The 72,089-nt window shown below is 47.3% G+C and overlaps 1 protein-coding gene across 15 annotated transcripts; it reads right to left on the minus strand.

The window, feature by feature from the left end:
- Positions 1-282: 282 nt before the first annotated feature.
- Positions 283-43,027, minus strand: CEP72 (centrosomal protein 72). 15 transcript variants are annotated; one of them, XR_011430309.1, is made up of 13 exons: positions 42,485-43,027; positions 36,785-36,912; positions 34,755-34,947; positions 31,376-31,484; positions 22,631-22,809; positions 20,837-21,049; positions 17,861-18,150; positions 11,047-11,185; positions 9,666-9,862; positions 5,444-5,570; positions 5,161-5,369; positions 2,602-2,713; positions 283-790 (listed from the first exon to the last, which is right to left on the minus strand). XR_011430309.1 is itself a non-coding variant. In XM_070246146.1 (12 exons), the coding sequence occupies exons 1-12, from the start codon at positions 42,675-42,677 to the stop codon at positions 634-636; spliced, it is 2,037 nt and encodes a 678-aa protein (XP_070102247.1). In that variant the 5' UTR covers positions 42,678-43,027; the 3' UTR covers positions 283-633. The 15 variants fall into 15 exon arrangements, 12 of the variants coding, with proteins under 12 accessions (XP_070102247.1, XP_023481667.1, XP_070102249.1 ...); XR_011430310.1 differs by having other exon boundaries at positions 42,384-42,663; XR_011430311.1 differs by lacking the exon at positions 42,485-43,027 and adding an exon at positions 41,772-41,922.
- Between the last annotated feature and the right edge of the window lie 29,062 nt (positions 43,028-72,089).

Here is a 72,089-nt window from a genome sequence, read left to right on the forward strand (position 1 = left end):
CATAAGATATGAAGTTTCCAAACTAAAAATCTAATTTTATGCCCTGTTATGAGATAATTTTCAGAAATGCACTGCAAGCAAAAGAGAGAGCTAGGGTTTGGGCAGATATTTTTATGGTGGGATTTTAATATCACAAAACAGTATTTTTTAATGTTTCCCACAACTGTAAGTGTTACTTTTATTAGGCCCTGGAACGTATTTGTTCCTGCTCACCAACCATGGTACATTGTTTTATAAAAGAATTCAATGAGAAACACAGCTATAATTTATAACAAGCTACTCTTTAGAACAATGTATTAGTTTATTAAATAAGAATTGCTTGTTACACAAAACGTTGTCTTTAACCAGCAGGAAAATACTGCATTTTCTTTATCTCAAGATATTTGACGAAAAATTAATGATCTGTTTGTCTCAAAACATGTGAAGGGCTTGGATTAATCCTGTCTTTTTAGGATGTTTTAGAAAACCAAGCTAGAGGCCCTGAATACATTTCAAAACTCACAAGATACTACAAACAGAAGACACCACTCTGACCAGCAAATACACCCGGTAAAGAAATACAGACGCGTGAGGCACAGAATCCGAAAGTGTAGGTTTAAGAGAAGCGGGGCTTCCTGGCAGGCGTCCAGAGGACTAGCAGCCGCCAAGGCTGACGCTGCCGTGCGCGAACAGGGCCATGGTCTTCTTGAGCTCTCTGTAGCTCCAGTGCAGCTGCTCCACCTCGGCCTTGTGCTGGGCCCGCGCCTGGTGCAGCTCCTGCAGGAGGTGCTCGTTGGTGCTGACCAGGGAGCTGGAGGACACAGGGAAGGCGCACCTCAGCTCTTCGCGTGGCGGCTCTGCTGCTGTTCCCCAGCAGCATCCTCCCCTCCCGGCACGCCTGCCCAGTGGCACAAAGCCACCCCAACTCCCCGCAAAGGCCAGGCTCCCCGCCACCCAGCCACGCCCAGGCCTGCACACCTGTCCCTGCAGTGGGTCCCCTCCCGCCTCCGCTGGCTACTGCTCATCTGGCCCTCACCTCCAGACCGGGTGGGCTGGGTCTGACTCAACCCCTTGGCCTGTCATGCCGCCCTGCAGGCCCTGCTCAGCACCCAGGACTGGATGGATGAACTGGACAAGTGAATGAACGGTTCCCTCCACACTCCCGCCATGCAAGGCTTTTTTGAGAACACCATCATAATCTTTATGGCTAGCAAAACAATGTTCTAATTCTAGAAAAGATCCAAAGACTGAAATATTTCTAATTCCCAGTCAAAAATAAGGACCCTCTTAATAATTCCCACATAGTACAGTATACTGTAATTGAAAGTCCTGACTTTTTAATATTGTTAACCATTTGTAATTTTAGAAAGAAAGTGGTATTGTATTTCGCCAACTTTGTCATCTCCAAATTGCCCTACTCACCCAGTCAGCAATGACTCATGGACACTTGTGGCATCACAAGAAATAGACGAAAGCAGGGCTGTTTTCTCTACAAAGATGGTCACCTCAGTGACAAATGTCCTGTGCGGGTGCCAGCCCTGTTTGCTCGGACTGCTGAAAGAGCCACTGGCCAGGCAGAGGCTCAGAGTGGAAAAAGTCCTGTGAACCTCCCACTGCCTCTGGAGGCTCTGCAGCCCCTGCCTCGTGCACAGAGCCAGGGTGCCAACACACGCTATGACCTGCCAGAGGGGGCCCCATCAGGAGCTGGGCATGGCCCTGCCTCGCCTGCCACACTCTGCACCATGACTGGCACGGCTCCCTTCCTGCTGCTCTCCGCCATGCATCCTTAGCTCAGTCTCATCTCTCAGGAGGCCCCTCCCCTCTGTAACTTGTGCCTGTGATGGCCGATGGGGTCTGTGGCCTGTAATCCCTGAAAGGTCACATCCTGCCTCCATCTATGACCTAGACTGTACCCAAACCCAGGGGGATGTGTGGTGGCCTCAGCCCCAGGAGAGAGAAAGGGGGGACAGAGGAAAAGGGAGAGGTGAGGGATGGGGACAAGAAGGGGCAAAAGCACTGGCCACAGGCCAGCCTCTCCGCCAAGGCCACAGGAGCCGGGGCTCACACAACTGCACCAAGTCCCGACAAAGCTGTCTCCACCTCACCCCACAACACACCTCCTCCCCACGACTGACTGCCTCTCTGTGTCAGCTGCCACCTGCCTTCCAGCACACAGTTCTTGGAATAAAAACGGAGGTTCTGCCTGGACATTTTCCACACTCCTAGTTCCCATCTCACACCCACTACACAGCCGGGAGTGAGGGCAGAAGCTCCACATGTCTAATTGAACAGACATGAACCAGGCTGAGGAGGAAGGAACAGGCCACAGGCCACGGCCCTGGGAACCAGCAAGCCACATTGCCTCTCACCATCCCTCACATGCCCCTCACCCCTTGGCTCCCCGGTCACACCTCGAGGCCACACCTCTCAGCTCACACCTCACAGAAAGCGCCAGCAGGAAAGGACTCGCTTTTCATTAAGATGTGGAAGCTCACAGAAGTCCTACACAAACATAATGACATGCGGGCCCGGAACAGCAACTGCCAGAGGCCTCACCAGCTGCTCCTGCGCCCTCCTGCGCCTCGACCCTCCCCACAGCTCCTCCCCCATGCCCCGCAGCACCTGTGGCTCTCCTGCAGCATCTGGGTGAGCTCCTGGATCTTGTCATAGTGCTCCAGATGCTGCTTTAGCTCCACAATCTCACCAGAGAGCCTCTTCACACTTGTCTGAAGTCCTGAAAGAGAAAAGAAGTAGCATCGTTTAGTGAAAGTTTTGAAAACTAACACAATTCTAGACTTTAAACTGGATCTGGGATATAAGAAAAAGAACATAGCTTGGAAAAGGTCAGTCTTTGTAAGCGACTCAAAGACAGAGATGAACACAGAAGGCCCTACTACACATCTACTCATTCCTGCTCCAGGCCCATCTCTGGCTCCCCTCCTTGGGGTCGAAGCCACAGGAACCTGTCCTCCAGACACCTGAGGAGCCACTCCCCTATGTGGAGGGCAGAGGGTGGTGGCAGAGGAGGCTGGCACCGGCTGGAGGCTCCTCCACTGGCCCTGCCTCCTGGCAGGGAAGGGCCTTCGGGTTTCTCTTCCTCTGAGCAGAGAGCTCTGCCTGAGGGGAGGGTCTGCGGCTCCGGGAGAAGCCCTAAGAAGCCCTGGGGCCACACGTCTCTGACGTGCCCCTGGTCCTGTGTCCATCACTGACAGAGCACGTGTCTGGATTCCATCTACACGACTCCTGTCTCTCTCTGGAGAGGGGAACTCGAGAGGGGAAGAAATATATTCTCGATTGACTCCCGAATCCAAAACCAGGACCCAAATAAATCCACATGCAGACACACCACTGCGGGACCACACAACACCAGAGACAATGAGGAAGCCAGGGTGGGAAGGCGATGGGCAAAGTGGTGACAGTGACGCTGACCGCAGGCTCTCTCACAATGAGCACACAGCAATGGCTAGGATGGGAAGACACTACTCAGAATCTATGTCCACCTAAACTTCCCTCCAGGGCGTGAATGAAAGGAATTCTGGGAAGAGGGCAGTGGCGGCATGGTTTTGGGATCCCCCAGAATTCCCACATTAGTCAACACTAAGAGTAATTAGATGACAAAACCAAAGCCCCACAGACAACATCACAGCACCTGGTGATAAGGCAGCCTCAAGGCCCCAGACAACATCACAGCACCTGGTGATAAGGCAGCCTCAAGGCCCACAGACAACATCACAGCACCTGGTGATAAGGCAGCCTCAAGGCCCACAGACAACATCACAGCACCTGGTGATAAGGCAGCCTCAAGGCCCACAGACAACATCACAGCACCTGGTGATAAGGCAGGCTCAAGGCCCCAGATACGAGACAGCCACAAGTCCAGCAGGTGTCTGTACCTGCAGGGGAAGCAGCAGGCAGCAGTGGGCAGCGGACAGACCTGAGGGCAGCAGAGCCCCCAGTGTCTCCATCTTCCCAGGAAACCCTGGGGGCCAAGTAGGGAACCAGGGCTGACAGAGGGAGGCCTGGCCTTCTCCAAAGAGGGGAGACTGGGGGTCTGAGAAGCATGAGGGCTGGAGCAGCCTGTGACCCCTCGAGGTTGACCTACCCAGTCCCTTCCAGACCGCAGAGAAGTGGATGCTGAGGTATTCGGTCAGGCGGACACAACAGTAGGGGGCAGGATGAACAGGCACTAAAGCCCCGGAGGAGGCACCACATTTACCAGAGAAGTTAGCAAAGCGGCCTGACCTGCTCCTAAGAGCTCAGAACGAACTTCGTGTGTCAAAAGGAACAGATGAGCAGTGAGGTCAGACCCCACACAGAGCTACTGTGAGCACAAAGCACCTCCCTGTGGACACGAAAGCCACGCCCCAGAGCAGACCTCATCGCGCCCGTTTCAAAAAGAGCTGGAGACAAAAAGGAAACAACAGAGAAATGAAAGCACCACCTCAGTCAGAACTGAGAAGCTGAACTCATGCAAGATTTGCAACAAAGAAAAACTTAAGAAACGAAAGCTGTGCTGCGTGCGAGCGTGGTCAGTCCCTCCGCCTGCTTTGGTTGAGACTTCCATCAGGGCCTGTGGCCCTACCACTGCCCTTCTGTGACCACACACATGGCCACAGCATCAGCGTCTCACTCACACGACCGCCCGTGCCACACGACACAGTCTACACACACGGCCACAGCATCAGCGTCTCACTCACACGACCGCCCGCGCCACACAACACAGTCTACACACACGGCCACAGCATCAGCGTCTCACTCACACGACCGCCCGCGCCACACGACACAGTCTACACACACGGCCACAGCATCAGCGTCTCACTCACACGACTGCCCATGCCACATGACACAGACTACACATTTTTAAAATCCAAACCTTCAAGAGATCCCACTTCACCCCCAGAGAAGGTGGCAGCTTGGAGCACAGACACACCAACACCCCTTATCCAAAGTCCCAGTATCTGAACCTGAAATACTGAGGGTGCTGCTGTAAAAATGGCAAAACAGAATCCAAGTGAAGACAGGGCACGAACATGATCTGGGTCTGGAAGGAGCAGTGACCAGGGAGGACACGGTGCCTCCTTGGCAGAGACAGGCGGAGCAGAGGTGCGATCAGTCTGCACCCTCAGAGAGGCAGATGGACTAGGCACCTGCTGTCCAGGCGTCAGGACCACAGGACAATACCTGAGGTTTCCATGGAGTCGCAGATCCAAGCAGTGAGGGAGGACCTGCCCGGAGCTCACGTGGAAGCTGCTTCTCCCCTCTGGCTCAGCTCTCCTTCCACACACCTGGCCAGGCTTGCTCCAGGTAGGCAGGAGCATCACCCATGAGCCAAGACGACCCTCACAACAACCAGGATGACCCCATTTTACAGTATTTGCTGGTTCTGAATTCTGTGAATAATTTAAAACAAAGTCTACATATGAATATTCACCAAGTAATAGTACCAAATAAACTATAAACTTACCACTGATCTGCAAATTTAACGTAGCTGAAGCATCTGCATTTTTTACTTCTTTTTTCATGCTGAACAAGAGAGACTTTAAGCTGCTGTTCTCCTCCAAAGATTTGTCTAAATGTTGCTGCAAGTCATCCTAGGGACATAGAACACACTTAAAATAGGAAAGTCACATTCAGTAAGATGCATGTAGAAAATCACATGAAACCTACTGAAATCACCAGATCTCAGTTTCCTCTTGCACATCCTAATTGCTGGGGCACATGCAGGGTTTTTTCCTTTCTGACTTATTTCACTTAGTATGATGTCGTCGAAGTCCATCCACGTCATTGTGAATGAGAGGATTTCCTTCTTTTACGGCTGAATAACATTCCATTGTATACACACTACATGTTCTTTATCCGTCTGTGTGCCAATGGACACTTAGGTTGCTTCCATGTCTGGGCTACCTCAATGCTGCAATGAACGTGGACTGCAGATATCCCTTTGCGACACTGATTTCATTTCCTATGGGTATATACCCAGAAGGGGAATTGAATGGCTGGATCATGATAGCTGCATTTTAAATTTTTTGAGGAACTTCCATACTGTTGTTTGTAGTGGCTGCACCAGTTTACACTCCTACTAACAGTTCACCAAGGTTCCCTTTTCTCCACATGTTCTCCAACACTTGCTATTTCTTGTCTTTTTGATAATAGTCTTCCTAACAGGTGTGAGGTGATATCTCATTGTGGGTGGGTGTTTTCTTTTTTTTTTTTGGTGAGGAAGATGGGCCCTGAGCTAACATCTGTTGCCACTCTTTTCTTTTTGCTTGATGAAGACTGGCCCTGAGCTAACATCTGTGCCAATCTTCCTCCATTTTGTATATGGGATGTTGCTACAGCATGGCTTGATGAGCAGTGTGTAGGTCTGTGCCCGGGATCCAAACCCGCAAACCCCGGGCTGCTGAAGCAGAGTGTGCAAACTTAACCACTACACTACCGGGCTGGCCCCTCACTGTGGTTTTGATTTGCATTTCCCTCATTAGTGATGTTGAGCATCTTTTCATGTACCTGCCAGCCATCTGTGTGTCTTCTTTGGAAAAATGTCTATTCAGATCCTCTGCCTTTTTTGTCTTTTTTTTTTTTGCTATTGAGTTGTATGAGTTCTTCATATAGTCTAGATATTAACCCCTTATCTGATGTATGATTTACAAATATTTTCTCCCACTCCCTAGGCTGCCTTTTCATTTTGTTGATGGTTTCCTTTGCTGTGCAGAAGCGTTCTAGTTTGTGTCATCCCACTTGTCTATTTTTACTTCTGTTGCCTTTGCTTTTGGTATCAAATACAAAAAATCATTGCCAAGGCCAAGTCAAGGAGACTTTTCTCTATGTTTTCTTTAAGGTTCCAGTCTTACATTTAAATCTTGTATCCATGGTGAGTTGATTTTTGCATATAGTGTAAGACAGGGGTCCAGTTTTCCCAACACCATTTCCTGAAGAGACCAGGTCCCTTCCCCATTGTAGATTCTTGATGTCCCTGTTGGAAATTAGCTGACCACACATGTGTGGGTCTATTTCTGGGCTCTCTCTTCTGTCCCATTGATATATAGTCTGTTTTTATGCCAGTAACATACTGCTTCTATAACTACAGCTTTGTAATACACTTTGAAATCAGGATGTGTGATGCCTACAACTCTGTTCTTCTTTCTCTAGATTGCTTTGGCTGTTCAGGATCTATTGTGGAACTAAAAAAAGAATACAAATTATAAGAAAAATAATTATACAAATTTTAGAATTCTTTTCTTCTATTTCTGTGAAGAATGCCATTGGAATATTTAAGGATTGCACTGACACTGTAGATGGCTTTGGGCAGTACAGACATTTTAACACAATTAATCTCCCAATCCATGAACACAGGATGTCCTTCCATTCATTTGTGTCTTCTTCAATTCCTTTCATCAACGTTTTATAGTTTCCAGTGTTAAGATCTTTAACCTCCTTGGTTAGATTTATTCCTAAATATTTTACTCTTTTTGATTTTATCATAAATGGGGTTGTTTCCCTGGTTTGCTTTCTGGATTAATCACTGGTGTAAAGAAACACAACTGATTTTTGTTACGCTGACTTTGTATCCTGCAACTTCACTGAATTTATTAGTTCTAAGAGTTTTTTCCTGGTGTCTTTGGGGTTTTCTACATACGTGGTCATGTCACCTGCAAACAGAGCTAATATACTTCTTCTTCCTTTCCGATCTGGATGCCTTTTCTTTCCTTCCCTGTCTGCTCCCTCTGGCTAGGACTGCCAGTCCTGTGCTGAACAGAAGTTGTGAGAGTGGACATCCTCATCTTGTACCGGATCTCAGAGGAAAAGTTTACAGTGTTCCCACTGATCACATTAGCTGTGGGCTTTTCATAAATGGCCTTTATTGCACTGAGGAAATTTTCTTTTATATTTATTTTGTTGAGAGTTTTTTTTATCACGAATAGACGTTGAGGTTTGTCAAATGCTGTTTCTGAATCTATTGAGATGATCATGTGGTATCTTTCAATCTGTTAATGTGGCATATTAATTTGCATATGTTAAACCAATTTTGCATTCCAAAAATCTCACCTGATCATGGTGTATAATCTCTCTGATGTGTTGTTGAAACACCAGTTTGCTAGTATTTTATTGAGAATTTTTATATCTATGTTCACCAGGGATACTGGCCTGTGGTTTTCTTCTCTTGTGGTGTCTTTGTCTGGCTTTAGTATTTTAACTTCATAAAATGAGTTTGAAAGTATTCCCTGTACTTCTATTTTTTGGAAGAGTTTAAGAAGGAGTGATATTAATTCTTCTTTGAATGTCTGGCATAATTCAGCTGTGAAGCCACCTGGTCCTGGGTTTTTCTGTTGAGAGGTTTTGATTACTGCTCAATCTCCTTATTTGTTATTGGTCTGTTCAGGCTTTATTTCTCTTCTTGATATAGTCTTGGTAGGTTGTATGTTTCTAGGAATTTACCCATTTCTTCTTGGCTACCCAATGTATTTGCATATAATCACTCATAATAGTCCCTCATGATTCTTTTTATTTCTGAGGCATCCATTGTAATGTCTCCTCTTTCGTTTCTTATTTTTAGTCTTCTCTTTTTTTCTTAGGTAGTCTAGCTAAGGGTTTGATGATTTTGTATATTTTTTCAAAAACTCAGCTCAGTTTTGTCGACTTTTTCTATCGTTTTTCTAGTCTCTATTTGATTTATTGATTGATTGATCTTTATTACTTCCTTCCTCCGGCTAACTTTGGATTTAGTTTGTTCTTCTACTTCTTTGAGGTGGAAAGTTAGGTTATTTGAGATCTTCCTTCCTTCCTTCTTTTTTTTTTAAAGATTGTCACTTGAGCTAACATGTGTTGCCAATCTTCTTTTTTTTCCTTCTTCTTCTTCTTCTCCTCTCCAAAGCTGCCCAGGACATAGCTGTATATTCCATTTGTAGGTCCTTCTGCCTCTGCCCTGTGGGATGCTGCCTCAGCATGGCCTGACAAGTGGTGCCATCTTGGCGCCCAGGATCCGAGCTGGTAAAACCCTGGGCCGCCAAAGCAGAGAGTGTGAACTTAACCACTCAGCCACGGGGCAAGCCCCTTTCTTCTTTTTTTAACGTAGGCATTTACGTGTGATGGTCTTATGGTGAGGTTACAAAGGACAGCGGCAGCCGTGTTCAGCCAGGAGTCTTAGGCTCTGCTGCCAGCCAGCTCCAAGCTGTGCTGGCTCTGGCTGTCCTTGGGTGCCACCTGGTGGCAGAAGGTCCCTCAAGTCCCAAAGGACATCTCAGGGCTGGCCGGCAAGGACCCCAGGATCACCTAGCTAACCACAACCTCTCTCCCCAGTGGTTTGGGGAGCCTGGGCCAGGGAACAGTGGGGCCACAAAAGCTCCACCCTCGCTCCGTCTCTCCTGCTCAGAAGAAGAGGTAGCCATCTGGGAGAGGCAGAGCTAGGACAAGCGGCAACGCTGCCATCTGAAAATCACTGTTGCCATGGGGTCTGGGAGTGACACAGCCAGGCAGTGCCCCTGGGGGGCAGGAGTCCCCGGTGGTGGGGAAAGCCTGGTGGGGGAGGGTGGCTATGGTTGTGGAGGGCAAGAGGGGAGCCCCAATGCTGTGGCCGAACAGCAGTTGAGGGGAAGTGCGGAGTCAAAAGGCCCTCCTCGTTCTGCAAAGTCCAAACATTTTCACCCCATCTGTGAACAAACAGAACTAACACAAGGGGCGCAGCTCACCATCTCCTTCCGCGTGCTGCTGAGTTCCGACTCTACCTCACTCATCTTCACACTATGCTGCTGCTGTTGCTCAGCAAGGTGCTTTTGCAGAGATTTATTTTCAAGAGTCAGGTAGCTAATCTCTTCATTCACAATTGTTGAGTTGTCCTGAGTTGCTGTAAATTCTTGAGCAGATGACAAAATATGTCTTGCCTGAGCTAGGAGCAAAAATCAAATACTATTATAGCACTTATGTTGAAAGGATAAAGCATAAACAAATTATGTTCACTATATTTTGAGTAACACAGACTACATGCCTCAAGAACACTGACCACTGAAGTGACCTCACTTGGGTTTCTTTATGTCCAGTAGTGGGTGGGAGGCGGAGAAGAGCAGAAAAAGTCTCCTTCTAGAGCAAAGGAACCTCTGAAGAGAAGGCCGTGACTAGGACGGTTTGGCTGCACGCCCTAGCAGACCACCATGCTCTCTTCCATAGCACTGCTTGCTCCTGGCCGGGGACCTGCTGTGCAGTCTGGCAGCTCCACCACTGGGGACAACAGCTGGGTCTCACAGACGAGTCCCGCTGCTAGCCCTATCAACAGGGTGTAGTTTACAGGGTCGGGATCCAGTGGCTCCAACTTCTCGGGGCATCTTGATTCCAGAGGAGAAGCTGAGGGGCCACGACACTGAGCAGAGTGCTCAGGAGCCTCTGGCAGTGGCTCAGACGGCAGCTCCAGGCAGAACCCCAGGTCTGCCAGGAAGGAAAGAGCTGGCAAGTTCCGCTCCCAGTGGGACCCTGAAGGCTGCACCCCAGGCTGCGGGAGAAAGAGAAGGTAGCCCTCGGGCATGCAGCATCTCCTCACCTCACACCAACTCTGGATGCAGGGGTCCCCAGTGTGCTCCTGCACCCAAGCACCAGGCAGAAGCAAACCCAAGTCCTCTCTGGGGAGGGGCCATCCTCCTGGGCCTCAAGTCATTTGTACCAAAGCTCAGCCAATCCAGGGCCTGCACCCAAGCAAACCTTCAGAGGGTTTGTTCGGAGCAGACAGCAGCAGCTTTTAATCTCTCCAATCCCCACATAAAAACAGCAAAGTGAAGCAAACACCCAAGAAAGCATTTCCAACAAAACCAGGCAACAAGGTGCACTCCATGAACCCCCAGTGCAGCAGGTGGGAAACCAGCAGCCACAGGCCTGCGTGGTGCTTGCCTGAGTCGCGCTTGCGTGTCACACCTCAGGGGCCCAGCCTGCAGCAAGCAGGGACAGTGACAGCTGATGAGGAGGGTCCAAAGGGAACAGAGCCCAGAACCCAGGAGAAGGAAAGCACCACAAGCAGAACGCTGCCTGGAGGGTGGGCCCACACGTGGGTCTGCATCGACAAGCAACTGTCCCTTCCTGACTCACCCAGGAACGCCTCGTTGCCACGCAGGGACTTGCAGCCACTCCAGTACCTGTCCACCAGGTCCAGGAGCGCCTCCAGGAGCGCCGCCTCCAGGGCAGTCTTCTTCCCAGGTGGCACAGCAGAGCGTGATTCAGGAGATAGCTGCGATAGAGACAAAATCACGACACCAGTTTTCATTCCTGAAACCAGTGGGTTACTACGTGAACACAGCTTCTAAGCCTGGCACACTTGTGTACCCACCACGCACAATGCTGACACCCTCATCCCACGGAGACCTGCACGAGGGGGCCCTTCACACTTCACAAGTGGTAACAGGTATAGGGTTATGAGTGCACTTCCTCATGTAAATGTGGTTTAACATTAATAATATGTATATGTGCCTCGTTGTGTTATGATTAATATACAGAGGGAACACAGGGCATTAGTAACAATGAGGTTAATTCCTATTAGCATAATGGTAATGGCAGACCGTGACAATGATGACACTACTTCGGACAGTTCTCCGATTAGGTTAACTGTTGTGGGGTAAGGCCAGACGGCTGAGACTAAGAGTCATCAGGCTGCTATCAGCGGGAGGAGCGCACGTACTCCACAAGGTACACACAAGGTACTCCACAAGGTACCACCAGGTGCAAGCACTGTTCAGCCATGAATGTGTTCCTGCTTTGAATCTGCTCGACAGAATGATAAGAGGTGAGGCTGTAACTATCGGGGCTGTGGCTCCTCTTTACCTTCGTGGTGTCTGAATAAGAGTCACTACAGTTACTAGGGCTGTGTGGCTGACAGAGGGGTATGCCATGAGAGATTTTAAGTCTGTTTGACATAAACAAATAGAGCTGGTTGTAATTATTCCTCATAAGGATGATATGAGGAATGGATATGCCAGTTTGTTAAGGGATTTAATACTGTCAGAATTCGTGGTATTCCTTAACCACCTAGTTTTAATAGAACAGCTGCAAGTACTGTGGAGCCGGCAATGGGGCTTCTGTGGGTGCTCCTGGTAATGAGGGACGAAGGCTGGAGGGAGGTGTTTTTCACTGCGAATGCTATTCTGCATGCCAATCACAGGGAAATGCTGGACCAGGACCTGGGCGTTGTTTGGATTCAGTATCGGATTATTGGGAAATGTAATGAAGCTGTCAGGTCTGGGATGAAGATCAGTGCAACAAGAAGTGGAAGTGATCCTACTAACAAACAGACAGGAAACAGTCCTACGTCTAGTCGTTCTGTTTCATCTCCTCTGCGAGTAATAATTAGTGTTGGGACTAATGCTGCTTCAAACAATGTGGAAGAGAATTAGTTCTGCAGCAGTGGACGTTCTAATTACAAACGTTTATAGATGATCAGTACTGCACTACATAATTTTTTTCAGATTAAATGTTCTTTGGAGGGGCCGGCCTGGTGGCACAGCAGTTAAGCGCGCACATTCTGCTTCAGCGGCCCGGGGTTCGCCGGTTCAGATCCAGGGTGCGGACACAGCACCGCTTGGCAAGCCATGCTGTGGCAGGCGTCCCTCATATAAAGTAGAGGAAGATGGGCATAGATGTTAGCTCACGGCAAGTCTTCCTCAGCAAAAAGAGGAGGATTGGCAGCAGATGTTAGCTCAGGGCTGATCTTCCTCCAAAAAAAATTGAAAAAAAAAAAGCTTCTTTGGATAGATGGTATTGAAGAAGCCATGTGTCAGTGCTAGCAGGGCAAGAGTTAGCGCCAATAGGGAAGTGGAGAAGAGTATCAGTGAAAAATTAAGGCTGTTATTCAGTTGATTTAACAGAGATAGGCTAATAAGCATAATAGACTATAAGTTGTGGTATTAATTCAGATTGTTATTTTTTGATAGTCATGTTAATGCTATTAATATAATAGTTGGAATAATAATTTTTAGTACTGGAGAAGGTTAAGGTTTTGTACATAATTAATACCCTAAGTACTGGATACTATAATTAGTAATGATCGTCCCTGTGTACTGCACAGCTTCGCAGGCTACAAATACTAATTAAATAATAGGTATCATGCTGGCTAATGTAAAATGGGCATTTAAGATTATTACACTTGCTATAATAAATAATGATAATATTACACCTTCTAAGCATAGTAATGATGATATTAAATGGGATCAATATATTAGTGATCCTATAAAAGATATTGTAAATGGTAAGATGATGTTAATATGGACTAGATGTTAATATGGACTAAATATTAAATGGGACATTTGATAATTATGAAATAAATCACAATTTAATGAGTCAAAATAATTTGTTTTAATTTAAACTAATCATCACACTCAGTTCATTCTAGCCTTTTTGAGCTCATCCATAAGATAAGCTAATGGTGAGTAATGAAATTGGAACTAGTGCTATGGTAAGCATGGTTCTTGATTATTTGTTTGGGATGCTCATGGTAGGGGTTGGAGGAGAGCAATTTCCAGATCAAATAACAGAAATGTGATGGCTACTAGAAAAAATGTTATAGAGAAGGGCAGGTGTGCTGATCCTATAGGGTCAAATCTGCACTCAGAAGGGAGAGATTTCTCTCTGCAGACATTTAGTTGGGGTAATCAGAATGCGATAAATACAAGTAATGAGGCTTACAGTGTACTGATAATGTCATATAAGGTTTTATTCTTCTTCTTTGGGTTGTACTGAAACTCATCGAAAGTCAATTGTACTATTTAATACTAAAAGAGTAGGATCCTCATCAATAAATAGAGACACATAGGAACAATCATACCACATCTACAAAATGTCAGTATCAGGTAGCTGCTTCAAATCCAAAAGGACTGTTAGATGTAAAATGAAATTTTAGTTGATGTAGAAAGCAGACGATAAGGGAAGTAGAGTCTACAGTTAAGTGTAGTTGGTGGAAGCCTGTAGTTCTGAAGAATCCTGACCCATAAAAGCCATCTGAAATGTAATGACGTTTTGTGGTACTCTGCGGCTTCTAAGAGAGTAAAGTAAACCCCTAGTGAGATTGTAATAAATACGGCTTGAAGTACATGCTTGCGATTTCCTTCTATTAAGCTATCATGTGCTCAGGTGATGGAAACTCCAGATGCTAACAGTACCGAGGTCTTGAGAAGAGGTACTTCTAAGAGATTTTGGGGGTGAATGCCTCAGGGTGGTCAGCAGCCACCTAATTCGGGTGTTGGGACTAAGCTTGAATGGTAAAAGGCTCAGAAAGAGCCAAAGAAGAAAGACTTCTAAAATAATAAAAAGAATTATACCATATGGGAGTCCTTTCTGCATGACTGGTGTGTGATGGCCTTGAAATGTACTTTCTCCAATGACGTGCTGTCAAAATTGATATATGGTTAATACATTCATTAATGAGCCTAGGAATAATAGGAATGTTGAGTTAAAGTGGAATCATATTACTAGTCCAGACGTTATGAGAGCTGAAAGAGCTCCTGTAAGTGGTCAAGGGCTGGGACTGACTATGTGATCTACATGGGTTTGGTGTGTCACACGGGTATCATCATGTAAACAGAGGCTCACCAAAAGAGTAAATGCGTGGGCTTGAACTAGGGCCACTGCCAATTCAAGAACAGCAAGTGAGATAAGAATAATACAGGCAATGAAAGCTGTAGTGGGGCTGATATTTATCAGGGCTACGGTGGCTCCTCCAATTGGCCGAATTAGGAGGTATCCAGTAGTAATGTTAGCTGTTTGTTGTATAAACTAGCAGTTTCAATAATCACTAGTAGAGGAATGAGAAAAACAGGCGTTCCTTGAAGTAAATAAGGATGCTTTTTTGTTTCATGTCAGAACACTGTTATCACTGTTCCTGCTCCCAGGGAAGAGCAATTTCTAAATTGTTTGATAGTTGTGTAATGGCTGTGAATGAGCATGGTAAAAGGCCCAGTAGGTTTGCTGAGCTAATAAATAGGATGAGTGATGTAAGTATTAGGACTCAAGTTTGTCCTACATGGTTGTGAATAGATATCACTTGTTTTGATATAAGTTGAATTAATCATTGTTGAACAGAAATTAGATGGTTGTTAGTCAGCTGGAAGTAAGGAATATAACGGTTGGAAATACAATGATCAGAATAATAAGAGGTAATCCTATTGTTGGGGTAGCCAAAGAGGTAAATAAACTTTTGTTCATTTTGATTCTCAAGGGATAATATGCTTTAATGATTTGATTGTTTCTAGTTCTGGGTTTGAGGGATAAAAGTGCCTTGAAATTTTTAGTTGAAATCCAATAAGTGATGTTATAATTACTGATATAATAGTAGCAAATCATGCTGATGTGTCCAGCTGTGGTATATCATTAAGGAGAGATTTAAACTCCCAGTCTTCAACTTGAAAGGTTAATACTATACAGCTTCTTAATGATTTTATAGTATGGAAAACAGATCACTTTTCAAAATATTTTAGTGGGACTAACTGAAGAATAACAGGTATAAAGCAGTGATTTGATCTGCAGATTTCTGAGCACTGCCCACAGTGCACGCCTGGTCGTGCAGGTGAGAGGGTTGCTTGGTTAGGCGTACCCCTTGGTTAGGGGTAGCATCTGTGTTCAGGCCTAGACAAGAAACAGCTCACAAATGCAGGACATCTTCAGATGAAATAAATATTCAGATTGTTCTTTCTATAGGTAAAACCACTCAGTTATCAACTTCTACAAGTCACAGTTCTCCTGGTTTTAAATCTGATGTAGAAACTACAGAGGAGTCAAAATTTAAATCTTCATCATCTGTATCTTCACAGCTTCAGTGTCATCCGTGGCTTACAGTTCTAACAGTTAGGGAAAGATTATTAATTTCGTCTATTATATAGAAAATTCATAATGATGGTAGAGTAATTAGAATTGAACTACTAGCTGGTAAAATGGTTCAAATTGTTTCTACTTCTTGTGCATCTATAGTACTTGTGTGGGTTGATTTAGTTGTTAACATTAATGAAATAATGTATAATACTAAAGAGCTAATTAGGAAAACAATTATTAGCGTGCAGTCATAAAAGTGAAGAAGTTCTTCTCTAGCAGGGATGTCGCATCTTGAAAGCCCAGTTGAAATGGATATGCCACAGAGATATAAAGGGATTTAACCCGTAATTTAACTTAGACAAAGTTATGTAACTTCCACTAATACCCCATTTACTGAGAAAGACATCATGATTTTGGTTTTGGCTTGAAACCAGTTAGAGGAGGCTCGATTCCTCCTTTTTTATTTTAAATTTACGCAAGTAGGTTCATCAAATATATGCTATGGTGGGGAACATTCACACACTCACTCAAGGCTGGTAGTAGTTGATTCTATTGATACTTCTTGTTGGAATGTGAATTCTTCTCAAGTTATGAAAATTATTAATTTGTAAGTGAAATAAATGACCCAATAAATGAAATGGTGTTTCATGTTGTATATGCATCTGGACAGTCGGATAGCGTCATGGTATTCCCAAGAGGCCAAATCTGCAGGGGTATGGGCCCACAGGATTCACCTCCTGGCCCCCTGGACGTGTGGCCCCGCGCAGGTTACGAGAGCTGAGTGTCCACATCTGTGGGGTGGGGATGACACCCCACACCAGGAGGAATGGCTAAAGGAAGTATGGAGGAAACTAGACCACATGGTGCTACATGAAATCCACGCCACAGTCTGAGGGCTAAGGCTGTGGGACTCCAGTTCCCAAGGGACAGCTTCCTCTGGGCCCTCCCGAACCAGCCTGCAGTCTCTCCTGGAGGGTGGGGACCCTCAGAGGAAGTCTCAGCCTGAACGGTCCCTGGCACCCAGAAGGCCCCGAATGTAATGAAGTCACACACTGGACCAGATGGAGGTCAGGCCAGGATAGTGCAGGCAGGAGAGGCTGCCAGCAGAACCGTCAGGGCTACACCACCCAGTGCCTGACCACACCAGTGCCCCAGGGGCCTCAACACACAGTCAGCCGTCATTGGCACTCGCATCAGTGCTCTCTTTTCCTCCCTATAGAAACTCTTTTACCAATTTAAAAAATTTACGGAAGAAAGAGAGATGGCTCCTGCTCTTCTGCCCACTTTCTGAGTGTCTAGGGAACACTTACCGGGAGTTAAGGATTTGGAGAGGGGGAGGGAGTAAATGCCACACCTATCTCGGCCCCAAACAGCCAGGACTTGGCCAATAACTGACCACTTCCCTCATTTTTTTCCATTTCCAACTCAGGGCCAAAACACTTCCCTAACCCACCACACCGGCCGCCCCCTTCTAGTGAGCCGGCCCTGCCTCCCCAGGCCCACAGCCCCATCAGGGCACCTGCTCCCCGCTCCGGCCACTGTGACGCTCTCCCCTCCTCGGCCTGCCTGGGGGTCTCTGCCACACGCAGTGCCGTGGCCAGCCCTGCCTGGCTGCAGCAGTGGAGGTCTTCACTTACTACCACAACTTGGAGTATGTCTCCAAGTCTCCAACCGGGCCAGTGAGAAAGCAACAGAGGCATCATCCACGTGGCTTTGGGTCACTCTGAGGGTGGGAGAACCCTCACTCCCTAACCAGGATGAGTCTTTGGAAAACTATGAAATGCACGTCCAGGGACCCCTCACGACAAGGCCATTGATGGCTCCGGCTGGCCGAGACGACGGATTCCAACTCTGGAGACAAGTGCCCTTGTAAGCACAGGGCGAAACCACCTCTCCCCTCTGCAACGTGACCTCTGCCTCGAGGCGCGGCATTGCAGGAAGGGGCACGGAAGCACACTCCTAACGAAGCAGGGATGACAGGCGCTAAGGAAAATGCGTTCAACAGCCACACTCACCACGGGATCACAGTAATGCTGAAACAGCAGACGTGGCGTCACAAAAGACAGCAGGCCCTCGCTGTTGCCACCAGCCACTCAGCTCTCCCACTCACCTCTCTGTTGCTGCTCATGCCGCGGGGCCTCTGCTCTTCCACATGAGAAAAGGCCCTCTCGCTCCCGCCCTCTGAGATGTTCGGCCTGCCCAGACTCTCCTGGGGGCTCGAGGGCCCACTGGCCCTCTCCAGGCAGCTCAGACAAGCCTGGTCTGCAAGTGCCTGGAATTTCCCGCCAGGCATTCTTCGCTTCCTGTACTTTTCAGGAGCAGGCAAAGGATTAAACACTTTTTGTGTTAACAAGCTTGACTTCTGAGATGAGGAGGCTGAGTCCTCGATGTCTGCGGAGTCTGTAACAGAGGGAAGAACAGAGCCCTCCTCAGACCAAGTTCTCGGGGCTCAGGGACCAGTACTGTAATTTTAAAAGGTGTGTGGTGTGCACGCACACACAAATATGGAAAATCCGTCAAAAAGTGACGAGACTAAAGTAATAACTTTAATAAATGAATCAGCCAATTACTGCTTCCTTGCCAAAATTATGTATCACAAAGATGGGTCAAGTGAGCAAAAACTTAAAATTTGGAAATTACAGAGGATTTAACAATCTTTCCTATGGGAGATTCTTTTAACATACTGACACCTAAGACCGTCCCCCAGCCACTGAGCTACTCCCCCAGGGTGGGTGTCCAGCGAGCGCTGCCCAGCAGCAGGACGAAGCGAGGGCTCTCCAAAGGCAGGCATTGTCTGGGCCTCGAGGGCCCAGCCCGCCCTGCTCGCCTGCTGAAGCTCCCCAGCGCTGAGTCCTGGGACCCCCCTCTGCCTGGACTCTGCTCTCTGGACTCTGCCCAGCCTCACTCCCTACGCCCCAGGCTCAGATCCACCTCACAACACTGGCCGCCAGCCCAGGCCCCTCCTCTGGGCTATCACTGCTGGGCTCTCACACTGAACAATGTCCCCATGCCCTCAGGCTCACCTCGAGTAGAGCCCGGCCCAGGAGGTCCCCAGCTGACCCCGGCCTCGAGTGCCCGCGACCCGAGTGGACGACACCAAAGTCGTCTGGCTGCCTGGGTCAGAGATCACTTGGACAGCGCCCCCTCCACCCTGAGCTCCACATCCATCACCAAACTTCACCAAGTCCATCGACCACCACCAGCAGGGCCAGGCCATCCCCCTCACCTTGCTGGGACTGGTCTACCACATCCACTTAGATGGACCCTCCACTGCCCACAACAACCCAAACACACGTTGGTCACTCTGTGCCACCCTCCCAGGGACAGATATAGCTCGTTGCAGCCCATGCACTGCCACGCCGTGTCACCTCCACCTGCAACCTGCGCTTCTCTTCCTTCTCCCCGCTCCGGCCTCACAGCCTCTGAGTAAACCCACCCACCAAAACCCATGGCTAAGTCTAGCCACCAGGAACCAGCAGACAAGCTATACTGGGGGTCACCCCACAAAAGTGAAGTGTGAATGCTTCAAAATCCCCAAGGTTACAGAAGACAGAAAGATTGAGAAATTGTTCTGGGTCCCAGGAGTCTGACAAGACATGACAATTAGATATGCTGTGGGCACCTGGATGGGATCCTGGACCAGAAAGAAAAGGAAGTCGTTGGAACATCTAGTGAAATGTGAACAGGGCCTGTGGGTTAAGTGGCCGGTCTGCGGCAAAGTTCATTTCCTATTCTAGAGAGTTAAAGTGCTAGTTACTCAGGGGAGTGCCCTTGCTTTTAGGAAACTACACTGGAATGTGTAGGAGTGACAGGACATCCTGCTCCAAGAAGGTTCTGAAAAAGACCAATGACAGAATGTGTGTGTGCATGCATATGTATGTATGGACACACACACAAACGTTCACAAGTACACGCACACACCCAGATGTACATACATGCACATGTGTGCATATACTCACGTGTACATTTGCATGTAGGGATATACACACACACTTGCGGGCATGCATATACACGTGCACACCCACATGCAGGGACACAATACACACGTGCAAATACATGTGTGCACACACACATGTACAAGCAATGCTATTCGTGCATGCACAGGGACGCGTATGCACATGTGTACATACACATGTGTGCATGTACGCCCACATGTACATCCATGTGTAGGGACATGTACACACGCATACACATGTGTACGTGTATATATGTATGCACCCACACAGACACACACACATACAGAGAGGGGGAAGGAGGGCAGGGGAAGGGGCACAACAGAGCCGACGTGGTAAACGTGAGCTCCAGGGGAGTCTGGATGAGGCAGGCATGAAGCTTGGTTGTTCTGTGATGGTAGCTTTTCTACGTTCACTCTGAAAAGTCACAGGGCCCACATTTCAATGAAGAGGTCTAAACATCAAGCACGTGTGTGTCCATGAGCAGAGGGGAAATGATGAATTCTGACATTCAATGGAAATGGGGATCCTGTGCACCCCACACACCACAGCACCAGGGTAAGGTCTCAGGATACGGGATAAAAGCGACCGGTCTGGGAGACAATGAGAGCAGAGGGGATGTAACAGGAGTGTGACCCCTGGCCTCAACACCATGCCCTGCTCTGCAGCAGCAACAGGCAACCTAGGCAGGTCTCCACCACAGCCCGTCCCGCCTCTAAAGCCCCCATGAACTCAGCTCAGTGAGCCTCAGGAAAGTGTTAGGTTCACTCACACTGGGAGGTTTTCTGACACGCTTACCACATGCATGCGTACGACACTCTCAATTAACTTACTCAATTTTCCTCATCTTTAATTTTTAAAATGCAGCTGCTGTCATAACTTGGGCCAAGATTATATATTTAGAAGAAAAAGTGTGTGTGCAGAGAAAAACAGCAAAGTACTTACAGACCAGGAATCTAAAATACTGAATGTAGTATAGATTTCAGTGAATGAGATTCTTTCCTGAGACATTTTAGAGTTCCACAAACAAATAAATAAAATACAGAGAACAGGAGAAATTTCACAGCATCAGCAAACACGGTGAAAAAGACTGACCTGCTTAGGAGAGCGTTACGGGGGTTGTGTGAGACTACCTGGGTGTGGGGCCAAGTGTGGGCACTGCCCAGAGGGGCGGTGGGCCTCAGACTCGTCCCCGCGCTGCAGGAGGAGCTCTCCACAGCACTGGCTCTGAACCCTCTTCTCTGGACAACACCCTCTGGGGCTGCTTTTCCTCTTCTCATGGCCCTTCTGTACGGAGTCCCCACACTGGAGCTGGACTGACTGAGGACTCAACAGATGTCTGGATTCTATTTTATTAAAAAACATATTTAAAGTTTTAGTTCATTAAAAATTACATTTTAAGCTTCTGACAGTAAATGCTATCTCCTAAGTCTATTCCTTAAGTTGATTAAATAAGAAAAAGATGACTGAGTGAGTTAATAATGCAACGGCCAACCCTGTAGTGAACCTGCAGCCATCACTGCGCACAGCACTACAGGCAGGGGGACTGGCACTGCCCGACTTCAGAGTTACTGCACAGCTGGGAATCAAGACAGTGTAGGAGGAACTGGGACAAAGACAGACACGACAACAGAACAGAATCCAGAATCCAGAAGGAGGCTCAGGCCCATCAATTGATTTAACAAATGCGACACGGTTATTAAATGAGAAAAAAAGACAGTCTTTTCAACAAATGGCATTAACACAACTGGACATACATGGGGGCCATGGACAGCCTGACCTATTATCTCACATCACACTCACAAATTCACTCGAAAGAGTGGATCACTGACCTAAACACCGAAACCATAGGATGTCTCTACCTCTATAGGAGAAAATCTTCATAAGCATGGGGCAGACAAAAATTTCTTTACAGGGTACAAAAAAGCACAAACCATTAAAGGAAACATTTGATAAATGCACTTTGTTGAAATTAAAACTTCTGCTCTTCGAAGCACTATTAAGAAAACGAAAGGCAAGCCACAGAATGGAAGGAGATTTGCAGTACTGTTATCTGAGAAAGGGCTTACATTGAAAAACCATAAAGAACTTGTATAACTCAATACCAAGAAGAGAAAAAGGAGAGGAACAGACTTGAATAGAAACATCACAGAAGACAGACAGACCAATGGCCCATGAAGAGATTTTCGTGACAAGTATTCGGGAAAATGCAAATTAAAACCGGAATGAGATACGACTATATACATAGGAGAAGAGCCAGAACTTAAAAGACTGACATTACCAAGAGGTGGCAAGGACACCCAAAGGGCAGATGTCCTCATGCCAGCAGTAAATCCTGGGATTTCAGACCAAATTTATGCCTCAACCTGTTGTTGTCTTCATGGCAAGCTCTCAGAAACTCATAATGGAGGAAGAAATGAAGCTAAAGCTTATACCCAAGTCCTAGTAGAAAGCAGAGTCCCCAGCTGACCACGTGAAGAAGTCCATCCACGGGGAAGACTGCACAACATCCTCGTCAGGTTTAAAGTTCTAAACATGGCAGCCTGAGCTCCAAGTGCTTCGTAAAGCTGAGTGAGCACCCCTTGCGGCTGACAAGGACGTCAGTTCCACTAGCCACAGGACACCTTACCTTCTTGTGTGCTTTGACATTTCACCTCTGCCCTGCAATTTTAATTGATCTGAGGAAGAATATAAGTTAAACCACCATACAGTATGACTATACTCAACTTAAATACATTGACTTTTTCTTTTAAAATTCTATAATCCAAATTACTGATATTTACAAGTACATAAAGACTTCATGAAGATTCTATATTTAAAGGTAAGTTTTCTAAAAACAGCAACTGTGCATCTTGAAGCCAGCGATGACTGACATCCAGAACAAGCTGGATCCACCACCCGGCCCTCACAGTGGAGTGGCAGCATACCTTGGGAACTAGGCAAGTCAGTCTCTCGCTCCTTCTGGCTGGAACTTTTGCTCCCAGGAGGGTTGCTCAAGCCCCACTCACACTCGGCAATGAGGTTCAAGACCGCCTCGTCATCTGCGTCCATAACCAAGCACTTCTTGGCCGAGGAGTCAGTACATCTGGCTCTGGAGTGGCACGGTCTGCAAAGAAAAGCCAACCCATTGCTGTCACTTCAGCCAGCAGCACATTCCAATGCGCGCAGACCCCGCAAAGGGAGGTGCTCCAGCTCATGCAGGCCCTAGCGAAGGGAGGCGCTCCAGCTCACACAGACCCCACAAAGGGAGGCGCCACAGCATGCGCAGGCCCCACAAAGGGAGGCACCGCAGCTCGCACAGGCCCCACAAAGGGAGATGCTGTTCTGCCAGCACCGACATAAGGGCTCTGCAGAGGAGGAGCTGGTGCAACCACAGAACAATGGCTCTCGGCACCTTGACAAAAGTGAAGTCAAAGCAGGACTCAGCAAGGACGAGTGGTGATGGAAAGGAAGGTCACATAATGTTACCACGCCATCCCAGCATGTGAAGAACCCCACCAGGATCTGTTCAAGAATGAGAATTCCAGAAAGCTGCTGTGTTCTGCGATCTTCTAACGTGCTCTTTTCCCAGCATATCCACGATGCGATACACGTGATCAAGAAAGTGAAAGGAGGGGCCAGCCCTGTGGCACAGTGGTTAAGTTCGAGCACTCCACTTCAGTGGCCCAGGGTTCACGGGTTCAGATCCTGGGCGTGGACCCAACACCGCTCGTCAAGCCACACTGTGGCAGTGTCCCACATAAAATAGACGAAGATTGGCACAGATGTCAGCTTAGTGACAATCTTCCTCAAGCAAAAACAGGAAGGTTGACAAGAGATGTTAGCTCAGAGCCAAGCTTCCTCACAAAAGAAAAGAAGAAAGTTAAAGGATGTGTGTTCCAAATTTCCATTTTAATGTTAAGTGAAAATGTTTCCACACTGACTGAAATGTGAGGTGCTTTAGAATATGACATCCCTCCCAAGGATGACCCTCCACATGAGGATGAACACACTCAAAGGAGACCTCATTTCCAACAAGGGCAGCTTGAAATGCCACTCTCCAAAATAATACTCAACCCACACACTACACCTGATCATACTCTAAGAGATTTATTTTCTGCACTGCCAGTGTCCCCGATCCCTGCAGGAAGGGACTGGGTTCTCCTTCCGGGTCCACCCACAGGAGCCTGACAGCTGACACATTTCGGCTCTTGTGGATCTCTGCTGTCACCAGCGGATCATAATGAGGTTGCACCAGATCCATAAAGATCTATTAGGTCCTTTGAACTCTAAACTCAGTGATGATTCGGTCTTGAGATTATCATGGACAGGTAAACTACTAAACATTGCTAAAAGAAATTAGAGAAGACATAAATAAAAGGAAACGCATTCCACGTTCATAGATGGGGAGACTTAACATGGTTAAAAATGTCAGTACTACCCAAAGCAATCTACAGAATCAGTGCAATCCCTATTAAAATCCCAACGACATTTCTTGCAGAAATAGAAAAACCCACCCTAAAATTCATCTGGAATCTCACGAGACTCCATATAGCCAAAACAATCTTGAAAAAGAAAATCAAGTATTAGAACTAGACTCAGACATGGCAGAAATGCTGGAACGACCAGACCAGGATTTACAACAACTATGATTAATACACTAAGGGCTACTGTGTAAAAAGCAAACAGCCAGGGCCGGCCCAGTGGCACAACGGTTAAGTGCGCACGTTCCACTTTGGCGGCCTGGGGTTCACCAGTTGGGATCCCAGCTGCGGACATGGCACTGCTTGGCACGCCATGCTGTGGTAGGCGTCCCACATATAAAGTAGAGGAAGATGGGCACGGATGTTAGCTCAGGGCCAGGCTTCCTGAGTGAAAAGAGGAGGATTAGCAGCAGTTAGCTCAGGACTAATCTTCCTCAAACAAACAAAAAAAAAGCAGATGGCCATGCAAGAGCAAGTGGGAAACATAAGGAGAGAGATGGGAATTCTAAGAAGGAATCAAAAAGAAATCCTAGCACTCAAAAACACTAACAGAAAGGAAGAATGAATGCCTTTGATGGGCTCATTAGTAGACAGGCCATGGCTGAGGAAAGAAATCTCTGAGTTTGAGGCTATCTCAATAGAAACCAAAAAAAGTGAAAAGTAAGGAGGAAAAAAAGGCTGAAAAAAGAGAAAGAAAACCAGAATAGAATACCCAAGAATCAAGGGACAACTACAAAAGGTGTAATATACACGTAATGAGAATATCAGAAGAGAGAAAGAAAGGAACAGAAAAAACTATTTGAAGAAGCAAAGACTGAAAATTTCCTCAAATTAACATCAGATCCCAAACCACAGGTGCAGGAAGCTGTGAGAACATCAGCAGGACAAACATCCAAAAATTACATCAAGGAACATCGTCTTCAAACTGGAGAAAATCAAAGACAAAGGAAAAAATTTTGAAATAAGCCAGAGGAAAAAGAATGCCTTACCTACAGAGGAAGAAATCTGACTTCTCCTCAGAAACCAAGCAAGCAAGAGAGAGTGGAGCGAAATATTTAAAGTGTCAAGAGAAAAAAAGCTATCAACGTAGAATTTGACATCCTGAAAATTATCATTCAACAGTGAGGGAGACATAAAGACTTTCTTAGATAAACAAAAATTGAGGGAATTTATGGCCAGTAGACCTGCCTTGTAAGAAATGTTAAAAGAAGTTATTCAGAGAGAAGGAAAATGATACAAGTCAGAACCTTGGGTCTACATAAAGAAAAGAAGAGTACTAGAAAAGGAATAAGAGAAGGTAAAATAAAAACTTTTTTCTTATTCATAGTTGATCTAACATAAAAGTTTGTTTAAAATAATAACAACAACAATGTATTCAACTATGTATGCTCATGTTTTACGTGCATGATTATAGCTTAGATTTAAATGAAATAAACGACAGCAATGATATAAGGGACAGGAGAGAGGAATTATGAATATTTTGTCAGTGTAAGGTATTTGCACTGTGTGTGAATCAGTATAGTGGTATTTGAAAGTGGACCTGGATTGGGTGTAAATGTACACTGCGTACTCTAGAGCAACCACTTAAAAAAGAAAAAATATAACTATATGCTAAGAAAGGAGAGAAAATGGAGTCTTACAAAATGCTCATTTAAAACTACAAAGGGAAGAAAAAGAGCAGAAGACAAGAATAGTAACACAGAACAAGGGCAATGAGTAGAAAACAGTAACAAATATTGTAAATATTAATCCAACCATATCAGTAATCACTTTAAATATCAATGATCTAAATACACCAACTAAAAGACATAGATTGTCAGAGTGGATCAAAAAACAAGACCCAACTACACGGTGTCTACAAGAAACGCACATATAAAGACACATAGATTAACAGTAAAGAAATAGAGATAAATATACCAGGCTGACACTAATCAAAAGAAAGCTGGAGTAGGGGCTGGCCCCGTGGCCGAGTGGTTAAGTTTGTGCACTCCGCTGCAGGCGGCCCAGTGTTTCGTTGGTTCGAATCCTGGGCGTGGACATGGCACTGCTCATCAGACCACGCTGAGGCAGCGTCTCACATGCCACAACTAGAAGGACCCACAACGAAGAATATACAACTATGTACCGGGGGGCTTTGGGGAGAAAAAGGAAAAAATAAAAAAAAAAATCTTTAAAAAAAAAAAAAAAAAGAAAGCTGGAGTAGTCATATTAATTTCAGACAGAGCTGACTCCAAAGCAAGGAAGGTTATCAAGAATAAAGAGAGGCATTACATAATGATAAGGGGTCAATTCTCCAAAAGACACTACAATCCTTAATGCATATGCACCTAACAACAGAGCATCAAAATACGTGAGGCAAAAAACTGATACAACTACAGGAGAGACAGACGCATCCACTATTACAGGGAGAGATTTCAACACCCCTCTAATAGAAAGAGACCAATCCAGCAGGCAGAAAACCAGTAAGGACACAGTGAACTCAACAACACCATCAATGAATTGGATGTGGTGACAACTACAGACCACGTCATCCAATGACTGCAGATTACACATTCTTCTCAGGCTCACATGGAACCTTCACCAAGACAGGGGATGTCCTGAGTCATAAAACACACCTTTACAAATTTAAAAGAAGAGAAATCACACAATGTCTGCTCTCAGACCACAACGGAATTAAACCAGTAATCAATAACAGAAGGATAACTGGAAAATCCCAAAATACTTGGGGATTAAAAAACACATTTCTAAATAACGTGTCAAAAAAGAAATCTTATGAGAAATTAAAAAACATTTTGAACTATATGAAAAAGAAAATACATCTTACTAAAATTTGTGGGATGCGGTGGAATCAATGCTTAGAGGGAAATTTACAGCATTGAATGCATGTGTTAGGAAAACAGTAAGATCTAAAAAGTAATAATCCAAGCTTCCACCTTAGGAAACTAGAAAAAGAAGAGCAAATAAAATCCAAAGTAAGCAGAAGAAAAAACCTAACAAAAATTAGAGCAGAAATAATGAAAGCCGGCCCCATGGCCGAATGGTTAAGTTCACACGCTCTGTTTCAGCAGCCCAGGGTTTCGCCAGTTCGAATCCCGGGCACGGACATGGCGCTGCTCATCTAGGCCATGCTGAGGCAGCATCCCACGTGCCACAACTGGAAGGACCCACAACTAAAAATATACAACTATGTACTGGGGGGTTTTGGAGAGAAAAAGAAAAAATAAAATCCTAAAAAAGAAAAAAATTAGAGCAGAAATCAATGAAATTGAAAACAGGAAATCAATAGAGAAAAACCAACAAATCCAAAAACCAGTTTATTACAAAGATAAATAAAATCAAAAAATCTCTATATTGGGTTAATTAAGAAAAGAAGAGAGAAATTATGAACATCAGAAATGAAAAAGGGGTACAACTACAGATCCCACAGACATTAGAAGACTAATAAAGGAACACTATAAACAACTCTATGCCCACAAGTCTGATAATCTAGATGTAACGGAGCAGTTCTTAGAAAGACACAATCTACCAAAACTCACTTGAGGAGAAATGGATAATCTGACTAGACATATTTATTAAAGATATTGAATCAATAATTAATAGCCTTCCAAAACACCAGGTCCAGATGGGTTCACTGGTGAATTCTACCAAACATTTAAAGAAGAAATTACATCAATTCTCTAATCTCTTACAAAAGATAGAAGCAAAGGGAATACTTTCATTCTATGAGGCCAGCATTAGCCTAATACGAGAAGCAGCAAAAACAATACAAGAAAGCTATAGACCAATATCTCTTATGAACATAGATGCAAAAATCCTCAACAAAATATTAGCAATTTGAATCCAACAATGTATAAAAAGAATTATACACCATGACCAAGTGGGATTTATTCCAAGGGTATGCAAGGGTGACTCAACACTGGAAAATTAATTAATGTAATCCACCACATCAACAGACAAAAGAAAAGAAAAATCACATGATCCTATTAATAGATGCAGAAAAACCATTTGGCAAAATCCAACATCCATTCATGATAAAAACGGTCAGTAAACTAGGAACAGAGGGAAACTTCCTCAACTTGATAAAGAACACCTACAAAAACCTACAGCTAACCTCACTCTTGGTGGTGAGAAACGTGAAGCTTTCCTGCTAAAATTAGGAACAAGGCAAAGACGTCCACTCTCACCACTGCTTTTCAACATCATACTGCAAGTCTCAGCAAATGCAATAAGACAAGAAAAGAAATAAAAGGTATACAGATTGGGAAGGAATAAATAAAACTGTCCTTGTTCACAGATGACATGATCCTCTACGTAGAAAATCCCAAAGAATCAACTGGGAAGAAAAAACAAAACTCCAGGAGCTAAGAAGTGATTATGGCAAGGTTGCAAAATACAAGGTGTTATGGGTCACACTGTGTCCCCCAATGCCTGGGACCGCTGAATGTGCCCTTATTTGGAAATAGGGTCTTTTTTTTTTTCTTGCTGGGAAAGATTTGCTCTGAGCTAACATCTGTTGCCAATCTTCCTCTCTTGTTTTTTTCCTCCCCAAAGCCCCAGTACATAGTTGTATATTGTAGTTGTGAATCCTTCTAGTTCTTTTATGTGAGCCATCGCCACAGCACAGCTACTGACAGATGAGTGGTGTGGTTCCATGCCTGGGAACTGAACCTGGGCCGCTGAAGCAGAGCGTGCCAAACTTTAACCACTAGGCCATCAGGGCTGGCTCTGGAAAAACGGTCTTTACAGAGGTAATCAAGTCAACATGAGGACATTCTGGTGGGCCCTAATCTACTATGACTGGTATCTTATAAAAATGGGAAATTGGAGACAGAAATACACATGCATAAAGGGAAGATTCTGTGAAAAGACACAGAGAGGGGCTGGCCCCGTGGCCCAGTGGTTAAGTTCGTGCGCTGTGCTGCAGGTGGCCCAGTGTTTCATTGGTTCGAATCCTGGGCGCGGACATGGCACTGCTCATCAAATCACGCTGAGGCGGCGTCCCACATGCCACAACTAGAAGGACCCACAATGAAGAACATACAACTATGTACTGGGGGGCTTTGGGGAGACAAAGGAAAAAAATAAAATCTTTAAAAAAAAAAAAAGACACAGAGAGAAGACAGCCACATGAAGATAGAGGATTAAAACGAGGCATCTACAAGGCAAGGAACACCAAAGACTGCCAGCAAACTACAAGAAGCGAGGAGTCATGGAATGGATTCTCCCTCAAGGCCTCCAGAAGAAACAACCCAACCCTGTCGACACCTTGACTTCAGACTTCCAACCTTAAGAACTGTGAGACATTTCTGTTACGTTAAGCTGCCCAGTTTGTGGTACTTTGCTCCATCAGCCCTAGGAAACTAATACACAAGGTGAGTATACAAAAGTCAAATGCTTTCTTATATACCAGCAATGAGTAATTTGAAATTAAAATCTCAATTAAATTTGAAATTAAAAAACAGTAACATTTACATGAGCATCAAAAAATGACATAGTAAGGTATAAATCTAAAAAAACACATACAAGATCTATATGAGGAAAACTACAAACCTCTGATAAATGAAATCAAAGAACTAAATGAATGGGGAGATGGTCCATGTTCATATACAGGAAGATTCAATAGTGTCAAGATGTCAGTTCCTCCCAATACAATGTGTAGATGCAAAGCAATCCCAACCAAAATCCCAGTAAGGTATTTTGTGGATACTGTCAAATTGACTCTAAAGTTTATATGGAGAGACAGAAGACCTAATATTGGCAACTCAATACCGAAAGAGAAGAACAAAGTCAGAGGACTGGCACCATCGACGCATGACCTCATATAAAGAAAGGGGCTGGGAAGCTCTTTGGGGCCTCTTTTATAAGAGCACCAACCCCACTCATGAGGGCTCTACCTTCATGACCTCATCACCTCCCAAAGGCCCTATCTCCTAACACCATCACATCGGGGGTTACAATTTCAACATATGAATTTTGGGGGGCAAGAAAACTTTCAGAACATTGCACATGGTAGCAGGTGCAGCTGTCTACACAGCAATTAGTGTGGTCCGAAATGGGGAAGTAAGGGGGCGGGGGCTCCAGGGGAGGCATCTGAGGAAATAGGAGAGCCCAAGGATTTAGAACTGATCTTGAGACATTAGAGCAGAAGTTGGCAAGTATGGTCCACAGGTCAAGTCTGGCCCACTGCTTATTTTTATGAAGTTTTACTGGAACACAGTCATTCGTTTAGGTATTGCCTATGGCTACACAGATACAGTTCATAAATTGAGCAGAGATCATATGGCCTACAGAGCTAAAAATATTGCCTCTCCAGCCCTTTAAAAAAAAAGTTGGCCAACTCCTACATTAGAGGAATTTACAGATGAGTTAAGGCATATAATGCGAGAAAAAGATAACTATTTAAAGCTTCAGACAAAACAAAATAGTGTACAAGAAGAGTACATAATTGTAGCACATTACAAGCAATGTAAACACAGTTTATTGACTTTTGCCCTTTATAATCAACCCATACACACAGCACAAAGACTCTTTATGGTTTCAGAACACATTTAAATGCCATCAACCCTGACAACCTAAGCTTAAACTTAAAGACGCAGATGGCAGGAGACAGGAGGACAGGAGGTGGCGTGGAAGTGATGCACAGGCAGCACATGCTCCCACGGCCCAACCAGAGCCGAGCCAGGAGCACTGGCCACAGGGCACTGGGAGGAGACTGCAGGAGGAGCATATCCCCCGAGCTGTCACCACGGGGAGGGGAAAGAAGGGCCATGGCAGCAGTCAGATCACACCCACAAACGGCACTGTGGTTGTACCATTGGGAGATGAGAGAGCAGCTCCGTCAGAAGCTGGAAGCAGGGAGAAGCAGAGGTGGCTGCCACTGAGCAGTGGGCCAAGGAGTGGGACAAGGGACTGCTGTTTCTCATCACAAATCCTTGTGCTATTTGATTTTACATGTATTACCGTAATAAACATCTTAAATATTAAAAATAGCTTGCAGAAGATGTGGACACCAGGAAGAGAGAAACTCGGTGCCACCACCTCCTTGAGCCCCAGGTGGCGTCGGTGCCTGTCCCTCCCTCTTCTCTTGTGTGTGTGCCCTTTAGGTGGCCATCAGCACCCAAAGTAGTTTACATCCTTTAGTCAAACATTCTACCAACAGGCAAGTCTGAACAACCTCTCTCAAAGTTCAGACAGCACTTTTGCTCATACCTTCCGACGCTGGAAACATCTAGGAAGCTCTGCTTTGAGCTGAGTGACTCCTCCGAAGCAAAATGCAGCCAGGATGCTTTCCGCTCGCTCTCTCGCACAGGGCGATCGTCTAGGGAGAAAACGCCACAGAGGAATGAGCAAGCAACAGGCCCCTACACCCAATCCCGCAGGTGCACCTTCCAGCATCCCTGGAGCACACACCTTCCCCTTGGGAGGCAGCAAGGGCGCCCCCGTCACCTGCCCTGCTGCACACTGCACATGAACAGGACTGCCATTGCTTGTTCTAGGAGCTTCCACCCCTTGGGGCTGACACTGCCACAGCATCTCCCCAGAAGCACTAGGGAGACCCAGTAAAGGAATGCCGGGCTCTGGTGGCTCCACATGGTCTCCCAGAGATGCTGAGCGACGGTTCTAAGAGGGCCGGCCTGCTCGTACAAAGCTCACCCCCTGACACTGCTCTGGAGGCAGGCTGCTGCCGCAGAAGAAGAAACACACACGCGAGTTCACACACAAGCACATCCTTCTCATCTCCTTTCTTTTAGCGCACACACTGGGTGCTGGATGAGGTTCTCAAACCACACAGAGCACATCTGAAGAGTCTCCACAGATGAGAATCCTGGACATGTGAAAGACAGAGGATGTCCCAGCTGTGTGTTTATGCCTGGGGTGTGCATCCTCAGATCTTCAGGAACACAGACGAGAAGCTTACACTGTCCCCATATGTGAGCCCTGGGCCTTGGACGGCCTCAACAACTCCTGCTCCTTCCCCAGTAAATGCCTGAAGTGGGATGATTCCCCAACGCTAGAAGTCAGTGCACTGGAACTTGCAACACATTTTACCACAGAATTACTGTTATAAATGGTGGTTAACTTCTGAAGCTGCCTCCAAAAAGAGTATTCAACCTATGGCACACCCCAAAAAGTACATGCACTCATGCGTCACTTAACAATGGGGACACGTTCTGAGAAACACGTGGTTAGGCAATTTCACCGTTGTGCGAACATCACAGAGTGACTCACACAAACCTAGACGGTACAGCCTACTATAGCCCAGGCTGTATGGTACTAATCTTATGGGACTACTATCGTCTACGCGGTCCATCGTTGATGTGACATTGTTATAGGGCGCAAGACTATATTACAATAAGAAATGAGTAAAAGAGGAATAGCAACAATAAACACTTTCAAAGCAGAAAAACAAAGCAGTTGTGAAAATCATACAGACAGAGAAGTGCCTCTGCATGTGGGACACCCCCCAGGAGCTCCTCCTTGAGACACAACCACCTTCTAATCCTGCTCTGTCGTCTGCTCGGTGACCCTGGGCCATCTTACACCGTCTGGGATCTCCTGACCTCTGTTGTTCCCACTTCCCTCAAACACAGCAGCTGCTCTCACAGCCTGGACAGTCCTTTGTGTAACACCACACAAGTCTATTCACTGGGCCGTGACTTCCTTTTGAGTCAGTTCTAAATCCCTACTCTAAAAACATTTCTCTTCACTGCTCCACTATAAATTCAAACTCAACATGGCTAAAATCAAATGCAAACTCACATACTCCCCAAAACTAAGCCTTCTCCTGACTGCAACATTCTCCCAGACCGCACAACCCCTAGACCCATATGGGGTGCCCCCTTTCTTCCCTGACCCTGCTTCCACCCCACAGCCCTTCCCAGGCCAACCCCAACACCTCCTCACTGTCCTCCTCCACAATCCTCCAGGGCCTTCCAGTTACTCACTGGAACCCAGGGCTGAGCTCCAAGCTGGCTGGGCACCCTGCTGGGCGGCCCTTCGGAGAGTTCCATGACTCCTGCAATGACCTTGATTTTCGAGTACGTTCCTTTTGCATGTCTGAAAATACCTTTCACATGTGGAAAGACTCTCATATCCCTTCTCTATACAAGCACTATAAGATTCTGAATCTAAAACTTTTATGACAAAGGGAAAGTAATGATTTAAGACTGATGACTGCAAAAATTCCCCATAAGGACTGAAATGCCTCCAAAAAAGAACCAAAGTCAACTGTTTAACAGTCAAAAATAAGTTGGAACACAGGCATTTATTCGTGCCAAATATCTAAAATTTAAAATTAAACATGAAAATTCTAAGTAGGTTTGAAACTAAAGAGTGCTTTTGGGGGTCAGTCATAATACTCACAGCCCACGCCCGTGCCCAGGCCCACTGGTGTGGCCCAGCAGAGCAGCCAGGCTGCCCAGAGCCACGGCCCACCGGCGCAGGGGCACCAGGAGGGAAGCCAACACACACACATGGCTGAGGTGTTCATGCGAGAATCTGCTGGCAGCTGAGACGCAGAACATGAGGTTTCTGTAGATCCTGAGAGGACAGTGGCTGTGCTGTGCTCACAGGTCAGCTTGTACCACACGGACGCTGGTGATAAGCGCTGCCACGATCTGGGACTCACTCTGGTTTTGTTAGGCCAGCACTCAAGAGACGGAGACACCCCTGACTGCCCCCTCGCCTTGCCAGGCAGCGAACGGGCCCTCGGGATTGAGGACACACAGGGATCGCCAGAGACACAGAAGGACCACTATCTTTCAACCAGACAGTCCTGCACCACCGTTCCTCGGCTCTCATCACCCCCTCAACAGGAGGACAGAGGGTATGAGAGCCCAAGCCCTCTCCTTCTCCTCACTCCACAGTCAGCCTGCCCTCGGGCCTAAGCTCCAGCTCCCTCCCCTGGAAGCAAAACACAGGGGAGCACTGGCAGTGCCACTAGCCACATGCTCAAGGCAAAAACAACTCCTGGTAGTCAGTGAAGCAGGTGGGAAGGTGCCACTGTGGCTTCCTCAAGTGCAACCCTCCCACCTGGGCATGTCCAGTGCGCAGCCTTGAAGCTCTGCCTGCGAGCCTGTCAGAAATTCATTTCTTTTAGGGACACAGACTACTAAGCCAAGCTGGTGGCTGCACCCACCCACAGAACCTGTCTCCCTCCTGTCACCTGGAAGAGGGTGAGGCACAATGAACTTCTCGTCCTATATCCTTCCAGGTGGATGCGAAACTAGGTAGAGTCCAGCTGTCTACCTGAGCCTGAGGTGACGCCCAGGAGGCCTTGGAAGGAAACAGCGCACCAGAAGTTCAGGAACGCACCCAAGTCAACAGCTAGAAAGTGGAGAGCCAGAAAGTGACCAAGCAGCGTGGCCCACACCTTGCTCCTGGCCTCCCTGGCAGTTATCTGTGCCCACAGGGATCCCTGCCACCTTCCCAGACAGCTCCCCTACAAGACCCATCGTGCGAGACACAGCGTCTCACACCATCAGAGTAGAAAATCAACTTCCCTTTTCAGAGAAACCAACAGCATGACTGCTCTGGGAGCACAAACACCCTTACGGCTCCACTGAGCAAGCACGGCCAAGGCGCCTACCCAGTTGCCTGAGCTTCGGGAGCATGTGCACAACAAAGAGGCGGTAATCAGACTCATTCTTCACCACAGGGTTCAGCCGGAAGTCCACGTCCAAGAGTTCAGGCAAGCAGTGAAGCCGGAACACTTCAGCTAGCGAGGAGACGCAGTTGTAGTAGAGACTGAGGCTCTCCAGCGTAGTGAGGTACTCAATGCCCTGTGCAGAGGACAAAACGCCCATTAGTTCACACTGTCAGAAATAAACACACAGTAAAATGGGGCATCAACAGGAACCGACCACACAAATTAACACACGCACTTGCAACGAACAGGTGCCGTTATCAGGAACAGCGTGCAGATAAAACGGGTTCTACAGAGGAGGTTCTCTGTCTTCACACACGGTGAAGCGACTGTGCAGGGAAGTTTGAAACGCCATGTTTCCAACAGTCATAAAAGTACTGAGGACCACTGATGGCTACTGAGTTCTCGTCATGCGCCAAGCTAAGGGACTGACACAATTTCATTCAATCTGCACACACCCTATAGGGCAAGAACTATTATTGCTGCCATTTTACAGATTTGAAAACTGAGTCTTGAGGAGGTTGAGAGATGAGTCAGCCCCGAAAACAGCCTGGACTGAAACTCAAAAGGGACTCTGAGCAGACCCCTAACCCCCACGTCAGGGATACTGGGAGCATCATGTTACAGGGCAGTGAAGCCCAGCCTCTCTTTCAAGGTAAGAAGCCCCTCTCTATATCAAGCCATGAGCAGTGTTTACACAACCTTCCCACCTGCCATCACCTGAGTCATGTCCCAGTCACTCACTAGGAGCGAGCACCTGCACGTCAAGCACACTGCAGCGAGCACCACACTCAGGTGCTGCCACGCAAGGGCCCGAGGCCACCAAGAGTCAGGCTGCAAACAGACTCGAGTACAGAAAGGGGGAGAGGAAACACAGCTGACAGAGGGCTGGAGAGTGATGGGCACCGCCCTCGGGTGCCGCCATGCAAGGGCTGAGAGTCAGGCCGCAAACAGACTCGAGTACAGAAAGGGGGAGAGGAAACACAGCTGACAGAGGGCTGGAGAGTGATGGGCACCGCCCTCGGGTGCCGCCATGCAAGGGCTGAGAGTCAGGCCGCAAACAGATTCAAGTACAGAAAGTGGGAGAGGAAACACAGCTGACAGAGGGCTGCAGAGTGATGGGCACCGCCCTCGGGTGCCGCCATGCAAGGGCTGAGAGTCAGGCCGCAAACAGACTCAAGTACAGAAAGGGGGAGAGGAAACACAGCTGACAGAGGGCTGGAGAGTGATGGGCACCGCCCTCGGGTGCCGCCATGCAAGGGCTGAGAGTCAGGCCGCAAACAGACTCGAGTACAGAAAGTGGGAGAGGAAACACAGCTGACAGAGGGCTGGAGAGTGATGGGCACCGCCCTCGGGTGCCGCCATGCAAGGGCTGAGAGTCAGGCCGCAAACAGACTCAAGTACAGAAAGTGGGAGAGGAAACACAGCTGACAGAGGGCTGCAGAGTGATGGGCACCGCCCTCGGGTGCCGCCATGCAAGGGCTGAGAGTCAGGCCGCAAACAGACTCAAGTACAGAAAGGGGGAGAGGAAACACAGCTGACAGAGGGCTGCAGAGTGATGGGCACCGCCCTCGGGTGCCGCCATGCAAGGGCTGAGAGTCAGGCCGCAAACAGACTCGAGTACAGAAAGTGGGAGAGGAAACACAGCTGACAAGAGGGACGCAGAGCAATGGCCATACACATGTTAGTCATTTTGGCCTTGTTTTATTGCCTTTGAAGATACAACCATCTTCATCAGAGAGCTATGACTTTTGGTTGTCAAAGTAATTTAAAGATGCAAAGTGATGTGTAAGAAATCCAGCTTACAGTAAACACAAGAAAAATACCACCACACTTATAATCATTGTTCCATGTACTATTTACAATTATTATAAGCATAGTTATAAAACAGATTGCATTTTTTACTATAAATCTACTTTCCACTGCTGTGGATAGCAATAAATTTTCTTTTAAGAAACAAATCTAAAACTTACCTCTAGACTAACCAGCGAGTTGCGTGACAGATCTAAAGATTTTAGACCTGTTAAACTCATCAAAGAATTTCCTAGGTGAGTAATCTTTTCTTGGTAAGTCCCAGGAATAGATAATGATCGAAGTTCAGCTAAGAATAGAAAATTATGAGATTTTTAACCTTTGTTTTTATTCAAAATAAATTATTCTGATAAAAGCAAGATATAAACTCACAATCTGAAAAAGCCACAAAAATAATGCAACTCACTCAAAGTTTGAACATCAATATTAAAGAACAAGAATTGCATTTAAAGTTTTAGCTTATGTTTACCTTCAAAATTTCTCCAAGCCCACGCCCTGGCCCCACTCCCACTGCTTCTCCCTCCAAAACTCTCTCTCACCAGAAATACCCTCCTAACTGGGCGTCCACGTCCACTCCTGGCTGCTCATCCCCAGCATCTAAGCAGCCTCCATGCAGGGATCACAACACGAAACCTGCAAGTTAGCAACCGACCGCTCCACGCCATTACACGTGAGAGCTGACCACGTGCCTGTGCGCCATGTGCCTCTGCAGGGCACCCAGTAAGCAGCCACAAATAAGCGTCACCACAAAAGCGGGTTTCTGCCATCCAAAGACAGGCTGGGCCTGGACACACCAACACTTTCCCAGGAATATTTATGTTTTAAGACACGTCTTGATTAAATTTAAAATCGGGCTTTCAGTTCCAGACAAGACGGAGTAGACACATTTCACCCTACTCCTCCCCACTTACTGTACCTAAAAGCCCTGCACAACAATAAAGGAAACCAGCACCAGACGACTCTGAAGGGCGAGGAACAGAAGGCCAACTGCCTAGGGACCTTGAGAAAACAGCTAGGCCGTGAGTGCCCTGGGTTGGCTTTGGGGTTTTCTGTTTGTTTCGTCTCCTATACATCCCAACCTGAGGGCAAAAGAAGCTGGCAACCCAGAAACAGCAACGGACACTGACCAGAAAATAAGGGTAAACCTGCTGCCCATGGTCCAAGGACCAGGAGGGGAGTCTTGCAGAACAGAGCAACAGTGGCCCCACTCCAGCCCAACACCAAGGAAAAAGCACACTTCGTACACCTGCATTGTGCAGTGGCCAGCACCAGGACCCTGTGAGTGGACCCTGACTACTCACAGGGTACTGGCCTGGGTGTCACGAGGTGCTGCCCTTCCCCTCCCGGCCCACAGAGGTCTGCAGCGGCTGTGTGTGTGACAGGAGCCCAGCAACCACCTCAGCAGCAAAGCAGCACCCCGTGAGTGCCAGTGATAAGCAATGAGATTTAAATAGGAAACAGAGTCCTACAATACCCAAAACGTCCACAATACAATAAAAAATAACCAAGAACTAGGAAAACTTCATTTGAATGAGGAAAAAAAATCAACAGATACCAACACTGAGATGACAGAAGTCAGAATTATCTAACAAGAATTTTAAAGCAACAGTTATAAAAATACTTCAATGAGCAGTTATAAACACTCTTGAAACAAATGAATAAATAGGAAGTCTTGGCAAAGAAACAGAAGATATAAAAAAGAAACAAGCAGAAATTTAAGAAATGAAAAATACAATAACTGAAACAAAAAACAAATCTCAGGAGCAGCTCAATAACAGAATGGAAATGACACAGGGAAAAATTTTAAAAAGAAGTAACATAAAGAGAGACTGATCAAAATTGTCTTATCTGACCAAGAGAGAGAAAACAGAGTTAAAAAGAAATGAACAGTGCCCCAGGGACCTGTGGAAGAAGAAAAGGAGATCTAACATTCACATCATTGGGGTCCCGGTGGAGTTCCAATCACAGTTCCAAGAAGAGAAAGACAGAATGGCTAAAAACAAAAAATCTTAAAAATTAAAGAAACACTGGCTGACAGCATCCCAAATCTGGCAAAAGACATAATTTTGGCAAAAGACATTCAAGAAGTTGAGAAATCCCTAAACAGAATAAAAGTAAAAAATGCCATGCCCAAACATAAGACTGCAACTACTGAAAACTAAAGACAATGAGAGAATCTTGAAAGCAACCAGGGAGAAAAGGCATTACCCACAGGGAAAAACGACTCACATGGCAGAGGATTACTCTTGAGAAGCCACAGAGGCCTGAAGGAAGTAGTGTCGCAGACATCAAGTGATTTAAGAAAAGAAATTTCAACCCAGAAGTCTATATCTACCGAAAACATCCTTCAAGACTGAAAGCAAAATAAAGACACAGATCTTCCTCAACTTATGATGCGGTTCCAGCCCAATTAACCCATCGCAGGTTGAAAATAGCAAAGCCAGAAGTGTATGTAACAGACCTAAACTAGCAAATATCATAGCTTAGCCTTGCCTACTTTAAGCACGCTCACAACACTCACACTCGGCTACAGGTGGTCAGAATCATCTAACACCAAGCCTATTCTATAACACAGTGCTGAACACCTCATGTAATTTATTGAATACTCTACTGAAAGTGAACAACAAAATAGTTGTATGGGTACAGAATGGCTGTAGGTGTATCGGCTGTTTATCCTCATGACGCGTGGCTGATGGGAGCTGCAGCTCACTGCTGCCAGCATCACGAGCGGGGACCATCCCACACAGCACCGGCCTGGGAAAAGATCACAATTCAACATTCGAAGTACCATTTCTAGTGAATGCGTATTGCCTTCACACTTTCATAAACTGAAAATCTGTAAGTTGAACTATCGTAAGTCAGGGACCATCTGTATTCTCAAATGAAGAAACACTAAGACAATATGTCACCAGCAACACCTGCCTTAAGATAACTGCTAAAGAAAGCTTTTCAACCATAAAAGAAAAAATAAAAGAAGGAAACCAGGAACATCTGGAATGAGTGGAGAATAACAGAACAGGTAAACATGTGGGTAAATATGTTTCCTCTTGAGTTATTTAAAATGTTAGAGGACTCTGAAAATCCTATCATTCATGTAGTTCTCAAGGTATGCAGAGGAGACATTTCAAACAACTAAATTACGAAGGGGGAGGATAATGAAACCTCTACTTCACCTGAAGCAGGAAAACATCCACATAAGTAGACTGTGCTACATTACATAAATACACCACGATTTGTAGAGCAACCACTGGAAAACCCATACAGACACATGCTCATAAATACAATAAACAAATCAAAATGAAACACTAAAAAATACTCAAGTAAACCACAGGAAGCCAGGAAAAAGGAAACAAAAGGAGAAATAACAAAGGGAACAAATAGAAAACAAATGATAAAATAGCACATATCTACTGTATCAATAATTACATTAAATGTAAATGGTCTAAATACACTATAAAAGAGAAAGATTGGCAGGGTGGATAAAAATAATGGACAACCACACACTGTCTACAAGAAACTCACATCACACATGATACAGGTGGGTTAAAAGATTAAACAGTAAACCGATGGGAAAAGATATGCTCTGCAAACACCAGCCAAAAGAAAGCTGGAGGGGTGACACTAACATCAGATAAAGCGGACAGCTCAAGAAAGACAATTATCAGGGACAAAAACGAACACTACACATGCTACAAGGATCACCCCAACAAAAGGACATAAAAATCCTAAATAAGTATGCACCAAACAGAACACCTTCAAAACACACGAAGTGAAAAGAGAAACAAACAAATCCACAATTAGAGTCACGTGTTCAATACCCCTCTCCCAGTAACTAACAGAATCACTAGACAGAAAATCAGCAAGGATACAGTAGAATGGAACGACATCACCAGCCAATAGGATCTAACTGACAATTACATAATTCCACTCAACGACAGAGTGCACCTTCTCTTCACGTGCATTTGGGACATTCACCAATATAGACCCGATCATGAGCCATAAAAGAAACCTCAACAAGTTTTAAAAACTAAAATCATACAGATTATGTTCTCTGACCATAATGAAATCACCCTAGAATTGATAAAAGAAAGAGAAAAAAACAAGGAAAATCTCCAAACACATGAAAATGAAAAAAACACACTCCTAAACAATCCATAGGTCAAAGAGGAATCTCAAGGGAGATAAAAGAAATACATTGAACTGAATGAAAATGAAAACACAACAACAAAACTTGTGGCTGCAGCTAAAGCTGTGCTTAGAGGGAAATTCGTAGCACTAAAATATTTATATCAGAAAATTTAAGTCTCAAATCAATGATCTAAATCTTTACCTCAGGAATCTAGAAAACAAAGAGTAAAATAAATGCTAAGTAAGCAGAAGGAAGGAAATAATAAAGGACAGAATCAATGAAAAATGAAGCATAAAAACAATGGAGGAAAACCTATCAAACCAAAAACTGGCCCGCTGAAAAGATTAATAAAATTCATAGACCTCGAGCAACACTAAAAAGAGAGAGAAGACAAAAATGGCCAACAGCAGGCATGGAAGAAGGGTATCACTACAGACCCCACACATTCACAGGCCAATAAAGGAATACCACGAGCAGCTCTGTACACACAACTTCAACAACTTAGCTGAAATCAATCAACGTCACAGAACCCCACACAACCACAACTCCCCCAAGATGAAACATGACAGGAATAGTTCCATAGCTACTACAGAAGCTGAGTTTTTAGTTTAAAAGCTTCACATACAGAAGTCTCCAGGCCCACACGGTTTCACCGGAAAATTCCATCAAACAATAATTAGCACCAGTTCTACACAACCTGTTGTAGACAAAGAGGAGGAGGCCACACTTCCCAACCCATCTTACGAGCCCAGCACCAGCCTGACGCCAACCAGGCAAACCGGGACAGAGACAACCGCAGCAACCAAGCCCTCCGAGCAAGATCCGGAAGTCCTCCGCGGACGGCGGACCCAGGCCAGGAGCCCAGGGAAGGCTCGCCCCGCCAAGGCGAGCGCCGGCCTCCAGGACGAGGCCGCCCCAGGGCCCGGGGCTGGGGGCGCGGACCTGCCCGCGGCCCGCACACCAGACACGCGACGGCACAGACGTCAGCTCAGCCGCCGAACAGCGGCCAAGCGGCCCACCTTCGCCATCCTCCCAATTAGGGCCGAGCGCGGCAACAACCGCTCAGCAGCCCGGGCCGCGGGGGCTGCGGAGGGCGGGCGGGCGGGCGGCCTCCCCGCCCCTCCCCTGCTCTGCGGCCCACTCCCTCCACTTCCAGGCCCCATACCCTCCCCTCCCCCTCTCACCCCCAACCCTCCCCTAGCCCTCCTCACCCCTCCCCAAACCCTCGCCTCCCTGGCCTCGACCCCTCCCCACACCCTACAACGGCCCGCCCCCTCCCCGCCCCGCCCCTCCCCGCCCCGCCCCCCAACGGCCCGGCCCCTCCCCACAGCCTCCCGCTCCCCACCCCCCCAACGGCCCGCCCCCTCCCCTTCCTCGGCCCCTCCCCACAGCCTCCCGCTCCCCACCACCCCCAACGGCCCCTCCCTGCACCCTCCCCTACCCCCTCCCCACCCCTTACCCCCCCCCGCACCCCCGCAACGGCCCGCGCCCTCCGACCCCCTCGGCACCCCACACATCCCGGCCTGCGACAGTTCGGCCCCGACTCTGGGTGCCGGCGCCCCTGCCGAGGCCGCGGGGGACGCCTGGGCCCTCAGCCCGCGCCGCCCGCCCCCGCCGCCGCTGCCGCGCACCCAGATCGCGGTGAGGCGCCAGGCCGCTCTTCTCCCGGATCTTCTCCTCACACAGCACCAGCCGCGGGCCCGCCGGCGCCATGCTTTCAAACGGCACGCACCTGCCCGGCGCCTGCGTGCTGGGGCCCCGAGGGCGGCGGGGCGGAGCCAAGGATCCCCGTCGGGGTGGCCGCGGCGGCCCAGAGGAGGGGAGCTGGACGGGAGGGGCCCCGGGCGGCAGGCTGGGCGTGAGGCCCAGTCGCTCCAAAGTACCGGGCGGCGACCCTGGCCGCAGCCCCCGTCTGCTGTGCGCATGCTCTCCTCGGGGCGGTGCTGCCTCCTGGGCACGGTGCTCTCCTGGGCAAAGCCTGCGTGCCTGGGAGACCCGGCCCCAGCTGGACCTCCGCCCCAGCTGGAGACCCCTCCCGCCCCCAGCCTTGCTGATTATGTTGCGGACACCAAGTGCCCATGGTTCTCCCCAGGACCCCTGCTTGTGGGATCGCAGCGATCTCCCACCGCAGTCGCTCGGTGAGGCTGGTCCTCCTCTGTCCTTGTCCTCAAATCCCCCGGGCCGATCTTGTGGCTCACCACTGACCGGGAGGTTCACGGCCTGTCAGTCCCTCTAGGCCCGTTATGGAGCGTCGTGAGGAGCATTTAAGATCTGCGGGGTTTGGAGAAGTCCTCGTTCCGAATCCAAATCTGCCCCACCCAGCAGGAGCCCTGGGGTGCTCCCTCCCTTCCCCGACTCCTGCTGTTTGGGACTCCCTGCTACCCCTCAGCCCAGATTTGAGCAGCTTGGTGGGAACTTCCCCCATGGTATGTCATAGCCTGTGTGGTGGTAGCATGAGGGGTGTGTGGACTGGATGTAGACAGGGGATATAGGGCAGGGGCCATAAGATGGGGGGTTTGTGGATGGGGTGTAAGGGAGGTGTAGACGGGGTATAGGGGAGGTGTAGACAGGGGGTGTAGGGGAGGGGTATGGGGGTGTACACAGGGTGGTGGGGTGCAGGATGGAGCATGCAGGGTACCCGAATCTCTCCTGAGCAGAGCAGAGCTTCAAACCTGAGGCGTCAGGCCTCCCTGGGCCCTGGGCCAAGTCGTTTACTGAGGCAGGTGCCCACTCAGTAATACTTTGAGTCAGGGTTGCTGTGTAACTGACCAAGCTTCCAGTCCAGTTCTGCCCAGCGTTCCCCTCCTTGAGACGGTGGGGGCTTCGGGTGCATCCCAGGCAGGCAGGTGGGCGCCACATCTGGTGTCTCCACCGGTTAGAACATGTACAGCCAGGAGACTTGGAGGCAGACAACAAATACCCTGGCTTCTCAGAAGCAAACAACTGCAAACAAAGGCTTCTGTCGGCCCCACCCAAGAAAAGGAGCTCGTCAGGGCACAGCCCATGCTCCAAACACCCACTGCTTCCCCCTGCCTGCCAGTCACTTGAGGTCAGGTGGCCCAGTCTTGAGGCCGCAGCATGGAAGGTGGGTCTCTGCACATGTCCTGTGGGACAGCTCCACGCAGAGTCAGCACTTCTGTGTAATGGAAGTGCCAACAAAAGCTTTGGAATCGTGGTTTCTGCTTACTCAAGAATTGCACATTCGTGGTGGAAGAGACGCAAGACAGAAGAACCAAGATTAAATGCTCCACCGTGCAGAGTTCGCCAATGTTAGCATTTTCACATGAGTCCTGCAAGTACGTTTTCCAAGCCTGGAGATATTTTACAATAATGAGAGTATGCTGGGCATTCTCATATGTATACATACTTTTTTTACCTTTGTCGACGAAAATAATCCATAACCAATCTATAAATGAAAATTTGGGTGAGTTTATTCTGAGCTGAAATCTGAGGACCATGACCTGGGGCCTTTCTTCCCAAAGGAAGAAAGGGCACCAAAGAAGTGAGGTATACAGAGTGGTTATATACCCCCAAACAGGACGTTTCACATATGATTGAAATGTCCCTCCCACAATAGTCACAAGATTGCCCTGTCAGCACAGCGCTTGATGGACACAGCAGGTAGTGGGTCTGCTATCTCAGAGGGCATAGCAGGAGGCAAGTCTATTGTCGAGCTGGGTGGTCACAGGTGAGCGCAGCAATGAGTTTCTGGCCTAAGGAAAGATGCTTAATCCTTAAGGAGATGCCAGCGTTGGGAGGGTGAGGGAAGTTGCACCTTTATCTCAAGGGCCTTTGTTCTTGCCATAGGGAATATCTAAAGCAGATATACCATGCATACTCAACAGCCACATCAGGCCCTTTTGGAAAGACAAGGTGAGGCCAAATTAGGTTTATACCAAATGGCTTCCTCATATTCTCCAATATATCCTATTGCTTGCCATTTTTATTTGTCACCTTTTATGAACATTTTCTTATGTTACTGAATATTCAGCATCATTTATTGAACCTCATTTTTCATAGTCACATTAGGTCATGAACTAAACCCAGATTTATTTAGCCCATCTTCTGTTGCTGCACCTTCCATCTGTTCCCACTTTTTTATGGTGATGAGTCTAGTTGGGTATTGTTCTGAAGTTCCTTTGGAGAGAGCAAGGAGTGTCTGAGCCTGGAGCTGGGGCCAGGAAGCCCAGAGCAGGAAGGATTGACATGAAGTGGAGGCAGGGAGTGGGGGCCCTGGGCTGGGCCCCAAGAGGGGCAGTGCCAGTCCCTCGACTCACAGGGGCCCCACCGGGGAGACAGCAGCAACTTCGTGGGCGTCCTCTCTGGAGTCCGGTCACATCTGACTGTGTTGGGTTGGGCTTCACTGAGTCGGTTATCGGACAGGTATGTGACAGGGATCGATGAGACCCACTGAGATCCATAGCTGTCCAGCCTCAGCACCCCACCTGTCGGCTAACCCCAGGAGTGCCTGTGGCCAGCTCCTTGCACAGTTCCAACCACCCAGGAAGATTAAGACCTGCAGAGGCACTATGGGGCCATCAGGGGGAGGAGGGGGCTTTACTGGAGAAGCTTTGGGGGAGTCTGGGTGACTGTGCACTGGACACAGGGGTGGGAGGCCACCTGTGCACTGAGCCCCCCACTGTGGCAGCCCTCCACAGAGTTCTAGAACATTCCAGGAAGGCTTCCAGGTCCCTCAGCCTCGATCCCCAAACCTGTGGGAGGCAAACCACAGGGTCAGTCCATCCCTAAAGACAAGGCTAGGGAACACAGAGCCACCTGAGGGCTGGCCCATGTCCTGGGCGCTGGTGGCCTGGGATATCTCTGGACTTTTCCTAAACTGTGACTGTCCTTGGCCAGGAAGGGGTGGGGGTGGGAGGAGACCTGCAATGTGCTCAGAAGGAAAACGGGCAGTTGCCCAAATGCACACTCACTCTCACATCTACACACAAACTCACACATACTCACAACACTCTCACTCACGCTTGCTCACTCTCACCCTGGCGCAAACCCCCAGTGCCAGCGCACAGCCACAGCTCTAGCTCACACTGCCTTTCCCGACCAGCGGCAGGAGCCCACCCCTGGTCACGTGGGAGGCACTGCTGGGCAGCCAGGTGCTGGGTGGCTCAGCCCCTATGCTGGACGAAGTGGATGTTGTGCAAACTGGTCGAGGATGCTGCTAGCTTTGCTGTGGTTACGTCTCCTTCTTGTGTTTGTTCACTCAAAAACGTCCAAGGGCAAAGCCCTTTCCCCAGCCGTACTTCTAACAGAACATCACCATCAATACAGTGGTCCCCCCTTATCTGCAGTTTTGCTTTCCGCAGTTTCAGTTACCCAAGGCAACCTCTGTCTGAAAATTAAATGGAAAATTCCAGAAAGAAACAATTCATAAGTTTTAAATTGTGTGCCATTCTGAGCAGCGTGATGAAATCTCAAGCCGTCCCACTCTGTCCCACCCAGTACGTGAAGCATCCCTTTGTTCAGTGCATCCACGCTTTATACACTCCCCACTGTGAGTCACTTCGTAGCTTTGTAGGTTATCAGATCGACTATCGCCATATCGCAGTGCTTGTGTTCACCTCACCCTTACTTTCCTTAATAATGGTCCCAAAGCACAAGAGTAATGATGCTGGCAATTTGGATGTGCCAAAGAGAAGCCATGAAGTGCCTCCTTTAAGTGAAAAGATGAAGGTTCTCAAGTTAAGGAAAGGAAAAAAATAATATGCTGAGGTTGCTAAGATCTACAGTAACTTTTATTATAGTATATTGTTATAATTGTTCTATTTCATTATTAGTTATTGTTGTTAATTTCTTACCGTGCCTAATTTATAAATTTAATTTTATTATAGGTATGCATGTATAGGAAAAAACATAGCGTATACAGGGTTCAGTACTATCCATGGTTTCTGGCACACACGGGGGTCGTGGAACAGATTCCCCTCGGCTACCGGGAGATGACTGTATTTGTGAATTGTCAGTATGTCATTTTGCCAACTAACCTCTTTCCAAAGTGTGAAATTGATGGAGTGCAAGTCTCCTTCTGCAGCTGCTTTAGGTGAACACTATGGAGGGGGGGTTTGGGGTCTCTTGTTAACATCGTAACATCGTAACCAGTCTTAACAGGGAGCACGGGGTCAGGCTTTCTCTGCCTTGTCCAGAATAACCCGGCATCTTGTGCAGCTCAGTTAGCAACGAGGACGAGGAGGTGGGAGTTCTTAAGGCAAGCTGGCGGGTCAGGCTGTGGGGTGGCTGGCCTGTGGCCGGGAGGAAGCCTGCGCTGGGTGGACTCCGAGTGCCTTTGCTTCTGCCGGAAGCACGTGCATCATGTCTTGGATAAGCACTCCCTGTGCGTGACGCTGCTCCTCATTCTGGGAAGGTGAGATTCCAGAACGAGTGGGGCGAGGCCTCCACTTGCGGGACCCGCAGCTCCAGCAGCTTTCCTGCGAGATGGGGCCCTGGTGCCCGTAGGCTGGAGTTCCCTGGTGACGGAAGTCACAGCGCTCAGCCTGGAGACGCACCCTCGTGGGCGATCAGTACAGTGGGTTTACAGTGGGTGTCTCCAAACCCGGGGCCGTGGCAGGATCACAGCGTTGGTGTGAAAAAGAGAAGTAGGAAGGAAGGGGCAGGAGGCCCATCTGTGGAGTACTCGGGGGGAGTTGTTTCTCCTGCGAGTGTTTGCAGACATTTTTATCTGGTTGAGGGATCAGGTAAGATGCAAGCAAGCCCAGCTGGGACGGGCTTGATGTGAGGACACAAGCAGAGTCCCCGAGGCAGGGTGGGCTCAGCCTCGCTGATCTGCAGCCAGACCTCTGTGTTGTTTCGGCCGCTCAGTCTGGCGGTCTGTTACAGCAGCCCCAGGAAACTGACACAGATTCCAAATTCAACACCACGTCCAAGCACAGAAAGACCTGAGCAGTTGTCTTGACACAGAAGCTGATGTCTTACCAGAACTCTGAAGACAGTCAGTTGTTTTATTTGCCAGGACCGCTGCTCACAGGGCTCTTGTCCAGGGTGCTGGGCCGTATGGGGACAGTGAGCCTAAGCCTGAGTCGCTGACTAGATAGTTCCACAGGGTCCTGCACCCCCCGACATCTCAGGGTCCCGTCCCTCCCCAGGCCCAGCAGCATTCTGCCTCCCACCCACACCCCCAGGGGAGCATCCAGGACACTGGGCAGCAGGACCCCCTGCAGGACGGGGCGCAGTCTTCCTAAAGAAAGACCTCGTCCACATTGCTGAGAAGCAGGCCCTGCCAGGTGTGGGTTCTGCCTTGCTGAGCCACGGCAGGCAGGCACGTTGCAGCCGTCGTCTGTCAACAGCCACAAGGACCCCACAGGAGAGGGGCATCCCTCTCTCACGCCCATTTTACAGGGGAGAGAACTGAGGCTGGAAGGAGCCGCACAACCTGCCAGGACCCACACCCAGTCCTGCCTCCAGACCTCAGCTCTTCACCACCAGTGGAGACTGCCTCCCAAAGAGACACAAGCCTGAAGTGCACAGAGAGACCCCAGGACCCCTGAAGTGGAGGGGGAGGGTCCTGTTGTCACCTGCCTGCAGCAGCTGGCCCACAGTGGGCTTCCTCGTGGTGTATTCTGCCCCTGGATGCATTCCTCCATGGGGCGTCCACCTTCCCAGCACCCAAGGAAAAGACCGGATTGTCTCTTGTGGGTTCTATGCTATTTTCTGAACTTATTTAACCTCCAATAAGCATTTTAGGAACTAATCCCTGTAAATGACTTTTTTCAAGGGTGGCTTTTCAGTCTCAAGGAGCAGGAAGCAATATCCTTTTAAAAAGCAATTAGCCACACATTTTTGTTCATTAAATAAATATTTTTACTTTGGACCCAATTGATTTTTCAGATTCGAGGAACAATGAGACTGACTCACTGTTTGCAGCTCTGCATCCCCTCTCCTCCTGGCCTTTGAAGTCCCTGCAACGTGGCCACACTGGCACGCGGGCAGGGCCTGGCCCCATCCCACAGGTGCACACTGAATTCTCGCCAACGTCATGGATGTCTAGAACTTAATCTGCTGACATATCCCTCTCCTAGGAACCCCCAGGAGGGACGCACAGCAGGACATGCCCTGCAGAGAAAAATCCCAAAAGGATGAAAATGAGCAGGCAAGAGCACCAGGAAGGCCCACATGGAGCGCCTCACACAACCGCCCGCCTTGCTGGCTCGCTCCCAGCAGCCTCGCAGCAGGCAGGCAAGTGAGGCAAGGACTCGGCCCTTGTTCACTCGTAGAAGGAGCCTTCGTGCAGTCATCTGACAAATGTTTGTTGAGTGCCTGCTTATTCCAGGTCCTGTTCTAGCTGCTGGGCGTGGAGGGGACTTTGGTTTCCAGTGAGGGGAAGAACATAGGCATCAGTAAATGCTACAGTGTGCCAGCAGCAAAAAATGCTACGGAAACCAGAGTGGAGCAGGCAGGACGTGAGCACCGGACAGGCTAGACCTAATCAGGGAGGCGGCGGCAAGCAAAGACCTGATGGAGCTGAGGGTCAGCTGTCCACACTGGGCTCCTCCTTCTGGGCCGGGGAGAGAGCCGGGTGAGGTCCTGACGCAGGAGCTGCAGGGTTAGGTGGGTGGTGACCATGGCGGCCGTGCCATGCAGGAAGGGGTGGCACCTGCAGTCTCCTCGGCAAGGACACCGCCTACCCCTCTCGAGGCCGAGATGCCAAATCAGCAGTGGTTTGGACCCTCTCTGCTGTTCACTTCTCACCTGGAATTATTTTTCTGCTGATCTCCGTTCAGTCCACTTCCCCACTTAATGTTTGTGCGTTTGGTCTCTCTCCAGTTTTGTATGGACCAACAGGACGCCAAATCAAATGGCAAGTTTTAAACAAAAACGTGTTTCATTTAGTTTTTTAAAATAAATGTCATATCCATTATTTAAATAGTCAAATGGTTGGTTTAACACCCTTGAATAGAAACAGCTGTAGGTATCACAAGAATAACTAAAGATGTGGAGTAAAAGTCCAAAGAAGCAGAATAGACAAACAACCGAAATATGTAAACAGGTGTCTTTCAATTTTTAGTACTTTTCAATTTTGTCGTTTACACATTTATAAGTCGATTTATTATTTTGGGTGAATGTTAATTGGATTAACTTAAGTGGTTCATTTTCTAATTCTTGAAGTGAACTTAGAACTGGTTTATGGGATAATTTTAACCCACACTGAAGGCTGTGTGTCACTAACTTCTGCAAGCACATCAGAAGGCTATCCTTGAAAACAGATGAAAGCCGTAACTTGATATTGCAAAAGGAGCTAAAAAGAAATAAAATAATAGAAGCTATGAAAGAACAACATAAGTTAGAATTAGGACAACTCAGAAGTGAAGCAATGGAGAAAATGGACATTTGAAAAAAAACAGATGACTGAATTCAGGAAAGAATTTAAAATATTTTAAACATTTAGAGAAAAGAAAACTAGGAGGAAAACAACTGAAAAACCACAATGGTTATTGCCTTAAGAGAAATAAAAGAAGTGAAGGATATTTCTCAAACTGAGAAATGTAGGAAGAGGAGAAAAGTGTTCACAAGGGAGCAGCACAGACACACGTCCCCAAAGGAGGCCTGGAAGCCTGTCAGTATAAAGAATATTCGAGAACTTTCCTGGGAGAAGGAAAATCACTTGAAAACGTATGTTGAGAGAGTTCATCAAGTACGGGGAAAAACTCCCCAGAGTGACCGGCACTGAAGCGTTTATCATCGCAGCTAGTGAGCTTCACAGAAAAAGAAATCATTTGGTCACCAAGACAAAAAGACCAAGTCACTTATGAGGTAAAGGAAGTGAGTGTCACCTTTTAGCCCGAAGATAATGGATGACATATTTAAGATAATCAAGGAAAGATAATGTAGGCCGGGGACTTATATCCCACCAGACCGACCTCAAAGTGTTCGTAGGAGGCTGCAGACAGAAACTGTGAGCTCCCAGAGCTCAGGGGCCGTCGTTCTCAGGGGCCCATCCAAGGAGCCACTACGGCTGTCCTCAGTGAACAGCTCCCTAAGGGCCAGAGAGGAAATACTTTAAGCTCTGGGGGCCAAGAGGCAAATGGAGGACTGATGTAGGGCCTTATATAACCACCTAAAACATGAAAACCGGCCTGGCCGGTGATGTAGTGGTTAAGTGCACACTCCACTCTGGTGGCCTGGGGTTCGCAGGTTCAGATCCCCGGCACAGACGTGGCAGCATCCCACACAAAATAGAGGAGGATGGGCACAGATGTTAGCTCAGGGGCAATCTTCCCCAAGCAAAAAGAGGAAGATTGGCAACAGATGTTAGCTCATGGCCAAACTTCCTCACAAAAAAATTTTAAGGGGCGCTGCCCTGTGGCCGAGTGGTTAAGTTTGCGTGCTCTGCTGCGGCGGCCGAGGGTTCGGATCCTGGGCGTGGACATGGCACCACTCATTAGGCCATGTTGAGGCAGCGTCCCACATGCCACAACTAGAAGGATCCACACTAGAATATACAACTATGTACTGGGGGGATTTGGGGAGAAAAAAGCAGAAAAAAAAATTTTTTAAGAAATAATAAAATACAGAAAGCCATTCTTACTTGGGGACCCCCAAAAACAGGCAGTAGGCTCAATTTTGCCCGTGAGTCGGTTTGCTGACCTCTGTCCTCAGACAACCAAAATGACTAGGGAGCGTCAACATCAGGCTCCTGAGCTCGGAATTAACATCTAGAATTTGGAATCTGGTTTTGGATTCAAGATTCTAAACACAGAACTTGGAATCTGGAATCTGAATCCAGAACCTAAACGAATAACTTAGGAACAGGATCCAGAATAAGGACTTGAAAGTGTAGACTGAGCAGTTAGTTGCCAATATTGAGAATATGTCTTAAACTTTTTAAATTAATCTCCATGCACATCATAAAATTTACTTTTTCCTTATAATGGCCACCATGATCAGTACACAAAACAGTTCCATCACCCAGGAACGTCCTCCAGGCCTCCCTTTCATGGTCATGCCCCTCCTCTACCCCAAACTCCTGGAAAACGCTCATCTGTTTCTCTAGCACTAAAATTTTGTCTTTTGCAGAATGTCGTATAAATTTAACCTTTGAGACTGGTGCCTTTCATTCAGCGGATATCTTTGGATTCATCCAAGTTGTTATGTGTATCAAGTTTATTCCTTCTCATTACTGAGGAGTTCCCATTGTGTGGATGTACACACTTTGTCTATCCATCCACCTGCTGAGAGCAAGTTGTTTCCAGCTTGGGTGGAACAGTCGTGTGCAGACTTTCTGAGAAATAAGTTTTCCTTTCTCTAGGGTAAATGTCTAGGGATGCGATTGCTGGATCATATGGTAAGTGAATGTTTGACCTGAAAAGAGACTGCCACGCTGTTTTCCAGAGTGGCTGTACCCCTGGCATTCCCAGCAGCAGTGGAAGAGAGCTCGGAGGCCTGCGTCCTCCCGGGCACGGGATATTGTCAAGTGTTTTCCTTTTTCCTTTTGTACTGTTTAACAGATGTAGAGCAATATCCCACTGTGGTTTTAATTTGCATTTCTCTCATGATTAACAGTATTGAACATCTTTTTAGGTGCTTATCTGCCATCCAAAATTCTTTGATGAAGTGTCTGTTCAAATCTTCCGCCTTTATTTATCAGGTTGTTTGTTTGAGAGTTCTTCATCTGTTCTGATACAAGTTCTTTATCAGAAATGTGGCTCACAAATATTTTCTTTTAGACTGTACCTTGTCTTTTCATTGTCTTAACAGTATGTTTTGCAAATAAAAAGTTTTGATTTTCATCATGTCCAATTTACCCATTTTTTTTTATGGTTTGTGCTCTTGGTGTTACATCTAGGAACTCATTTTCTAACCCCAAGTCAAAACCATTTTCTCCTGCGTTTTTTTCTTTTTCCTGCTTTTACTCTCCAAATCCCCCCAATACATAGCTATATATTTCAGTTGTGGATCCTTCTGGTTGTGGCATGTGGGACGCCGCCTCAACATGGCCTGACGAGCTGTGACATGTCCGCGCCCAGGATCCTAACCAGGGAAACCCTGGGCCGCCGCAGCAGAGCACGCAAACTTAACCACTCAGCCATGGGGCCAGCCCCTCTTCTACAAGTTTTATAGTTTTACGTTTTGCGTTTAGATTTATGATCTATTTTGAGTTAATTTTTATAGATCAATGTAGTATGTATACCAATGTTCTTTTTTTTGTATATGGATGTCCAATTGTTTCAACACCATTTGTTGAAAAGAAATCCTTTCTCCGTTGAATTGCCTTTGCATCCATTATAAAAATCAATTGACCATATTTGTGTGGGTCTATTTCTGGACCTTCTGTTTTTTCCTACCGATATATGTCCTGTCTTCCTGCCAACGTCACACCGTCTTTATCACTCCACCTTCACAGTAAGTCTCACAGTCAGATGACGTGAGTCCTCCATACTCACTATTCTTTTTCAAAACTGATTTGGCTAATCCGTCCTTTGCCTTTCCAATAAGTTCTAGAACTCACTTCTTCTCTTTATCTAGAAAAAAACCTTGCTAGGATTTTTATTCAAATTGCATTAAACCTATAGACCAATTTGGGGAGAACTGATGGTTTTACTATGTTGAATCTTCCAATCCAGGAATGCATTATGTCTCTCCATTTGTCTTTTTTGATTTCTTTCATCAGCAGATTGTAATTTTCAACATGTCAATCCTGTTCACGTTCTGTTAAGTGCATATGTGTTTCATTTTCTTTGGAGCAATGGTGAATGGCACTCAGTTGTAAATTTGGTCTCCACATGTCCATTGTTAGTGTATGAAAATATGGCTGATCTTTGTGTGTTGACCTTGTATTCTGTGAGCTTGCCAACTTGTTTATTAGCTCTTGGTGTTTTGTTTTATTTATGAATTCCTTGGGATTTTCTACACAAACAATTATGACATCTGCCAATAGAGGTGGTTTTATTCCTTCCTTTCCAGTCTGTGTGTCTTTATCTTATTTTATTGCACTAGTCAGGGCTTCCAGCACGATGCCGGGGGTGTGGGGGGAGGGCAGGCATCCTTTCCTTAATCCAGATCTTAGGGAGAAGGTAATCAATTTTTCACCATTAAGTATCATGTTAGCTGTAGATTTTTTAATAGATGACCCTTATCAGGTTGCTGAACTCCCTTCTATTCCCAGGTTACTGGCAATTTTTGTCACTAAAGAATCTTGAATATTTCCCTCTTTTCCTGCATCATTTGAAATGATCATGTGGTTTTTTTCTTTCGTCTGTTAATATGATAGGTTGTCTGATTGAATTTCAAGTGTTTAACCAGCTCTCCATCCCCCTTGTCACAATGCATATTGCTTTTACCTGTTGTTTAGGTTGACTTGCTAATATGTAGAATATTTTTGCACCTGAGTTATGGGGGGTGTTTCTGTATAGTTTTATTTCTTGTGCTGTCATTTGCCTGGATTTGCTCTCAGGGAATGCTAGTCTCTTCTGTTTTCTGAAAAGGACCATAGAATTGGTGGTATTGCTTCTTAAACTATTTGTAAAATTCGCTAATGAAATAGTCTGTATCTGGAGTTTTTATTTGCAGGTTTTTCACTGTGACCTCAATTACTTTAGTAAAAAAAAATGTTTAGGTTAACTATTTCTTCTTGAGTGAGTTTTGGCAGTTTGTGGCTTTCAAATAATTGGTCCATTTCAACTAAGTTGTCAAGTGTATGTGTATAGAGAAGCTCATAATGTTCCCTCACTGTCCTTTTAATGTCTGTGGGGTCAATAATGGTATCTCTTATTTCATTACTGATATTGGTCATTTATATCTTCTCTCTCTCTTTAATCAGTCTGGTTAAAGGTTCATCAATTTTATTGATCTTTTCAAAGAACCAGCCTTTAGTTTCATTGATTTTTTCCTTTATTGTCTTTCTGTTTTTAATTTCATTAATTTCTCTTATCTTTATATTTCTTTCCTTCTGCTTGCTTTCAGTTTAATGTGCTCTTCATTTTCTAATTTCTTAAAGTGGAAGCTTAGATTGTTGATTTCTAGTTTTCTTCTGTTTTAAATATAACCATTTCTTTACTCTTCCTAGTTAAATGCTTCTAATCTAAGCAGTTAATTCCATAAATTTCCCTCTAAACACTGTTTAGCTTTGCTTTGTTGTATCTTTATTTTCATTCAGTTAAAATAATTTTCAATTTTCATGAGACATCTTTCTTGGCACGTGGATTCTCTAGAAGTGTGCTATTTAATTTCCACATACTTGGGGAATTTTCCAGATATTTTTCTTCTATTGATTTCCAGTTTAATTTCATTGTGGGGTTTTTTTTCATTTTAAGTTTGTTAAGTGTGCTTTATGACCCAAGATACAGTCTATCTTGGTGAATGTTGCATTAGTGCTTAAAAAGAAGGGGTATTTCGATGTCATTTAGTGCAGTATTCTGTGCACGTCCAGTTTAGTTCATGGTGCCGGTCAGTTCTGTAACCTCACTAATTCTCTGTCATCTTTTCTATCAATTACTGAGAGAGAGGGTGTTAAGGACTGAATTGCGTCTTCTCAAAATTCGCATGCTGAAGCCATAGTGCCCAATGTGACTGTATTTGTCGATGGGGCCTCTAAGGTGGTGATTAAGGTTAAATGACACCACAAGGATGGGGCCTTGATCCGATAGGACTGTTTTTACAAGAAGAAGAGGACACCGGAGATCAGTACACCTCTGGCTCTCTCCCTGTCTCTACTCACACACGGAGGAAAGGCCATGTGAGGACACAGCAAGGAGACGGCCATCTACACACCAAGAAGAGAGATCTCATGGAGACCAGCCCTGCTGGCGCCTTGACCTGGGACGTCCAGCCTTGAAGGTGAGAGACGATGCATGTCCGCTGTGGCAGCTGCCCCGTGTGTGGTGTTCCGTCAGAGCAGCCGGGCTCAGTTCTGGCAGTGTTTGCTTCTTGGACTTTGAAGCCCTGTTGCCAGGTGCATACTCATTTAGGATTGCGAGTCTTCTTAATGAATTAATTATTTGATCATTATGTAATATTCCGCTTTATTTCTAGTAATTTTCTGGCTCTAAAGACTGCTTTGTCACTTCACTTTTTTAATTGGTGTCTCCTGGGTGTATGTTGTTCTGTCCTTTTATTTTTAATCTTCCTGCATGCTTTATTTACAGCAGGTTTTGTGGACAGCACATACATAGGTCTTGCTGCTTTTGTCCACTCTGACAATTCCTGTCTTTTTATTGGTATGTTTAGACCATTTGCCTGTATTTTAATTATTTATCCGCTAGAATTCAAATCTTTCTTTTTACTGTATGTTCTCTGTTTGTCTCCTCTGCTTCTTCCCTTTTACCCCCTTTCCTGCCTTCCTTTGTGTTACTGAAATGTTCTTTAATATTTCATTTTGATTTACCTATTGGGTTTTATTTACCATATCTCTTTGCATAGTTTCTTTAGTGGTTCCTCTAGGGATTGCAATACACACATTAACTTCTCACTCCACTTTTCAGTCTACTTAGAATTACTGTTTTACCACCCTGAGATAGACCACCCAGCTAGAGCACTCCTGGATTCCTCACCCACAGACACCATGAGTAACAAATGCTTGTCGTTTCAAGCTGCTCAGTCTGAGGGTAATCTGGTATGCAGCAGTAGCTAACTCCTCTCCTCTCCTCTCCGTGGGATGGCTCAGGTGGAGCCAGGCGGTGGCTGAGTTATGTGGATGCTTGCCCTGTCCTCCGTCTCTTGCATACGAGTGATGACGGGAGTTGTCTTTCTTTAGAACCAAAATAATGAGTTTCTAGTTGCATATTTATGACTTAGCAAAGCAATGACATGGCTGCAAAACAAGGATATAGATCAGAGTGTCCTCAGGAGGAGTTGTGAAAGCGCTGGCTCAAAATGTGGTTAGAAAAGAGCATCCTGCTCAGCCTGATGTTTCTGAAGACGCCTTCCTGAAGGCTCAGGACCAGGTGATGTGGAGTCACTCTTTCTCTTCCTGGAGGTGGAAACCTTCTGAGCTGGTGAACCACAAGGTGAACCCCTAACCTGTTGACTGCTGTGGGGGCGAGGTGGGTGCCAAGAACAATGCTTGTGCTCTCCATTCTGACCTGGATGGGCTGTGGTCCACTGCTGCTCCTGCAGCTGCTGACGACAGAGTGAGCCACAGGCTGGCTCAGCCCAGCGCCTCCTCTGGCGAGCTGCCCGGTGACATTTTGTGGACTGGAGGATGGGTGTCAGTCTCACTCTTTTTTATCTCAGGGTTATAGACTGAAAGCATCATCATTATATTTAAATCTAATATCCACAAACGTTTCATGGCATTTCTAAAGTAAATAGTCACAGAGGAGTGGTAGTGTTCTCCACTCTTTGTCTACAAAGCTGAGAGGGATGACAGGCGGGAATCCTTCAAAACAGAAGAGACGAGACGGGGAGGCCCTGCTGCAGTGCAGTGTGGGGAGCTGGACACCAGGGCTCCTTCTGGAAAAAGTGCAGCAGTCACCCAAGAACCCCTGAGCAAAGAACCTTGCTCGGCTTTGCTCAGTCTATGCCCAGCCGATGCAGAACTTCTCGCCCCAAATGCCCCAGACCATGAATTACAGAGAAAAAAATTGAGAATAATTTCTAGAAGAAAGGTGGCCATAAAAATGACTCTGTGCCCATTTTTTTCCTGACATCTAGTTAATCAGGTTAGAGAAAGAAGCTTGAATAGCTTCTCTTGGTGGGAAAAAATAAAGACAGAGATAGATGGAAAGACTCCCATGGAAAGAAGTGTGTCTGGGCTTCAGGCTGACAAGGGATCGTCCTAACTCTGTCTTTTTCTTTCATCTTTTCCTCTTGGAGACCAGAGGCATCGAGGCCCGCTGGAACCTCAGGTCATCCCGGGTCGGTTTCGGCTTCCATTACCGTCCAGGGTGAGTTTCAGGACTGAGGCTTGGGGGTCATTGTGGACCAGGCTGGACAGATCAGGCGGCATCAGCGGAGAGGACAGCATCTGGTGTCTGCCATATGGCCCTCGGCAATTTCTGGGTGGCCCACTGCCGCTGGGCTGCCCGCCTCTTGGCGGCCTGTCCTCTGGGGCCTCTGTATTCTCTGGGCTTTGTAGGGAGTGACAAGGTGACACGTGGAGCTCTGAGAGTGCCTGGCACAGAAAAGCAACATGTGAGCTGTCGTGTGTGTTTCATTAAATTTTCTCCTGTTGACATCTTCTCTTCAAAAACAAGAATCAAGCATGCACACTATAATCAAGATCACTCAGAGAAGACTGGTGCGGCCCGTGCAGGGCGGCCAGCATGTCGTGAGAGCCCCACGTCGCATCTCCTCTCCAGCCACGTCCCTCTCAGGCCTGTGGGATAACATCCACTCCATGGGGGTGAACGCAAGCAGGGCGAGCCTTGGTGCCCTGGAAGTTACACCTTCCCTGTGCATCTGTTCACTGCGCAAGTGACCGCTCACGACACCCTCAGATGGTCACCAGATACACGGTGCCAACATGCCTGATGGTTGTCTTCAGATGCAAGCTAAGGAATAAAAAGGAAAAGTGTCAGAGCAGGTTGTCCCAGGGACCAGAACTGCGGGCAGGACGGGAGTGACCACACGTGCAGATGTGTGAGTGTGTGTGCGATTGTGCTTTGAAAGTATAAAACATCCAATATAAAGTGCCAAATGCCACGTGTTTCCTCCCAGTGCGCTGAGAGGGGGCTGCGAAGCCCTGGCTCCGTCCACAGTTGGTCACTCCTCGGAGCAACCCCTGCGTCACATGGAGTGAGTCCACTTTCCGAAATGGCAGAAGCTGTCAGCAGCGCACTGGGGAGCCCTGGACAGAGGCAGGATGCCCCTCATCCATGCACATGCGAGCAAGTTTCAGGGTGTCCACCACCTCGGCCATCCAGCGAGTGAAGGAAAGACGGTCCTAGATGCCTCTTTGTTTTCTCCACGCTGGAGTTGCTGCTTTTACACAAAGGTATTAATTTTAGAACGTTCACAGAAACCATGATTACCCTTAGGAGGCATGAGAAGGCCGTGGGGAAGACCTCATGCCTGTGTGTCAGCTGCCCACACCCGCAGCTTGACCTTGGGCAGATCACTGAAACATGTGATGCTCACACAGCGCTGAGCCCCGCTCTCTGCAGACCTGGGATTAGACAAGGTCGCTGCAGGGAGACAGTCTTCCTCGTCCTTCACAGGACTGGCCGTGAGCTGCCTGTTGTGGGTTCGAGAAACACAGGCAGACACAGGCCAGCGGTCTGACCCTCAGCTCCATGTCCCACTTCCACGTCCGGGTGATGTCCGAGCACCCTTTGTGTGATCCAATCTCTACAGGAACAGAGTCCCTGCCCCCCACGCAGGAGAGTGGCCTCTGAATGCTGACCCGTCCACTGGGCAGAGGACGGCCCAGGAGGGTGTCCACACAGGCTGGCCCCTCCACCCGCTGCCCTTTGCCCCCATGGCCCATTCGCTTCACTGAGCTCTCACCTCCCCAGCCCCCCAGAGCGCTGGGTGAGAGCTGAGGTCTGGGTCCTGTGTGGACGGCCACCCTGGCACTGCCCTGAGTACCCGCAGGCCTTGTCCGGCTCTCCTGTCATCCACCTGCCCCTCAGCCCAGGCCGTCCTCCCCAGGTCGAGGATCACCTCGGCCAGACACAGCCTGCAGATCTGGGGCAGGTAGGCTGTGACCTCTGGCCCCAGGGCTGGGCAAGAGGCTTTTCAGCTGTCACTTGACAACATGTGTCTCCACGAGGCGGCCGGGCGATCCCACTGGGCTCACCACACAGACTAAGTAAACTGAGGCCTTTGACCAAAAGACACTGCCACGCTCAGCCATCCCAGTCAGCAGAGAAAAACAGAGCTGAAAAAATGAATCTGAGGTAAGTTTAAGGCAAAGGGAAGAAAAGGTGATAAAACCGGGGAGACAAGAGTGCAGGTGACGAGCTGGCCGGGGGGCTGCGCCGGCTGAGCACCCGCCTCCCTGGGGCACGGGGTGTGGGGGTGTTGGAACGAGCCGGCGGAGGGACAGAAGCTGAAACACTCTCCTCTCTGGGGGTTTCCCCTCCTCTACTCTCCGGGGAACCAATGGGAATGCCAACAATGGCGTCCCCATCAGGTCGAATCCAACAGTTGATGAGGGTCCTTTCTGGAATGCGCCCCCTCCGACACAGCGACACAGGGTAGAGGAGGGGTGACAAAACTGACACTTCAGCGCCTCCCGCCGGCCACCCCTGTGCTGATGGAAGGGGCAGCCCTTTGGCCAGGGTCTCGCCCTTGTAGGTTCGAAAGTGCAGTGTGCCCAGACACTCCAATGCTTTTTAAAATAAGAAGCTTTAATTATGGAAGATTTTCAACACACATGAAGACGGAGAGAAGAGTTCACAGACACTTGTCGCCTTAACTCAACCCTGTAACGGTTCCTCGCATCTGCTGCATCTGTTTCTTTGGTGGAAGGGTGTGGCTCAGCTGAGAAGTCACAGCATCTTACCCTCCATCCTTCAGCAGCATTTCTGAAGAACTGGGCCAGTTTCCCGTGTAACCCGACATCAAATCCACTCAGTCCCCTCTGGGCATCCCGCATCCAGTCCACATCACATTTCCCTGTTGTCCAAGAACCATTTCGTGTACCAGTTCCTCCACCATCCAGCAGAGGCGCATGTCACATCGGCCATTGGTGAGGACGGTGGTTCAGTCGGCTTTACCGAGAGAAGCACAGAGAGAAAACACAAGGAAGCCACACTCTCCTGGTCCAGAAGCCTTGTCGTACTTCCAGAAAGTGACGGAGGTGACCTGTGTGTAAGAAGAGGAGATTCAAACCACAGGGCAGGGCAGTGACGTGGACCCCTCCAGTGCCCCGGCCACCCGACCCCCTCGCAAGGCCAGCCCCGCAGAGCAGGTCCTGTCGCCCTCCCTCTGGGATACACAAGTGCGAGATGCACACAGCTCTGCACACTTGATTTTCTCTTCCTTTCACACCAGGTTACACTTCCTGTCTGTGGCTTTCCTCACAAACGGAAAATGGCCCAGAGTTCAATCCTGGAATGGCTTCAACAGCAAAGTGTCGAAGTTTAGTCAGCAACTTGAAAACTTGCTTGAACAACAACATGTCATTCCCAGAGGAAACACAACAGCGTTAATTTACACAGTGACTTTGAGTTGTAAATCTGCTAAAAAGTTGCAATTATAAATGGTGCACGTATTTGGCTTTCCTCAAATCCCATCCGTTTATCCATCCACCCAGCTTCTTCTGTAGTTTCAAAATGCCTGGAAGTTTTCTACCGCCCGCCCCTGTGCAGGTGGCTCGACACCCAAGGCAGCTTCCACAGCTGGGAGAGGCACCACTTCATTCATTCTCTTCCTGCTTTTTAATTCTGTAGCAAACAAGAGCATAATACCCGTGTGAAGGTTCAGGACTTGAAAATATTAAGTATCAGCAGAAATTGAAGAATTAAGAACAAAGAAGGGAACGCCTTATTCTTGGTGTCGTGTGAAGGCACTAATAGGGCAGAGCAAATGTAAAGTCCTTAAAATGCACGTAACGAGACTGGTTGAAATTCAAAACGAGGCAGAGCTCATCAGAGGAGGAAACTCTGCCTCAGTCTGAGGATCACAATGAAAAGATGCGATGTTCGCCCAGGAGCTCAGTGAACGCTTGTGTTTGCTCCGATGCCCACCCGCAAAATCCCTGGCCAGCCCTCTCAGCCACTCTTCAGGTCCAAAGTGAAGGGTCCAAGGGCAGGACTGACTCAGGGGTCCTGGATCAGATGTACTCACTGCAGCCTGGGCACCGTGGTGTCCCCGACAGGGTGGGCCCTGCTGGAGCTCACAGGAGGCTGGGCCAAGCCCACATAGGCAGAAAGAGGGCTGAGCGTGCCCAGGAGCCCACCCAGCACTGAGCTGAGCATGACCCTGACCCCAGGGAACCCCACTTTGGGGGCTGGACTGTCTCAGACACCGCCACAAATCACACCCCCAAATCCCAGATCTTTAGACGACAGCACAGGCGGGATCAACTGGTCTTTCTCGAACCTGAGAGTTCATAGAGAAATCCCCAAAATAGTTGTCTACAGGTAATATCTAAGGCCCCCTTAAATCCTTTGAGGTACAAGATGATGACAAGGAGATAAAAATACAACAGTGGACAGCACTCGAGCATGTGAGGTGAGAGTGGGGGTGTCAGCCGAGTCCAGCCCAACCTCCGTCCAGCCTCTGGCCGGGTCACCTCTGTGCTCCAGTTTCCTTACACAAGAGTGAGGATGGCTCCCCCATCCCAGCTGACCTCTAAGGAGGCAGAGAGACCCCGACGTGCTGCTGTCACTATAAAAGGGCTGGTTTTTGTTCAAGGTGCCCCCACTCCCACTCCCTGCCGGTCCCCAACCCCAGATCAGTCTCAGCTGAACTGCGTAGAGCTGACGTCTCAACCACAAGCAAGTTCAGTCCCCGGAGCTCCCTCGACCCTTGCTCAGGTCCGCGTGCGTCTGTCTCAGCTGTGTTTTGTAGACATCCTGTAGACCTTTTGTTAAATTTCATCCTAACTATTTAGCAGTGTCTCAAAATACAAGATCCACATACTGATCAATTATCTATCTATATGCTAGCAGCAAATAATTTGAAAATAAAAGTTTTAGATTATTTAGCTTACAATAGCATCAAAACTATAAACTCACTTATTAATTGTAGTCGTTTTGAAGATTCTTTGAAATTTTCCATGTTAATAGTTGCTTTATCAATAGAGATATAGGACATTTTCTTTTTTCCTGACCGATCTTCACTCCTTCAGTTTCTTTCTTGCTTTATTGCACTAAGACGGCCAGTAAAATGTGAAATAGAGACGTTGAGAGCAGGCTGCCCGCTGTGCTCCTGGTCTTTAAGACGAGCTGTCAAGGTTCTGCCACTGAGCGTGAGGTTCGCTGGTAGACTCCACGCTGATGCCTTCGCTTGCTGAGAGCTTCATCTTGCGTGCATTTCGAATTTTGGTAAATGCTCTTTCTGCCCCTTGGTGATGTTCATATGGTTTTCTCCTTCGTTTTGTCAATGTGGTGAATTCCATTGATTTGATTTTCAAATGCCAACCTAATCACACGTTCCTGGAAAATCTCCACTTTGTCGTGACCTTTTTTATATATCTCTGGATTCAATTTGCTAGTATTTTGTTTATGTCTTTTTGCATCTCTTTTCATGAAGATGATCATCTGTAATTCTCATATCTTATAGTGCCTTTACCAAGTTTGGACATCAGAGTTAAGCTGGCATCATAAACAAATTGGGAAGAGTTCTCTTCTCCTTAGTTTTGGGAGTAGTTTATGAAATATTGGCATTATGTCTTCATTAACTATTTCATAGAATTTGTTTTTGAAGTTATCTACCTCCGGAGTTTTCTCGGTGGAAAGGTTTTTGATAACAAATTCAGTTCCTTTAGTAACTACAGTGCTGTCAATAATAATGTTCAGTTCACTGAAGTTCTCACCCAGGGGAAAAAATATAGGGCTATTTAAATTTTAAATTTTACCTTATGTCAATTTTAAGTTGTATTTTTAAAAGAATTTGTTTATTACTTAAATTGTCAAATTTACTGGTATAAAGTTGTTCGTTACGTTCTGATATTGTCCTATTAAAATCTATAGAATTTGTAGTGATACTCTCTTATATTCCTGATGTTGGTAATTTATGATTATTTTTCCTTGGATCAGTCTTGCTAGGGTTTTATTAATTTTATTAATCTTTTCAAAAAATAACTTTTGTCTTTATTGACTTCTCTCTTTTATAATTCATTATTTTCTCATCTTTATCATTTTCTTCTACTTATTTTGGATTTAATTTGATCATCTTTTTTTTAACTTCTTAAGGTGGAATCCGATCATTTCTTTGAAAAATTTATTCTTCGTAATGCACACATTTAGGGCTAAATTTTCCCTTTAAGCTCGTCTTTAGCTTCTCTTACAGATTTGTTATGTTATACACTCATTATCACTCAGTTTGAAATATTTTCTAATTTCCCTTGTGAGTTTTTGACCCATGGGTTATTTTAAAGTGTGTTCCCTAATTTACAAATATCTGTGTATGATTATTGTTGATTTCTAACTCAACTCCATTGTGTCAGATCTGATTTCTATTGCTCTGCTGAGATTCCCTGTTTATTCATTACGAATGTATTTTCCTTGAATTCCATGAATATATTAAAGTCTTTGTCTTCTAATTTCACCATTTTTCATTATCTTGAGATAGGTTTCTATGGACATTTTCTTGTAGCAGTAGGTCACATTTTCCTGTTTCTTTGCATGTCTAGTAATGTTTTTGTGAACCATCGTGTCCCCGTTATTATCGTCAGCGTGCTGTGACGACTCTGGATTGTGTTGTCTTCGTCTGCTCAGCTGGCCCATCTCAGACCCCAGAGCCATCTTCCCTGTAGTGATGGGGGTGCCACGTCTGCTCGGCTCCTTCAGCCTTTGGCTGCTGCTTTTCTTCTGGGATCCTTGCATCTTCTCCTGACTGCTGTTCAGGAATCAGACAAGGATTCGGATGGGACTCACACACGGATTTGAGGGCCTCTGTGGCTCCCTTCTTTGGGGATTTTGTCCTTCATTTGCAGCTTCTGACTCTTCAAGCCCATGAGGCTGCGGCTTTCTGCTTGAGTTACAGCAGGTTCACACGTCGACCAGGTGTGTTTGCAGCCAGAAAGCTGTAACACGTGAATCGCACCTGTTGCAGTTCCACTCTTTCAGGGTTGTCTATATTCAAGTTTCTGCCTCCTGTAGTTGCTCTCCAATGCCTCCAACTAGTGTTTTATATTTTTTCCAAAATGTATAATAGTTATTTTTAGAGGGGTACTTTGATATAAGCTACTCCACCGTTTATAAAGCAAAACTCCCCATACGGTTTTTATACACCCCCCCCCCAATTTTTATTTTAAAACAATTGATACCTATTTACATTTACTGATGGGATTTATCAATTTCCTTTTTTTGCTTCTTTCATCCCACTCCTTACTTCTTGATGAAGGATATACTTAGCGGTTATTTCAGGGAGAGCCTGTCAATCACACAGTCTCCTTTCAGTCTTTAGACGTCAAAAAGTGCCTTTTTGTACCCTCATTCTGAGTGATGCTGTAACTGATGGCTTAGTGGTGACAGCTACTTGCCCTCCACATAATGAAGCTGTTGTCCCGTGGTTTCCTGGCATCCACTGCTGGGATAAGAAGTCTGCTGTCAGAGATTGACATCCTCTGTGGGTGTGTTGGCCACATCCTATGCACATCCACACATTCTCTCAGCCTCACCTGGCTCCTGGAGTATCTGAGATGCATCCATGTCACACTTTCTGGAAAGAGTTACTCAAATATATACTCCTTGTTCATCAAGAGAGTTATACCTTCTAAGTCACGGGTAGAAAAATAATTCAGAAAACAGATTGCAGTGTTTTAGGACATGACACAATTAGGGATGACATTCCAACCTTCATTAGATCTATTTTGGAGTCCTTTCAGTGCAATTAGATGAAGGTGTCAGGACACCGAGAGAGAAAGAACGAAGCCTCATTGTCCCTTTATTCCTCGTAAAAGACAGTGCTGAGCAATGTTCACAAGCTCCTGCTCATCCTCCTGCCCTCTGCCAGAAGTAAGACTTTTAATGGGCTCAGAAGTTCTGGCCCTGAGTGAGCAGGCTTGCTAAGAGTGGTGGATGGGCGCAGAGGAGTGTTCCCGCAGCCTGGAGCCAAGCTTTGTGGGGACAGCTGAGTGTCTGTTCCAGAAGGGGAGGTATTCTAGCTGCTCTCAGCATCTTCCCTTGACATCATGTCCCAGCTCTTTTTTCTTGATTTGGGACACTCGAGAGCTGGTTTCTTCTTGTTTCCCTTTGAAATATAAGTGGTGAAAGGTGATACTGAAGGACCCTCACAGCCAAGGAGAGAGGTGCCTCTCCGGACCCGTGAGGCTGTCTCACAGGTCCTCCAACTCTGACCCCAGCTGGGACCCAGCCTCAGGCCATGCAAACCCAGCAGACCCCAGGGTTTGGTCTCTTCCAATGCTGTATGCAAGGAAATAAGGTCAGTAAGGGGCACGCCCTGCCTGTTCATAAGACCCAAAACACCAGATCTAAAATACAGTCCACCTAATATTTCTGGTCACTATTTTCCAACAGAATTGGGGAAACTGCTCGTTTTGAAGGGGGAAATAAAGGCAATTTAAAGCTGGGTTAGTATCACAACCCTTCTAGAATGAAGAAAACATTGTGGCAATATTGCTGGGAAATATTTCTTTGAAAGTGGTTGAGAGAGGATTCTGGGAAGATGGTGGAGCAGGAAGCGCCTGTGGGGGGAGAATCTGTCCCCCACCTAGACAGCAGCTGCACTGGTAGAAGCCGTCTGGGTGACTATTTGGGACCCTGAAGTCCACTGAAGCCTTGCCACATCCAGGGGAAGTCTCGGACGGTAAACTGCGGCAGACAATTTCAGCTCCTGGCATGGTAGCAGACACCCACCCCAACCCCTAGCCCCAGCCCCGCCTGCCATGCGTGCCTGGAGCAGCTTGTATAGCTTGAGGGAGCCAGGGTGAGCAAAAAGGACCCTTTCCTCTAAATATTGGGGATCTGTGCTCTGATGGCCGATTGCTGCTTCTGATCACAGAGATGCGGACATGGAGCACAGATTGCACCCCTCCACATCCTTGTGAGCCCCTCTTCCTCCTGCTGAAGTGACTTCCAGGGATTTCAAGGGCCAGCACCTTCCTCCCCTTCATAGCCATAGAATATACACGAAAGGAAACGAGATGGAAATTTAAACGTTTCACCACAAAAAACCCAACTAAACACAAAAGAAGACAGTAATGCAGGAAATGACAGGATGAAAAAGCTGCTAAGGCTACAGAAAACAAATGGGAAAATGACACAATTGAGTCTTTCCGTATCAGTAATTACTGTAAATGTAAGTGGATTAAATTCTCCAATCAAAGACAAAGATTGGCAGAATGGATAAAAACATGTGATCCAGCTATACGCTGCCTACAGGAGACTCACTTTAGATCCAAAAACACAAGCAGACTGAAAGGGTGAAAAAGATATTCCGTGCAAACAGTAACCAAAAGACAGCAGAGCAGCTATCCTAATGTCAAACAAAATAGACTTCAAATAAGAAAAGTTTACAAGAGGCAAAAAAGGACATTATATGTCAAAAGAGCAAGAAGACGTAACAATTACAAACATTTACACACCTCAGGACAGACCATCAAAATATATGAAGCAAAATTAACAGAACTGGAAAAATAGACAGTTCCATCATAATTCAGAGACTTCAATGTGCCACTCACAATAACGGATAGAACAATCAGACGGAAGATAAGTAAGGAAACAGGGTGTGAACACCACAATAAGCCAACTAGATCTAACAGACACACACAGAACACTCCACCCAACGAGAGAACACACGTTCTTCTCAAGTGCACATGGGACGTTTTCTGGGATAGACCATATGTTATGCTATAGGTTAAGTCTCAACAGATCTAAAAAGGTAGCTATCACACAAAGTATGTTGTCTGACCACAAAGAAGTTAGAAATTAGTAATAGAAGGAAAATTGGGAAAACTTCAAAATTGTGGAAATTAAACAACACATTTCTAAATAACCAATGGACCAAAGAAGAACTCACAAGGGAAATTAGAAAATACTTAGAGATGAATGAAAATAAGCACATAACACACCAAAACTTAAGGGATGCAGCAAAAGCAGTGCTACAGGGGAAATTTATAGCTGTAAATGTTAACATTAAAAAAGAAGAAAGATCTCAAATCGACAACCTAACTTTACAACTTAAGGAACTAGGAAAAGAAGAAAAAGCTAAACCCACTGTGACCAGAAGGAAAGAAATAATAAAGATTACAGCAGAAAGAAATGAAATAGATAGTAGAAAAACAATAGATAAAATTGATGAAATCGAAAGTTGGTTCTTCAAAAAGATCAACAAAATTGGCAAATTTTTGGCCAGATGGACTAAGAAAAAGGGAGAAGACTCAAACACTAAAATTGGAAATGAAAGTAAGGACATTACGACCAATCCTGTAGAAATAAAAGGATTATAAGAGAGTGCTATGAACAACTGTACATCAACAAATTGGACAACTTAGATGAAGTGGACAAAATCCTAGAAACACAAAACCAATCAAGATTAAATCATGAAGAAATAGAAAATCTGAATAGTCCTATAACTAGTGCAGACATTGAAGCAGGCATCAAAAATCTCCCAACAAAGAAAAGTCCTGGACCTGATGGCTTCACTGGAGAATTCTACCAAACGAAGAAGAGCTAAGACCAGTCCTTCTCAAACGCTTCCAAAAACTGAAGACGAGGGAACACTTGCTAAGTGATTCTGCGACACCAGCGCTGCCCTGCTAAAGACACTAGAAGACAGAAAACCACCACACACCCATGTCCCTCAGGAACAGTGATTCTGCGACACCAGCGTTGCCCTGCTAAAGACACTAGAAGACAGAAAACCACCACACACCCATGTCCCTCAGGAACAGTGATTCTGCGACACCAGCGTTGCCCTGCTAAAGACACTAGAAGACAGAAAACCACCACACACCCATGTCCCTCAGGAACAGTGATTCTGCGACACCAGCGTTGCCCTGCTAAAGACACTAGAAGACAGAAAACCACCACACACCCATGTCCCTCAGGAACAGTGATGAAAAATTCTCAGTAAATGCCAGCAACCCCAACCCAGTAGCGTGTTAAAAGGATCACACACCATGACCAGTGTCCTTCCCCGGACAAATGGATGAGCACGTGTGTTCTATGCCCTATAAGATAGGTGCCTGACAACTAGCATTTTAGATTGTGCTTGAGTGTTTGTCATTAAGCATTTGTTTGCTGAGGCGTCCATTTCAAAGCCGTCCACCTCGGCTAAACGCATGGCCAGCTACCCCACCAGGTTAGGAGCCAGGCTGCCTAACCCGTGAGGCTCCCCTTTCAGAAAGCCCCGGTAACCCAGACAACTGACCGCTTGAGTGACACTGCCTCTCCCTTCCCAAGTTTTAATTCTCACTCTTATGCTTTAAATGCACCAATAACGAGGCCCCCATCCTCGACCGCGATAAAGACAGAAACCCATGCACTCTCTCCCGAGTCCTCGCTGTGTGGCCCGGTTGTCCGTGTTCCTCCGGGACCTGTGAGTAACACCGTCATCGCCTCAAAGTTCCCTGATGGCTGTTGCTGACAACGTCCTTCAGTCATAAAAAGACCCTCAAGGGCTGGTCCAGCACTGGTCGTGAGATCTTCACCTGCAGTGGGCAAGGTCACCTGGACATGGGTAAGCGGGAGACAGGGGAGCCAGGGAGCCAGCTGAGGTGAGAGCCCAATGAGCCTTGGAGGAGGGGGCCTGGCAAGGGCAAAGGCCCTGGGGCTGCTCTGACCTCTGAGGATCCCAGGGGAGGCGGTGGTGTGGGACTTTACGAGGCACACATCTATTGCAGACCCCTCAATGGGAACTACGCTGCAGGTATGGGTTTGCAGGTAATCACCTTCCATGGTTTCCCCATCCCAAGGCAGTGTTCCAAGCAAAGACTGAAACTCCTGATAAAGAACCGATTAAACCCCATTTCTTCATCTGCTTTCATCTCACTACAGCAGAACCTTATCTCCCACATGGATGGGCGGGCCCCTTATCTTCCCAACACAGGGAAATAGGCGGCCCCATCCCAGCCAAGGCTTTGAACTCCTGCGGGAGAGAGCCAGCCCCAGCAAAGGCCCGCTGACCAGAATTCATGGGCAAGGAGGGAACCCGGAGCTTACCCGGAGATGACCGGGGGCCATGGGGCTGCCCAGGACGAGGCTGGGCTCCTCGTCAGCAAAGGGAAGGTGGTGGGGAGGTGGTAGGCGGAGCCGGCTCCACTTAGAACCAGGAGGAGTGCCACCAGAGGCCAGCTGGGCAGCTCCCTGCAAAGACAAGCTCCTTGCAGTGGGGGAAACTCTCGGGGGATATTCAGAGCCTGGGGAGGAGCACGCACCCCATGCCTGGCATGCGGGCACAGAAGTCCGTCCCATGTGCCTTCGTACTGCTGGCCTGGCTGATGGGCACTGTCCATCCCTGGGCGCTCATCAGCTGGGGCCCGAGGCCAGCACCCACTGCCCCCCGGAACAGCAGTGGGGTCCCAGTGGCCAGCCTGCAGCGGCTCCCCATGCGAGTTCCTTTCCTCATCACCCTGTGGACCCTTGTGGCCCTTTCATCCCACCTGGGTAAGCACACCGCGCGGCGTGAGGGAAAGTTTCTACTCTCGTTCACAGAACAGGCCTGCAGAAGTGTCCGTGTGCTGGCTCGGTCAACAGGGCTTTTCTGGTTGCATTTCGTGGTTCCTCGTGCCTTGTAAATGTTCTGCGAGTAAGCCCTGTTCCTCTGGAATGACTAATAGGCCTCCAGGCCCCCATGACCGGCTGACCAGTGCTGGTCACTCAACGTCCCCCCACGGTGCTCTCTGAGGCCCCAACATCCTCTCAGGCTCTCTCAGTCCTGTGTCTGCCCGGTGGGGTGAGGAGGGAGGGAGTGGCATGGAGCCTGTTGGGCTTTTGAGGGCCCCTTTGAGGTGAAACGATCCATGGAACATATAGGCACTGTCCTGGCTGGTTCCCCACCATGGAGCCCCTCAGCATCAGTGGGTGGAGGGCCTGTGGGCCTGGCCTCCAGCTGTCTATGCACAAGTGTCCACAGAGGGGGCTGTGTTCCCTTGCACTGGGGGTCAACCGTCCCTGGCGACTCTGATACATTCATTTTGCTTTTTACATTGGGTATGAAAAGATTAACATCAACCGCCCGTATTTTCATAAGTTTCAAATTAGCAGAGTCTGAATTTGTGAATGTTTATTCCACGTAAAGTGTGGAGCCTCTTGGTAAAAATGAACAGAACAAATAATTCTTCTCTACTGGTAAACTGAATTTGGGGGGCTATAGTATCAAATTAAATTAAAAACTGACCACCCAGCATGTGGTCAGATTAAGATAAGAAAGACAAAGAGTGTGATTTCAACGACCTCCTCCTGACAGAGAGGATCGATTTGGGCGGATACTTCCCTCGGCACCACTGTGTGTATGTTGGCCCGTCGACCAGGAATGTGTGTGTCCCGTGGCAGGACTGTCTGGTCTGGGGGGCCTACATTCACTTGCTGAACCCAGGCTTGCGAGCCTGGGACGCCCCACAGGCACGTGGCTCGTCTGGTCACCCTCCCCACCCGGCGTGCGCCCCACAGGGGGCAGGAAAGTGTTCATCCACTGTTAAAGAAATTCCATTCTGATCCCAACCCCTTTGTCATGGTTCTGAAACCCAAACAGCCCTGAATACTGGAGGTTTTTCATAAGTTTGGTGCAAAACCTGACCTGAACTCTCTCTAGTCTATTTCCCACTTACTGTGAACATTCACAGGAGTGTTTGATTTGGGGGTGGTGTCCAGATCCCACTGGGGCGTCCCCTCACGTACTTTCTAAGACCTAGAAAGGTCTGCATCCCCAAACCATCTGCCCCAAGGATGTCACACGGGGAGAGTGAGTATGGTTTTAGTTTCCAGAGTAGTGGAAGCTAGATTAACAGGATTTTTCAGCACCCTTGGGAAATATTAATCCTTCAAGCAGCAAAGGGAAGTCCCCCCCTTGTAGCATGAGTTCAACTGCTTAAACACAAAGAAAGTTTCAGGGTGGCGCTGGAACTTTCACGATGTGAGCCTGGGGCACCGGCTTCCTGGAGGCCTCTGTGCCAGCCTTGCCTGGCAGCTGCAGGATGCCCTCAGGCAGCAAAACCCAGTTTGGACATCTGAGGATATATTAGTGTTTGGCAGATTTTTCTTCCTTTTGTTGATGTGAAGTGGGAAGATCCAAGGATCCTGGCAATAGCCCAGGAAACAGGCTTTGGGGCTGCGGGAGATTGAAGGGGATGAGGAGACCCGCCCCAGGCAGAGAAGGGCCTAAACGACCTGCCCAGCCCCCCGCATGGAGCTGCCCTGCCTCTGGCCCCTGGCCTCAGGGGATGATGGATCCAAGGGAGGGTCTCCAGGTGTCCCTTTGCAGTGGGAAGTGGGGAGAAGGTACTCAGTGCTGCCTGAGCCTCAGCCTAGGGCGGCAGGTGTCCAGGTGTGGCCGTAGCTGCGGACCCTGGAGCAGGAGTGGACGCAGACCAGACAGAGACAGCACTGACCACCAGCCAGAAGCTCTGGAGGGAACTGACGGCTAGCTCGAGGGACGAGTGAACTCCACATGGGTGACCGTGAGCACAGACAAAGTCGTGCCAGGGGTGTGGGGGCCCGTCTAGGGTCCCCAGGGAGGGCCAAGGGAGGACAGGCCTGGAAAGCCATGCTGACTTGGCGGCACAAGGCTGTCCAGGGCACTGACACCTCTTTCCCTCCGTGTGCCGGAGCAAAGGCTCGGGGACTGACAGGACACCCCTG

This window comes from Equus caballus, chromosome 21, assembly GCF_041296265.1.
Source record: "Equus caballus isolate H_3958 breed thoroughbred chromosome 21, TB-T2T, whole genome shotgun sequence".
NCBI classification, from domain to species: Eukaryota; Metazoa; Chordata; class Mammalia; order Perissodactyla; family Equidae; genus Equus; species Equus caballus.

Coding starts and splice junctions, on each gene's coding strand:
- CEP72 (XM_070246146.1), bottom strand. CDS start 42,677: ATGCGCACAGCAGACGGGGGCTGCGGCCAGGGTCGCCGCCCGGTACTT. Junction 36,913..42,484: donor AGCACGCAGGCGCCGGGCAG/GTGCGTGCCGTT, acceptor TTCTATTCTTAG/CTGAACTTCGATCATTATCT. Junction 18,151..20,836: donor ACACTTGGCCCCACACCCAG/GTAGTCTCACAC, acceptor CCTCTGTTACAG/ACTCCGCAGACATCGAGGAC.